The sequence below is a fragment of the Microplitis mediator genome, chromosome 2 (assembly GCF_029852145.1).
Source record: "Microplitis mediator isolate UGA2020A chromosome 2, iyMicMedi2.1, whole genome shotgun sequence".
Classification (NCBI taxonomy): Eukaryota; Metazoa; Arthropoda; class Insecta; order Hymenoptera; family Braconidae; genus Microplitis; species Microplitis mediator.
Genome location: NC_079970.1, coordinates 26,284,387 through 26,356,475, shown reverse-complemented (window position 1 = coordinate 26,356,475; position 72,089 = coordinate 26,284,387). Strand labels below are relative to the sequence as shown.

At 27.7% G+C, this 72,089-nt stretch overlaps 6 protein-coding genes across 15 annotated transcripts in view; 5 read left to right on the top strand and 1 right to left on the bottom strand.

Moving 5' to 3' along the window:
• The window catches only part of LOC130663964 (hemicentin-2), a 55,104-nt gene extending 45,447 nt beyond the window's left edge, over positions 1–9,657 (bottom strand). For 7 of the 8 annotated variants that reach the window (XR_008989275.1, XR_008989273.1, XR_008989269.1 and 4 more), the window contains exon 1: positions 8,763–9,657. Coding sequence is in view for 2 of the 8 variants with exons in the window: in XM_057463559.1 (XP_057319542.1) it covers positions 8,763–8,826 (64 nt within the window). In the remaining 6 variants the exon portion in view is untranslated. The remainder of the gene's footprint in view (positions 1–8,762) is intronic. The other variant, XR_008989270.1, reaches the window with a different exon arrangement.
• A 2,205-nt stretch (positions 9,658–11,862) lies between these two features.
• Positions 11,863–26,900, top strand: LOC130663313 (uncharacterized). Of its 2 annotated transcripts, XM_057462457.1 has the most exons (7): positions 11,864–12,285; positions 19,035–19,394; positions 19,717–19,837; positions 19,963–20,144; positions 20,564–20,662; positions 25,994–26,089; positions 26,722–26,900. In XM_057462457.1, the coding sequence occupies exons 1-6, from the start codon at positions 12,195–12,197 to the stop codon at positions 26,065–26,067; spliced, it is 927 nt and encodes a 308-aa protein (XP_057318440.1). In that variant the 5' UTR covers positions 11,864–12,194; the 3' UTR covers positions 26,068–26,089; positions 26,722–26,900. The 2 variants fall into 2 exon arrangements, with proteins under 2 accessions (XP_057318441.1, XP_057318440.1); XM_057462458.1 differs by lacking the exon at positions 20,564–20,662 and having other exon boundaries at positions 11,863–12,285.
• A 132-nt stretch (positions 26,901–27,032) lies between these two features.
• On the top strand, positions 27,033–37,002 carry LOC130663314 (uncharacterized). Of its 2 annotated transcripts, XM_057462459.1 has the most exons (5): positions 27,033–28,789; positions 32,046–32,405; positions 33,219–33,339; positions 33,519–33,691; positions 34,697–37,002. In XM_057462459.1, exons 1-5 carry the CDS (start codon positions 28,720–28,722, stop codon positions 34,807–34,809), a joined length of 837 nt encoding a protein of 278 aa, XP_057318442.1. In that variant the 5' UTR covers positions 27,033–28,719; the 3' UTR covers positions 34,810–37,002. The 2 variants fall into 2 exon arrangements, with proteins under 2 accessions (XP_057318442.1, XP_057318443.1); XM_057462460.1 differs by lacking the exon at positions 33,519–33,691.
• Positions 37,003–41,405: 4,403 nt separating this feature from the next.
• On the top strand, positions 41,406–50,084 carry LOC130663601 (homeobox protein 2-like). The gene is made up of 4 exons (XM_057462906.1): positions 41,406–41,676; positions 43,202–43,282; positions 45,570–45,848; positions 46,098–50,084. Exons 1-4 carry the CDS (start codon positions 41,662–41,664, stop codon positions 49,737–49,739), a joined length of 4,017 nt encoding a protein of 1,338 aa, XP_057318889.1. The 5' UTR covers positions 41,406–41,661; the 3' UTR covers positions 49,740–50,084.
• A 13,254-nt stretch (positions 50,085–63,338) lies between these two features.
• Positions 63,339–66,151, top strand: LOC130662949 (probable WRKY transcription factor protein 1). Its single transcript, XM_057461938.1, has 4 exons — positions 63,339–63,492; positions 64,589–64,795; positions 65,161–65,554; positions 65,646–66,151. Exons 1-4 carry the CDS (start codon positions 63,457–63,459, stop codon positions 65,816–65,818), a joined length of 810 nt encoding a protein of 269 aa, XP_057317921.1. The 5' UTR covers positions 63,339–63,456; the 3' UTR covers positions 65,819–66,151.
• A 5,031-nt stretch (positions 66,152–71,182) lies between these two features.
• The window catches only part of LOC130663049 (pro-resilin-like), a 4,062-nt gene continuing 3,155 nt past the window's right edge, over positions 71,183–72,089 (top strand). Inside the window, exons 1-2 of the mRNA XM_057462097.1 lie at positions 71,183–71,313; positions 72,062–72,089. The exon at positions 72,062–72,089 is cut by the window's right edge and continues 512 nt beyond it. Coding sequence (XP_057318080.1) covers positions 71,296–71,313; positions 72,062–72,089 — 46 coding nt within the window. The 5' untranslated portion in view covers positions 71,183–71,295. The remainder of the gene's footprint in view (positions 71,314–72,061) is intronic.

The following is a 72,089-nucleotide window of genomic DNA, read 5'->3' as shown; positions in this document are numbered from 1 at the left end:
GATAAAAAAAACGTAAAATAAATAATCAAATAAAATGACCACTCACAGTTGTCTGGTAAATATTTATTATGTACTAAAGTATATATCTATATAATATTTTTAACGAAATAAAGCCTAAATATTATTATATCTTTAGAATAATATTTTTAATTATATTGAAAACGTAAATCAATACTTAGTTGAAAATACGTCTTTCAAATTATATGTTTATCAGTCTTTTTTTATTATTACTGTAAATAAACGAAATACACTATTGTTTAAAAAGTTTATAATTAGTGAAATCATCATAACTATTACAATATTTATAGTATATTAATAGAAAGGAAAAGATAAAGATGACTAAAAATAGATGTGATGGTTGAATTAACTCCCAAGCAAGAGCGAATAACCGTAACACCATATCAGGAATAATAACAGTAGATAACGAAAAAACTATATTACATTTATATATATGTATATATAGGTAGTTATTATACATCTGTCAGCCCTAACGTTGGATTAGCTCCTTAAAAGTGAGTGGGAATCTTAAGAAGGAGGAATCACGCATGAGGAAGCACCAGACTGACCCCAACTGAAACTCGATGTGATGTCAGCCAAATATGAGGAGCATGGAACTTACTCGTGGGAATGTTTCTCACACATTATACCCACCCGCATACATGTATATATACGTAATTCCGCATATATATATACAGATATTGTACATACTAATGTATTTTTTCACCATTATTGTATTTTTATAAGTACATTTTCACAGATTTAAACATAGCAAATATTTATTAATAAAATAAAATATTTTTTTTTTGTCTTTTGTTTTAATTATTGAATAGTCAACTTAATTAAAGATTAATCGTATTAAATTTTATAGAATAAACTTATGAAATTTCGTTCAGAATAATATTACATATCACGCTTAATAAATTTTTGAATGATATACAATCGAACCTGACTGTCTTTGAGTGAAATAAAAAATATCTATTTGTTTGTAAGATTTTAAATGCTCTTAAATACTATTTGTTTATTTTTAATTAAATAGATACATATTATATAGGTACTAATATAATTATGAAAAGCAGTAATTCTTTCTATAAGTACAAATATTTTGAAAGTTGCCAATTACACTGAGAAAATCTCGTCTTTTTTTAAATTTCATTCGGTAGAATTAAATTGAAAATTCAATTGAAATTGAATTTTACTTTTATTACTTATATACATGGTTCACAAACTAAAATATATTGTTCATATATTGTGCGGATCACAACACATATGTATATATATATATACATGGCAGTTATTTTTCCATTACACAACGATTGATCCTCGCTTGAATTGTTCTCATCCGTTCGTTTTTATCATCTCACCCTTTACGATTTCTTTAGTTCTCAATGTTATTGACAAGGATTTTCTTAGTGATAAGAGATGCATGGGTTAGATGAAGCGACATGAAGAGAAAAGGACACGATAAGGGAGGATGAGATAATAAAAAGAACAAAAAAAACTTAATTTTTAAAAAGAACAAGTAGAAGAAGAATAAAAAGAAGAAGAAGAAGAAGAAGAAGACAATAGTACCATAAATAATAGAACTAATACTGAAAGAAAAGTCAATACAATCCACATTCTTTAAATGGCATTCAAAGTAGTTTGTAAAGATCGATATGGCTAGACATTTAAAACAAAAAAAAAACGAAAAAATTAATTAATAAATGGATGAATTTTATAAGAAATACGATCAATTGATATATTATTGCTTTGTCTGCTATGTCAATGAACCTTAAATACACATTATATTCCTTTAAATGATTTATTACTTATATTATAAATATATAATACTATTTTATGATAATAACCAATAAAAAATTTAATAAAGATAAATATTGATATATGGAGAAAAAAATAAATGAAATATATCTAGTAAATTGTAAAAATAATCAATAAATATTGTGGTATCAGCTATCAGCTATTAGCTATCTCCCATCATCATAGAATCATGAGAAAGTTTGAATAAAATAACGCGATTTTAACGATGCACTATCGTGTAAGCAGAGTTAATAACACATACACCATCGTTCGTGTGAGGAAATCGCGTGAATAAAGGTAATTCTGTTCATTAATCAACCATTGTTTACAACTCAAGATTAATTGAAAATTTACCTTGTCAAAACTATATCCTAGCTCAGTGTTTAATTTAAATAATATTATATTAATATCTTCAGCTTGCACTATGTTAATTATATACATTAACTTAAAGTTAAATTAATCAGTAAACACACTATTTATAGAATATTTATAATAACAATAAATAGAAGCTTTTGGTTATGGTCACTCTAACGAATTTCACTGTCTCAGAGACTAAAGATAATATAAGAAGAAAATAACAATAAGGGGATATAGTAAAGCAGGAAAAAACTACTCAACTTTAAATTCCATGCGACAGTTAAATCGTCTAAAGATCTCTACCTCAAAAAGCATCACCAGGATTTTTCTTATTTTCCCTGGGGATTTTTTTTTCTTTAACTGGGTCACTGATGCTGAGCATCACAACAATTTAAGAAAAAAGTCTTGTGAGAAAACGAGCTAGGATTATATACTGACAAACCAGTTTAATAGTAAATGACAACGTCAGAAATTAAAAATAACATTGTAAATATAAAAGTAATTTATGACATAAATTTTATAAATATAGCAAAAGTGCTAATAAATATAAAAGGTTTCTTTTTTTTTTTTAATTTTAAAACTGACTAATAATGAATATAATTGATTGCTAAAAAACCATTTAAATATAGCCCATTGATTATATTCTGTATAGAAAGCACCTAATATATCCACTAAGATTATATACATATGTAATTTATTACGATTTTTATATTTCCTCTAAATTAACTCACAATTAGTATTCACAGTACATTGGGTTATTAATTTTAATAAACTAAAAATAACACAATTAAAAAATTTTTGAATTACTTAATTCTTTATACGAAATAATACTTGAGTCAAAAACTGTAGATTTTATTATTATTACTTTTTTTTAAATATATAAAATTCATGAAATAAAAATCGTTTATCCATTAAATGTGACTATAATTGATTAAAAATCAATTGTAATTATATTTAATTAATGATCATTATAGATACGGATAATATAAAGATTTAAAATGAAATAATTAATAATTGCTTAACTTGGAGTTAGTTTTTAGTCAAGTTTTAGTAGTTAAAATTTTCCACTCTCTTTGACTGGTTCTTTTGCTTTTATTTCTGCATTCTTCCGCAAGACATATTCTTTGAGACGAGTTCGAAATAATAAATTACCGAGCAGTTTTCATTCTCGCTTATTTTGTTTTATAGGTATAGTAAGAAAGAGTATTGCCGCACAAAAGTGCGTTGTCAGAGGAACAGGAACTTAATTAAATTGGAGAAAATATGCTGCTAATTGAATAAATTTTCAAGCTCTAAGATCATTATTAATAATCAAAGACGGGAACGCTTATTTAACTTAATTAAACGAAATTGTTATTGCACTTACGTTTTTTTTTATTTTTCTATTTCTCATTTTTCTACTTGCTGTCATTATTACTCTCTATTTTTATCTTTTGTCTAACTAAGTTTTTTTATATGTTTTAATTAAGGTATTTCGAAAACATAAATTAAAACGTTTTTGTGACAGAAAAACCAGCTTCAAATAAATTTTTTGAGTAACTATGTTGGGTTTAAATATTTTTCATTTATTTGTTATAAAATATATGTTATCAAAGCTGTTATAAACATTAGAAAATTTTTTCATTCATAAAGATTGATTATTGTTCTTAGAAAAAAAAAAAAAAAATCATTAGATTCATCGAGAACGTAAAAATCCAACTAAATAATTGGAAAAAAATTTTGAATAAAAATAATATAAACACTGGGAGCCATTCGAATAGCTTTTAGACGATAATAATCACTTGCACTGCACTTGCTGTTACTCTGTGAATCGTTTGGACAGTGCAATGACCTCGCATTTTTTTTTATTATCATTATTATTGTTGTTATTGTTATTTTTTTTTTTTTACTCAGTATTTTATTTCATTCGTTTATTTATTTATTTTTTTATTCTTTATATTCTTTCTTTTTATCCGGGTGAATGCTATTGCGAGAAGCGCCAAGGTACAGAACGTTGCAGCATGCTGCTAGCTTCATCACTTGAATTGTATACATATATATGTATATATAAATGGATCGAAGCAATTGACCTAGATTATTATTAAAGCTATAATTATGAAAAACATCTTATATATTTTAACTAATTATTTATCAGTATTTGCATTATAATACAATGAATTAATAAAAATCTGGTGTCTTAGTTATTCCATTGTTTTATTACCTTCCTCTCAGTTAAGTTAAACTTAATTTATATTTTTCATAAAGATTGTCGATTGTTGTATAAAGTAACGGCCAAATTGCAATTCAAAAAGTTTTAAGTGTGAATGTACACGATTCGTATCAAAAGTTTTGTACATACGCTCAATATGGCAAACATTTTATGGATGTAGGTCACACTTTACCAAACTTCTTGATGATGTGCACTAACTTTTTTAAGTATTTTCAAAAATAATAAAAATACAAAAGATAAAACTTATTGATACACGACTTGTAGAAAAAAAAAAAAAAATGAGAAAAAAAAAATGTTGGACAATATTTTCTTTAGACAAACTTTATTCCTGTTTATTTAAAAATTTCGTTGTCATAACAAACATTACATTTTATATCCACATTTAATGATACTGAAATAATAACGAAAATAAGGAGATTTATATGAATTTATTTGGCTTTATTTTTTTTATTTTCTTTTGATATAAAACAAGTTTAATGTTTAAATAACTTTGAGAGCATTTGATTCAAGTGCATTGACCAATTTTGTGCAAAGAATAAGAATGAATACATCAGAGCAGGAAAAGTGAGAAAGGATATATAAGCTATGTTGAGATGGAAAAGAAGACCTTTGATTGTAGTTGGGGAGTAACGCCTCGACGGGTTACAAAGACCTTGACGAAAACCGCAGACACCGTGGGCTAGACGCGACCGACACGATCAACAACAACATGACGATGCTTTACTCTCACGGGGACACTTCCGCAGGAAATCAAACCTTAACTCCTCTATTTCTCTCTCTCTATCTCTCTCTTTGTTTTATATATTTTTTTTTTCAGCTATTCAAAAATTTGAAAATCAGTCTATTACACTACTATATGATATGAAATGACAATTATATATACACGCTGAAAAAAAGTGCCATGGTAATACCTCCCGTCTAAACAAAGTAACTATTTCTACCTTTAAGTTTTAAAGATTCTTATTCTTTTATGTTACCTTTTCCTATCAGAAATGGTATGCAATCTTCTCCGAGATGATAATCATTACTATCTCAGAAGGTAAAATTTAAAAATTCCTTCGTGTAATTATTATTATTATGAATTATTTAAAAATTTACTTTTAATAATGAAAATTTATCAAGTTTAATAAATTATATGTAATTTTTTTGAAGGAGGTGGTATATATATATGTATATATTTTAATCCTCATCTACTGTCTGTAGAAAATGTTAAATACAAAATTTAATTAACGTACTTAAAGTGGTATACTCTTGTTGATCATATCATGCTGTCGTCTCGGAAATATGCATAATAATATATTTCAACACTTGTGTTTACCTCATTAGACTCTTATAACAACGAAAAAAATAATAATAATAAAATAACCAAAAATAAAAAAAAAATAAAAAGATGTTAATGAAATTAATTAGGCACAACTCAATAAAGTGGGCCTGTAAAAAATAATATATGCTATAAATAAAAATAATTTGCATAAAAAAATGTATTTTTATTATACGGAGTACATACTTGAATTTAGTAGGAAAGAAAAAAAATTTCAATATAACTTTACAGATTTTATTCCTCGAGAAATCTTAAAAATTCTTGAACAAAGTTTTCTATTGAATTTTATTATGAAAGGCGTAAAACTATACATTGACTGAATGAAAGAGAAGAAAAAAACGGTCGCTTATATATATATATATATAGAAAGAGAAAAATAGATAAAATGAAAAAGTGAAAAAAATTTAATAAAATTGTCGCGCGAAAAGTCGTGCACTGAACGAATCCACGAGTGGCCACAAGGGAATGTATCGAATTGGCGTGGAATAGAACGAAATAGAATGGTAGTGCAGAAGCGAAAGTATCAGTAGTACCACTAGTAGTAATAGTAGTAGTAGTAGTAGCAATAGCAGTACCAGTACTACTACTATAGTAGTAATTTGCATTCATTCGAATGGAGGTCGGTTTTACCCCCGGGGTATCTGGCTAACTTTAAACTATAACTATATACACTCATATCGTATCATCGTATCATCCACCGTCGATGTTGACAAGTAATCCAGATTATACATGAAGCTTATGGAAAGATTCCTTATTTTCAACAATGATGAAAAAACAAAAAAAAAAAAAAGAAGAAGATGATACTCTCAATAATTGGAATTTAAAGATAATTGTTTCAATTTTATAATAGATAGATGTTAATTTTCCATTATGGGGTTCAGTTGTAGTGGTTTATAAAATAACTCAAATACTTGGTTTTAAATTACATACATACCAGCTAAATATATATATATCTAGTTGATTGTTGTGAATTTAAATATTTAAATGAAAACTTATCATTTTTATAACAATAATAATAATAATAATAATATTTTTGAGCATCGTCAGATCGACTTTGGTTGTTAGTTGTTTAAAGAACGACTTAATCCTAGTCGGTAGAGTTAAGCTGGTTGTAGAAAGTGACTATATAAGATATAGTTACAAAGTACAGGTGGAATAGTTCTCGTTCCTGTTCTCTTTCTCTATATAGTTTCTGTTCAGTTATCCAAGACTCCAGGATAGGTGGAAGTGCCTCTAGCTTTTCGAGAATTGAGTTCGTGCTTTGGATCTGAAACTTGGCGTGAGAATATAACTGAGAATAACTGAGAATAACTGAGAATAACCTTAAAGCCAAGCGCCTACGTTTTACTATATACTTTTTAGCAATTATTCTTTTCTTTGTCGTCTTTGCAACAACTTTCAGATGTAAACTTTCTGACATTGTCACCAAGTCATAATTTCAAACGTTTCAATACTTTTATATTTATAAATGCCAATTATAACTCTGTGAATTATTAACTTTCAATCTCATGAAAATTTTTTATTCAACTATTATTTCCATTTTTATATATTATGTATCTTTGGTCTAATTTTTTTTATTTGATATCGATAAAATATAGAAAAAGTAATTTATCGTTATTAAAAATTAATTGCAAGTACTCTTGACTTGAAAAATCAATATACCAAGTAAATATTGTTTAAAATTTAATAACTACCAGATTAAAATTAAGCTTTGTTGTTTTAACTATTCATGTATATATAAATTGCCCTAATACATTAAATAATTTTTATTTTTAAAAAATATAATAAACACAATGATTTCATTCATACTTTTGAATAAACAAAAAATCTTTAGTCCTTAAAATTCTTAATAATTTCTATAAAAAATTATATATTGATTATATAATTTATTTATATATTTGTAGGCGAAAAAAATAATATTCTTAAAAATTTCAAGGTTTTGTAAATGTAAGTAATACACAATAAAATTTGGTACAATTTTAAATTATAGAAAAAAAAAAATAATAACAATAAATTCGTCTCTAGTATAAAAAAATTTTTAAATTAACCAAATATAAGTAGTTATAATAACTAAAATGATACTTATAGTAAATATGTATATATATCTATATTTATTAATATAGATAAAAAATGGCTCGTCCGCATTCTATTCCCAGGGGAATGATCTCTATTGTATGTAACTACAGAAGAGTACATAGGTTATATACCTCTTTGTATCTTTCTCTCTCTCTCTATATTTTTCCCGCTCATTTACTCCCTTTGAATATTTCATAGTGTGAAAATTCAACATTTGATTATTGTTGTTATTATTATTATTAGCGTGTGAATATAAAGGGTAATTATTTCCGTCTGTGGTAAATGTTTCCTCTACCGGATACACCAAGTATTTACGCAATACTAGTTTACTCAGTGCTTTTTTGTAAATGTAAAAAGATAATAAAAACTATTTTACAAGTTTATTTAAACTATAGTTGACAAACATAAACTTTAATCATGTTCTATACTTTCATCTAATTTTCAATTAATTAAGTGAATAAACCAAAAAACAAAACAACTGACACATTTTCATTAGAGTTTAATTTAATTAACTATTAAGTATCGTAATAAGTTTTAATAAGGGGGCTGCAGCAAGACTGTTTTACAAGCATATAATCAACTTTAATTAAGGTTTCTCTTAAATTAAGTATTGACAGCACTAATTTAGGGCATCAAAGACACTTGTTCCGTTATTATAAATCGGATTATTCTACATGACTTTGCAATTATATGCGCTTAATCAGCTATATACCTGTTAGTTACAGATCGGTACACAGGTCGACGTCGGCGTTAAAAACTTTACTCTTAGTTAATAAATACTAGTCCCATCTTTCCCACCTTTCTCTTCTATATTTTATTATACAAATGACATAATGAACATGAATAAATATATTTTACTATTCTGAAAATATTAAATATAGAGCTTGATTTACTATACAGTGGCTAGTGACACACTTTTCGTAATCGTAATACATATAAATGACTCAGACGCACATTTATTTATAAAATTTATAAAATAATAGATAAATAAATAACACTTACCATCAACTTGTGTTATAAAAACCGGGATTATTAAAATTATCATGTAAATAGTCGGTGATATCATTTTTGTTGGATGCTGATAAAAAATGTCCCTTGAATAGTTATTTATTTAAACTTGAACACACATATTCTTAGTCATTTTTTAAATTATTTTTTCCGACAACTAAAAACTTGTGCTTATTTTATTTTAACACTTAAATAATTTTATTTCTACTATCATATACCACATCAAAGCTTCAGATGCTAGTAAGTTTATCATATTGACAGAAAAAGTTCAACTTAATTTTTAGTTGATAAAAAATCCTCTTGTCACTATGATTTATAATAAAAATAATAATAATTTATGTATAAAATGTTGTATCGATAAATTGCCACTGTCTAATTAATTTTTACAAAATGCCTTTGCAGTTAAAAACAAAAATTACATATGAAAAAATAATGTTCAGGATGAATCACTATCAACACATTTTGGCACAAACAGAAAAAAAAAAAATAATAATAATAATAATCAACACTCTATTCGGGTTGTCACAAAAAAAAAAAATAGTAATTGGAACTAAATTTTAATTTATTATAACAACAAAGTTTTTTATATATCATTTGATTATTAATAAAATAATATTAATTTTCTATGAGAATTTTCAATATTATCTTTTCGAAAATCGTTATTTACAATCGAAAATCGAAAAAAATATTCCACCGACCGGTCGCGAGTCGAAAAGTTTCGTAATTAAAGTCGTAAAATATAAAAAAATATTTGTTTATATTTATATTTAAATAACTATCATTGAAAATGACAAGATTAATATTATTTTGTTAATAAGAACGCGACCGGACGGGGGATAAAACCACGGGCAACTGCCGGATTATATACCGGACGTTAGTAGTGCGCTTGTCTCCCCAAAACTGCGCGATCCTTAACATCGTCGGCGCGCACCTGTCGTTCCTGGGTCACTGCGCATGCTTACAAACTATAAATATATTATAATATGACATATCTATGCACACACATAACATATAGATATTGTTATAATTATATATTATATAGTTTGCATATGATCTGAGAGAATTATGAATCTTCTCGAATTTGGATATTTGATAAAATTAACATAAAAAAACTATTCATCTAGAAATAACTCAAATAAAAAATTAATTTTAAGTATCATCTTATAGTTTAAAAAAGTATCTTTAATTGAAAGAAAAAAAAAAAAACCGTAATTGCATTGTAAAAAATATTGAGAGATAAATTAAATTGATGCAAGTAATTTTGATGATTACGTAAATCAACAGGTAAGTAGAGTCAATAATGTCAGAAATATTAACCTGATTAAGGGATTAAATCCGGTTTATATCGACCAAAAACCAATACCCAATAAATTTTTTATTACAACCTCTCGATAAATCTGATTTATTATCAATTTGTTGTAATTAATAGCTATTGCTGTATGATTTCATTTAAAACAACTTTTTATCACATTGCTTTATAAAAATTATAATTTTTCTAATGCCTGTTTTGACTGATAAACATTTCAAATTAAATAACACGGCGTGGGGTGTATATTACTAGAGTAATCAACGATATGTAAGAATCCTTTATTAGTTGTCTTGTATTTGTTTTATGTATCCGGAGACATCATACCATCATGGATATACCTTTTGCCCTTTTGGTCCGAAAAAAATACGCATACCATCTGTATTATATAAAAAAATTAAAAGTAATCTATATGGTATACCATCATTTAAATTAAAACATGTCCTGCCTTGCCGACAGAAGTTAAGGTTTAGTTCTATGTTATTTACAATCAACAAATAAAAATACATAATATTTTATCACTACTGGGAAAAAAAGAAAATAACAGATCGGCCGTCAGATCTCTTAGCTCTTACCCTGCCATTCATTCTATTTATTTTTCTCATTAAGTCTAATAAAATTTCCATAGAGGCGCTAGTGTTAAATTTCGTATGTAATAGAATAATTATATTCAAGCGAACTTAAATTTAAATTGAAAAAAAACTCGATCAGCTTTTTCCTCAAAGAATTCCCTCAAAATTTCAATTCAAATTACTTAAAAAAAAAATATTTACATTTCGCTTTAGAATGCTTGCATAATTATGCTGATTCATCATTAAAATGGACACAGGCACAGTAATTTTTTTATTTTTTTTATTTTTTTCTTATCACAATACATTACTCTTAATGAGTTGAATGCCACGGTATCAATAATGTTTAATTTTTTTAAGTTGGCTGAAACTTTATTTTTCTTTTAATTTAGTTATTAATTTGTTTTTTTTTTTTTTTTTAATCAGCAATGCGTATCGCTTGCAACTTGCAACGCGAGTGCTTCAGCCAGTGTAGGGTCAGCTGTTGCAGTAAAAGTAGCCGTTACATACAAATAGCCTATGTAATATGTATCTACGTAACAAAAGCAGCATCAACAACAACAACCACAACAATAACTAATAATGTGTGTGTATGAGTTAAATATTATACTTCATATACCAGTTAAAATCATGCATGATAAACCAAGAGGAACGATGCTACGCCATTATACTATGCATAATAAAAATAAAATACTTTTTAAATAAATGATTGAAAACTATGTAAAAAAAAAAAAAAAATAGATAAATAAATAAAACAAAATGATTGATAAAAAAGAAAAAAAAATAAGATTGTGCCTGGATTGTAGTAAAAAATACATGAGCCATGCAGGTGCAGTGGCCAATGTCGACAATGTCGACATGGTCGAAATAAACTAAAATACCACATGGTGCTGACGACCAAACCGGATGAATGAGAGTATTACAACAACGTGTATAAAGAATCAAGAAAAATAAAGAAATAGAGAAAAAATAAAACCGAGCAATAGTTTAAGATAATATAAAATGTTAAACTATGCAAAGAGGAACAAAACTACAAAACTACCAGACTAGGAAACTAACACTGGTGATGGTGATGATGGTGGTGGTGGTGGTGGTGGTGATGGTGATCTAGCGTGGAATAAATTTTAAACTCGTATATATTCACTAAAAGAGGGGATGAAAGGGGCCACTACCACAAAACTCCACTCTGTATAGTACAAAGTGTAGTTAGTGTGTAGTTACTGAGGAAAGAGGAAAGAGGAAAGAGAAAAGAGGACGGATTATAGGACTCTGGAGTGAGGGTCGTGCCGTTCAGTTCCGTTCAGCTTTTGCTTCATATCACGCGTTAAACTTGTCTATATACTTACATATACAATATTTATATTTGTATATCATATTATGTCATTACTATTGACTTTTTTTTTAAATTAACAATTAAATCATTATTTTTTTTTATTAAATTGTTTTAGTAGTGATTGTAAATAAAAAGAGATAAATTAAGTTTTACTGTTATCACATGTCTACGTTTGTTTGACATAAATTTACTAGTTGCCGGCAAACAGGATAATTAGTATGAACAACTTTTGGATAACTAATAACCTTAGTCGGACATCTATCTGCGCATTAATTTGCACATCTCTTGTAGTAATTACTCAAATTAAAGGTTTGTATAATAACACATTAAATTCTATAAAGTTGTATATTTGTTAAAATTAATTTTAATTTTTTTATCATTCTTATTAATACGGTATAACTTTTATTATTATTATCATATTTTTCTGAAATTCTTTGCGAGCGAATTTCTTCAATATTAAACTCAGTAGCCTCGTTATTTAAAATGCAGTTTGCTGTCGTGATGTCATGATTATTCCCAGAGTGGACCTCGGTGCTATTTTTGGCTGATTCTAAAGCGCCAGTGTAAAGTACGATATGATAATGCCTACTAGTCTACTTTAATTTATTTTACATTGGAATTTTCTCATCTCTACAGCAAATATTTCAAACATAAAAACTTTTCAATTGACCTATTTTATGTTAAAAAAACAATAAACTTAAATGCATGTCCACGTTAAAATTTAAATAATAATTAAGTTTAAAACTACAAGTTAATTTTAAAAAAAGTTATCGTACTAGCATAAACTCACGAAAATTCGCTGATTATCGGGTTTAGGAGACTTTGAAGAAATTTGAGGGGCCTCGTCATGGTATGTTATGTATCCATGCGATAATATGCACCCTAAATTACATTAGAAACTATATAAAGAACAAGAAATGTAACTTTAATCATTAGTATTACTATAAGAAAAATAGTAATTTATTTTCACGGACGTTTAGAAATTGTGGAGTAGGTCGCACCAACGTGTATAGTAACCACTATATACATTTAATAACCATCAACCATAATAAACCTTAATGGGTCCTCTCTGAATATACATCATAAATCTCTTATATCATATAAATATTATGCTTTGCTATTTACATAAAAACTTAAACAGTTAAAAATAAATTATCTGATCACCTTATTCTTACTTCTGGCTAACTCCGTACTTAAATATAAAAAAATTGAATATTCAAATTTTTAGAATATAATGACAAAGATTACAAACAACTGTGGAATCCGAAAAATATTATTAATGATTATTAAAAAAACACAAGAGATGACCGAATGAAAAGTTTATACTTAATTAAAAAATTAAAATACTATTAAAAATATTTTATTACATATATTGTACCAATTATATAATTTAAACTCGTTCGCCTGACGATTTGTAAATATTAATTAAGTTGTTTTGATGAAAAAAAAGAAAACAACTTTGAAATTTCACACTAGTTTAATTATCCCATTCATCAATCAGATTGTATCAATAGAAATAGGCCAATCAATATTCGCACCGTTTTATTTTATCGTAAAATTTAACTAAAATCACAGCTCTTATTAATTTATTTAATTGTGCAATAGTAAAGAAATGTAATTGACTAATTTTGTAATATAAAAAAAAAAAAATAGAATAAAATTTGTATTCTATTCATTGGATCTATAAATAAAGTGATTTATTGTGTAAATGTATCTATATATATACATATATTGTTTTGTTTTCTTTTACCGGCGGAAAAATGGTTCAATCGTACTCAATAAATATTTCAAGCATGGTCACTCGGGAAACTCGTACAATTGAAATTAATTGTTTCTCATTCATTGATTGCTGCTACTGCTACTGCTACTGCTACTGCTACTGCTACTGCTACTGCTACTGCTAGTACTATTGCTTCTGGCTGTCGCTGTCGCTACCACTACTGGCAAAAAATAGTATTAGCAACTGGTGGATGTCACTTTTGTAGGCTATTTTTTTTCAAAAATATTGTCTAATGATTCTGGCAATAACAATAATAAGTAATCATTTGTGATTGAAAAAAAAAAAAAAAAAAGTTTATTTCTTTTCTTCCTAAATTAAAGAAAAAAAAAATGAATAATCTGTTAAAAGTTTTATTTGTCGAATCTGAAAATGACCTTACTTGAAGCACCATATGGCCGCTGTTTATATCATGGTTTTTGCGGTTTCCGGATAACCTTCAAGCTGCGTATTGAGGCCTTTTTTTTTATTATCTATCTTCTCCAACATGAACAAAATAATTCCCATGGTTCTATTTTAATTGTCAATTTTTTTGTTTACGATACCAGCTTACTAATCATACAGATGTGATAAATATACTTATATAACTCTCTAATAAAAAATCGTTTCATTTAAAAAATCATTTTTAAAAGCATCTAACACATACTATATTATATGTGTATAAAATAACTTTCAAACAGTTATTGTTGTTACTATTATTATTATAAATAAACTAAAAGTTTATAGTGAAGAGGAGAATAGTATGAATACATTTATTTTTTAAAATAATGGCACTATTGATAATGAATTATGAATTATGACAAATGTATAGTTGAACTTTGATGTAGGCCGGAAATTTTGGTTTTTCTCATATGACTACTGGTAAATTCGTTGGGAAAGAGAGTTTCACCCGAGCTCTGCGCATCCGAGCGAACTCAACCGTGAACTCAACCGCTCTGGTGAACAACAAACGCGTGCGCCCTTACTTCATCATATAGATATAATATATATCCTACATTTGTTATCAAGTTTTATTTTTAAATAAAATTTATATTATCTCTATACTTAACTATTTTTTTCCATTTTGTCTTTTTAATGAGACAAAATATTGATTATTAATTTTAAAAAATTCTATAAATTTTATTTAAATAAAACAGTATAAAAAAAAAAGAAAAAAAAATACTATGACATCCACATTTAAAAAAACAAAGATGAAAAATAAGAATAACCGTAGCATTGGCAACGTCATCATTAACAACTATACAACAACAACAACGAAACTTTAACAAGTCGTGCATACACGGCACGTGCGATTATCGTCTCCGGAACCGGAAGTACAGTTGGATGCTCTCCCACCTGGGTTTTCATCAGTTTAACTACGGCAGGGGGCACATGCTTTTACAGTGACCGGCCATCTATAGGCAGTATGTCCGAGTACTCTGGGTATTTCCTTTTATATAGAGAGCCATAGAGAGCCAGTTGTTACCAGTTTTACTGATGGCTATCAAAACCATCTATCACAGACATAAAAAATTTTTTTGATAATTCTTAACTTAATTTTTGATGAAAGAAATCCAATAATTTTGTATTTTTTTACTCTAAACAAGTTACAAGCTATAAGCTGTTGTTATATTTGAAATTTTATTTTAACAAAAAACATTCAATTATTTATTTTTTTATTTTTTTATTTCAATAATTTAAAACTTTATTTTTATTTAATTTTATTTACGTGATCGTTTATACAATTATTATTTTTTTTTTTTCAAAGATGAAATAACATTAAATTGAAATAATATATTTCTAATTTTAATCAGGATATTGAGATAAATAATTTTCAAATCTTATCTACCTAGTGTATTTAACGGGTTACTTTTTTCTTATTTTATTTTCTTGTTTAAATTTTAAAACCACTGTCAAGTGAATTTACTTCTTTCATTATAAAAGCTGAACGCGTGGCGACAAAGGAACGTGTTCGCATGACTCGCGATCAACTTTACGACGCATACGTGACTTTAGGGCGTGTTAAAAACTAGTCAAGCTAAAAGAAAAGAAAACCCCAACGAGAGTCAATGGAAATTAGATTCTGTAAGAGTTGTTTTTGATATTTTTTTTCTTTCCCTTTAAATTTTAACTAAAAGACTTTTTAATTTACAATTTATTTTAAATTTAAAAAAAAAATTGATTTTAATACAATAAGAATATATATTAAGTTAAGTAAATTATGTTGATACTTGGAAATAATAAAAGTTTATAAGTAATCAAGTCATTAACTATAATATATATCCAATCATGCAAATTAATCCGTTGCCTGGTGCCCATATTATTTGATAAAAGTTAAATATGTATATTTTATATATAGATAAAGATTATAATATACATATACCACAAACGTTGTATTTTAATACTTAATGACCTTATTCAGCACGCAAAGTGGTATTCGATCAGTTGTAAGCTAAAGCCCACGACATGTTGACCCTTTATATATTTACATATATGTATAAAAATATACAGTAATTACTTAATACCAAATGAGGCTTTTGTTTGACAACTATATTTACATCATCACTTGTCAAAGCTTGTTTAGTTACTGATTTAATACTTTATTATTGTATTTATTTGTTATTTAGATTTTTTTATTTTTTTAAGTTATAAAAACCAACTTTATTATTTTAATTTTAAAAATATAAAAAGTTGTACGATATTTAAAATTTTCTTTTTTCAATGCTGATAGCAATTATTACTTGCCGAGATAAAAAAAATATAAAAGTATAGTTTAACTGTACGAATAAGCATAACAAAAAGTTTCTTGTTCGTATATTTATATGTATTATCTTAAGTTTCCAAGATACCTTCTTTTAAAACTAAAGATGCACGCGCATTGGTTCAGGTTTAATAAACGATTACAAAAGTGCAGATAATAACATGCTAGCTATATAGTAGAACATATGTGTGGTTTTCTTGGCTAGTGTATAATCAGTACCATCCTATTACTAACATAGTCTCATTTTAAGGGCTAAAACGACATGTAATCTTCTTTTAGATGTGACTACGTGATACACTTTGGCCTGAAATCTCTATTAAAGATCCAAACTTTAGTATTAATTATCATTATATTTTAATAGTTTTTATCTCTTAACTTACCAAGTCCTGAAACTATAATGTTAGTATTATTATTTTTTTTTTTAAATAATAAAATAAATTTTTATTTACACGCACAATAAATGGATGACATTGTTGAACGAGAAAGTATTGCAACTCAATTTAAAAAAAAAATCATATAATATATCATATAAAATCGTATAATACCATCACTTAGTTAGTTTTTTTATCATCATCATTATATACGGATATACGAAAATACTATATTGTAGTATTTGAATTAATACTGAGGAAGAGCAAAGTCTAACAAGAGTAACGTCATCCTCTCATGCCATGTAAATTATTACTGTAACAATAAGTCTTATAATTTCAACCCTTACGATGCCTCACCTAGACGACCTAAGCCACCTTAACCATTTTATCCACTTTAATCACTTTAATCACTTTAATCACCTTGACGCCGATAATTCGAAATTCCCGCAAAAAACATTAGAAGGTGGTGCTACTGGCTAACTAAATATCCTAAATTACGGTATTATTATAATTATTATTATCATCAGTATCATTTTTCACAATAATAACTATAGTAATTTTTTTTGTAAATAAATCTATTTTATTACAAGAACGAAATCGTCTGTTATTCTATTATCAAATAACTATTTAAGAAAAAATTTTTGTTCCGGTAAATATAACGATTTGTACTGGTACGTTTTTTACTAAAATACGAGACAATGACAGGTGAATAATGTTATAATGGTTAACTTGTGGATAGAAATGTAAATTATAGAAATATCTAGATATAAAGTATCCTTGAGTTGTATGTCTACTACATATGTTGCTGTAATAGTACCTGTCATGATGCGGAATATAGACTGAGTTGTGGGTGAAAGCTATTGCAAGCCCGATCTTTTTTGGATATATAGTATGTTGTAACAGTAGCAGTATCAGCAAGACGAGCAAAAAAGTATATATATATATATATATATATAGATAAATGTAAAAAGCACATGGGCGTCGTAGAGTCTAGAGGTCGAACAGCACCCTACTCCCTGTAAGGTGTCGAGTAATGTTGAATTTATGCATTACCAAGCCATTTCTTCTTATGCATCTTCCGACTTTGAATTACTGTTGCTATGGTCTTTTAAAACATTTTTTTTTCTCCATATATTTCTATCTATATCCTTTTCACTTAAAATTATGAGTGAATCAATTATGAAGATCATTTGTTTTCTCGCACTATAAAGTTTATAATTATTTTAATAGAAAATGAACAAATACATACTTGATTGATTATAAAAATATAAATTTATAGTTATACATAATCCAATTGGTATAATAGCTTGGCTTGGTACTTAAAATCTATTTTAAATGATAAACGAGAAATGGCGAGAGAATTTTCAATAGCTATATATATACATATAAAATGATGGTTTACAATAAAAGTGAAAAAGTTAATTTTATATGATTATAAATTGACCTAAAATGACAGAATATCATTTCTCATAATTTATATTCAATTGAAAAAAAAAAATAAAAAGAAAAAAGAACCCTTTTAATGAACATTCATTTTTAACTTATATCGATAATAAAATTCAACTTTATTAACTTCCCGCTAAGAAAATTGGAAATTTTTAAAATCGAAAAAGAGCTCGGAAATGTATTCACAACCATTTTTTCGAGCTCAAGAAGCTCGAAAACAGCGGGAAATTTTGGGGCTGGCCCGCCGGATCAACCGATAGACCGATTTTTTTTTTATGACATCTAATCACATATAATAAAATTTGAATTAAAATTTCAATTAATACTACAATTATTATTATTATCAGATAGTTAATAATTAATTTTAAAAATTTTTTATTTATAAATGAGCTTTTCTTTACTTGATAAAGAAATTGGTTACGAAGTAGTGGAGAGAAGTGGGCGGAGAAAGAGAAGAGAACAAGAAAAGGGAAAGAACAATTTGCATACGACCAACTTAATCAGTGCCAACACCTCATCGTGAGCAGCGTTTAACTACTTACAGATTCTCTTGTGTGATATGCCAAGATACGGGAACAAAATATTGAGAATACCAAATAAACTATAGATATATAAATCGTTGCGGCATTTTTTCATTAAATTTTATTTTAATTCATCTACATAATATACTAATAATAGTAATAATATACTTATTATATGTTTTATGATATAAATTTTGTTACAGAAAGCAATCAACTTAAAATAAATTCAATAAATGTACCGCCATTATTGAGGGAAGGTGAAACAGACTATGTTATTTTAGACTGTGATTATGATTTAGAAAATATATCAACTAATGGATTAATTGTTAAATGGTATTTTAATGATGATAATGTCGAATATCAATGGATATATGGAGATGAACCTAAAGCCGACCCAAGTGCTAGTCATATAGATCTTGGATATAAAGCCAGTGATGATCCTTATACCATGTATCGGGCTATGAAATTAAATAATCCAACAATTAATTTAACTGGAAACTACAGGTGTGCAGTATTTACTTTTCAAGATGAACAGATTGCCGAAGCAAGTATGATTGTTTACTGTAAGTTTAAATAAACTAAAAATACATATACTTATTTTACATTACTAAATAAATTATTTAAAATCCTTGAAAATAGGCAAAATTAATTTAAGCTTTTGAAATAAAAGTATTTTTTTATTTTTATTAAGTATTATAAATTTCGTTTAATAATCAAGGGGAGAAAATAAAATATTAATAATAAACACATCGAATAAAACGAAAAATGTTTTAGAGCGCACAACAATAAATTTTCAATAGTTATCGACTTGCTCATATTTTTTGTTTTTGTTTTTATATACTTATGTATATATTTATTTAAGGTATATTGTTTAATGTATTTTAGCAACAGAAGAAAAATTTGATTTAAAGTCTAGGAAGAAAATTATCGAGGGTAAAGAAGGAGTGGAATTTACATGTTTTGCAGAGGGATTGTATCCACAGCCAACAATGGATATTTCTATCAAGTAAGATACTTACTTTAGATTACTCCATTAATCGTAATTTTAGTAATAATCTAATTATTTTAAATCTTTTTAAAATCAATTTTATGACAATAATTATAGTAATACTATTATTTATAAATTTACAGTGATGTAATCTTTAATGATACGATAAAACCTGATTTGACGATGCGAAATGACAGTAAATATGATATTATGATGCAAGTTGTTGCAAAAAATGAGGATTTACCAGATGAAGCACTTGTTAAATGTAGTCTATCAATTCCTAAAGCCAATTATACTATTCCACGTGAATTAATATACATGCCTGGTTAGTATTATTATTATTATTATTATTATTTTTTTTTTTAATAAATTAATATACACCATATGATATGGATTACTCACTTACAAAGGGGTAAGTGTTAAATATTTAAAAAAAATATCATTAAATTAAATAATTTAAAAACAAAAGTATTAAAAGGTAATTGCTTTTTGTTAGAAATTAATAGCTTTTATTAATTAGCATTAAACTGACTGACCTATATGTTAAATTAAAATAAAATAAATTATAGATTAAATATTTTTTTTTGTCGAATAATAAATTTATTTATTCGGCATCATTACTCAATGATATGGAAAAGGAAAAAAAATCAATTGTTTGCTTAATAATTAATTGCTTAACAGTAATAATACATTAATGCTTAACCTGAACCTGATAGACGCGGTATGTGGTGTTTTGTTGTGCAGGAACGCCAACCAGTACGCCTTCTGTTACGACCAATCTGCTAAGAAAAATGGAGATCCAGGCAATAAACAGCTCTGAACCAGATACTGACAATGGTGGTGGTAAGATTATTCGTAATCTACCTTTTTTCTTTCTTTCTTTCTTTCTCTCTCTCTCTCTCATCCTCTTTTATTCTCTCCTCTATATAATTATTATACACACAAATAAACTATCCAAGCTATTGCATTACCAAATTCCAGTTAATGTATCTTAATATTTTATATATCTCAATTATTATTTTTTTTTTAAGTCTTTTTTTCTTCTTGTATAGTCAATTTTTTTATAAATTTTCATTTTTATTATTATTGTTATTATTATTACAATCTGTAATGTGAAACATGATAAGAAAAAAATTTATAACAGTATTGATTCAACACCACCATTGTTATCGCAACACAATTTTTCGGTTTATAGTGAAATTAGTAAAAAAAAAAAAAAAAAGAAAATCAAATAGCACGTTAATTTTAATATTTGCATGCTGCTGAGTTTTGTTTCATTGAAATTTTTTTTTCTTCCAACTTAACTATTGCTGCTGTCATTATTATTTGTAACATAAAAAATGTCAAGAATACACAACATGCTACAAGTGATGACATAATAATTTTATTTTAAAAAAAAAGGAAAAAAAAAATCTTGAGCATGCTGTGATGTATTCTACACATTGTGCGTGTTAAAGCGAAAAAAGTGGGTTACAATTCTGTAAAGCTCTTTTACGTAAATAATAATTTATAATAAGCTTAAATTGTATAACTCGGTAGATTTATTAAAGTTTCGTGAATGATTGAAGCAAAGTTTAGTGAATTGTAAATAAAGACATAAATATTTAAGTGTATAATCTACATCACCGGTACGGGTAACTAAACTCTGGTGGTTGTAGGGCAGAATGTTGGTGAAGGTGTGTCGTCGTCTTTGTTGTTGTTGTTGTTGTTGTTGTTGCTGTTGTTGTTGTACAATGAGTAGTATAGAGAATCTGTAAACCATGAGAAGCTTTAAAAAGAGTTAAGTCTATAAGATCTAAAAGGAAGAGAAAGAGACAGAGGAGATGTGTTTAGGTTGTTTAGGGGATTCGGTGTCTTTGTAGGTTTCGAGTTAACCGCGCTTACTACGCACTATATATGTATATTTTCCAAGAGAACCAGGAGAAAACTGGGCACTATTCGTGTCACTTCCACCACGGAAGCTGCTTCAGAAGCAGTAGCAGTAGCAACAGCAACAGCAATACTACCAACAACCTAGTGGTGATATAAGGCCGTATTAACACATGCCCAACTTTGGTTGTTATTTATTAGTCTGGCATGGTAATGCCATCTGATGAGTTGAAATAAGATCGAGTAGCTCCGCTTTCTCTCTCTTTATTTAACCCTGAGAATATATATAGATATATTCACGTGAATATTAAGTTTATAAATGTGGGAGACGTGGATATATGGTATAAGAGATGTTGTTATACTAACACACCCCAAGCTAGATGAGTAAAGTGACTTTACCAAAATTGTGGTGAAAACTTGTTGGGGTGTTGGGTGCATTACTAAAGCGAACTGTAATGTAGTGGTTTTCCTGAAGCATTATACAACAAAAATATTAAAAATCCATTTTTTTTCTTTTTTTTTTTTAAATAATGATTTAATAAACTTTATTATTTGTTATTATTTAAGTTGAATTATAGGGTGCTTAAGAAATAATTAATTGGTAGCTTAAATAAAGACAATAAAGAATTAAGCACAAGTATCCTCAACGGTGTATACATAATAATAAATCCACTTTTTGCCATAAATTAAAGTTTAAATCTCCAGTGTGATACCTCATTTTAATATGCTAGCTAACGCATTTCTGCATTACGGCAGTAAAATACGCATTCCAATTCGTCAAGACGGCGGTCGTTTTACTATTTACCAGTAACCCAGGGAACACCGTGACTCGAACGTAACTCTTCTACACATAACGAAATAAGAAGTGCGTATTTTCTAGCTATTGGCCCTCGATAGAATTAAAATAGAATATTTCATAGTTATTCCATTACATCTATCAAGCGATAGATGCGCATATCTACGTAAGTACTATACTCATGTAGATATGTCCTGGCCCTCGGTAAATCATCGTTTAAATAAAAAAAATAGACTAATATAATTTTTATGATTTGCTCATATATTAATAGTGATTGTTTGGATAAAAAAATGAAAAAATTTCATTAAAATATGGAAAAAATAATTAAATTAAATGCGTATTTGAAACATGTGCTTAATGCGTTATCTTATCTTTTCTCTTCTCTTATATATGAATACATTCTTACCGTCGTCATTCCGTTCAATGCCAGTAGTATATTAAAGTAGATAGAATAAGTTTCTTATACCCTTTTTGCGTTTTCCCAAGGGTAGATGACTCGTGAGTAAATTGCCGTGCCGTATTTCTTCTCTCACCACACCTCTCTTCCCTTCTCTCCCTTCACATCAGGAAGGATGCCTTGTTTCCTTTTGCGATTTTCCCGCACTATTCTCACTCTACATTTTCCACTTTTCCTTCCGTTTTCTCAACTCTCTTCTTCCTATTTTCTGTTCTCTTTTTTTTTGTCGTTACTTAATTTTTTTTTTTTTTTTTTTCGTTTAACTTTGTTTGAATTATTTTTTATTTCAAAGCACGTTTGCCAATTTCTAAGTAATCTTTTTATTTACTTTTAATGCATCTTTTTACCTAAACTCTAGAAATTCGAATGAAAAATATCCTTCACTAGTGCCATTTTATAATCCTGAATATTTTTTTTTTTTTTTTTTTTGTCGACTTGTTAATCATTATTATTTAAAAATTTTGTTTTTTTTTAAAAAATGAAATGTTAATTTACAATGATGAGTGGGAAATCAAAATGATTAAAATATAAAAAAAGAAATGAAGGTGCTTTGAAGATTAATTTGTGGTGAACGTGACTGAGTATAATTGCGGTCAAAGCTTTTCAACCCGTAGTTTCTCTTTGTTCGTTTAGTAGTTGAGTTGTGTTAGTATAGTGAGTTATAAGGTGGTGGTACAATCAAGATACTCGACTAACATCAGTATTTTCATACCTTCTCTCATTAACTTGCAATCGGTAACTTTAGTGACTCTCTCTTTTTTTCGTTAACTCTTTTCCCTTTCGTCGTCTAGCTGTCAAGTGTTAGTAGTAGTAGATATCACTTTTTAATTTATAATGTTAGAACAATAACAGACAGAGAGATAGAGTGAAAGAGTGAGAAATATATTATAGAATAATGAGTATAGTTTAATAGTTTAAATGAAAAAGAGGATGATGAGAGTAGGGTGGTGAAGTTTGCGTTCATTGCGGCACAATTTCAGCCGACTAATTCATTTACACAAGTGCTACATTATATAGAGAGACAGAAACCAGCCAGTAAGCCACGTGTTCTTCACGAGCTATAGTGCTTTCAGCATTTCCTTTTGCCATTATCCACCAAAATTTTACTACTGCTACTACTACTACTACAACTACTATTATGATTGTTATTGCTGGTAGTGCTAGTGCTTTTGCTGCGGACGATCTGTGATATTTAATGCTCTTGAAGCTTTCAGCAATTGGATAAATCAACTGTAGAATGCTCGTGGTTTCCTGTGAAATATCTTCACTAAATAATCTACGTATCCATGTTGAGATTCATTCGTTTTATTTGTTATTCGAAAAAAATCTAAATAATATAAAATGTACGCGTGGATACTTTGTCGAAATTTTATCATACAAACTTTTTTTCTAAAACATAAAAAATAATCGCTCGCTCTATTTAATTTAATATAAAATTTAAAAGGTAAAAAAATAAAAAATATACTTTAATATCAATCACTAAAAAAAGTAATCTAGTACTCGTTCAGTATTAAAATCAATTATTTTTTATTATTTTTTTAACATTCAGATAAGATAAAGGAATATCATTAGATAATAGATAATTAAACGACTTGTAATTTGAACAAATACTAAAGTATTGGAAAGAAACTATCTAAAATAATGGTCCTTGCGCACTATTTAACAGAAGTTAGTTTAATTGTGGTTATCGAAAACCATCTGACATTATTATATCCACCGGCACAAATTATGTCGTCAAGTTAGCAAAGCATACTTTACTTCAAAAGTCATAAAAACACAGTTTTATTTTTTAACGATAAATAATGAAAAAAAGTTAAAAAGTTTAAAAATAAAATAATGATTAAAAAGTAAAAATTTATAACTCAAAATCTGTGAGTGCATTAATAATTTACGCATGTTGAAAAAAAAAAAAAAAAAAAAACTGCTGCAATTGTAGTAAACAAAGATATCATTCATCATCACGCAACATTTTGAATATACTTTATTTCTCCTTTCAACTCATAAAAAAGCTCCATTCTACTCATAAATATACAACAGTTATGATTTATCGCTTTTCAGTTTAAACTTTTCCATATACGAATATAATCGTAAAGTCGATCGAGTCGGCGTAATAATAAAATGCCATGAATAATGTAAGCTTATTCAACAATGTAAAAACATTAAAAAGGAGGTGAAGGTGTCAAGTCATTTTAACTATTTTTCTTTTTTTCTCTTTCTTTCTTAATCGCATTCGCATTTGAACTAAATGTTTAATTTTAAAAATCAGTCACAATAATTTGCATCAACAAAAAAGTTTAGAATATAAAATATCAACAGTACACAGTGGTAGTAGTATTGACACTAGTAGTTGTTCCTAATCGATATTATAGTATTATATTTATATGTATATAGTAGAATTGGTGGGTTGCGCACACGTACATGGACATCTGCGTCCATTATTCCACAGCATCATCATCATCCCGATAGTTTCACCGTTTGGCGGCCCCATCAATTCAACCGAGTAGTACGCGGCCCGTTAAATTTTATCTGCTAGCTCGCCTACCATCCGGCAGGCCTGTTCACTTCATCCTCCATTTTCCCACCCTCCAACCCTATTCGAGAACCCAACCAACGAACTAACCAACCCTTTATCCCATCGCGACTCTCGTACTTAAATGTATTCGTACATGCTAAATCGTCAGTGAGAACCAAACTACTTCCGTTCGTGCCTCAGCTCCGTATATATACTACCTTTCACTTTTACATCTATATATGTATTCATATACGTTATTCTGTCTAGTTTATCGATTAATAGGGATCGATTTATTCACTATTACAGACTTATTTGTTACTCTCTTTTACCTATTTGCCAATTACGTTAAAACTCTATAATTATATGTCTCTCTCTCTATAAATATATATATGTACATGAATATCTTCTTTATTACAGTATTATCTCTACTATTATAACTTTATCATCTAGAGCAATTTTTATTTTATTATTGTTATTATAGTTGTATTGTTGACTCAATTATTTTACTAGTACGTTAATATTTTTAATTTTTTGTTTCAGGTACTGCTTCAAAACCTTGGCTTAGTCTAACTCTCATTTTTATTACTTTATTTACGAGCATCTGTTACCACTGATACTCATTGTTTTTTTTTTTGGGTAAGTTTTGTTTTTCATTATATTAAAAATTGTAATTTTTTAAAAAAATAGAATTAGCCATGTTTATTTTACTTTCAAATTGATGTAATTTTCTTCGTTCTCCTACAATATTATTTAATAAATAAATATTTTATATTTTATATTACTTAGTCTAGCAAAAAAATTGGTAAAAATATGTTTTGATGTTACAAATATTTGTAAAGTAAAGTAAAAAATAATGAACAAACGTATCGTTAGGTGGGATTTCGCAAGTGTGTGTACCGACACAACCCGATTGTATGATCCCTGCAATTGTCGCTAATCTTCATTTGATTCAGCTATGGTGCGAAACTGTTATGTTATGATAGTACTTTACCGTAAAGCTCTCTCTCTATTTATATATAAACTCTAAATTTATATAAAAAATGAAAAATATATACATGCGTATACATAACAATAGTTATCAGTTATTAGATACATTAATTGCTATATATAAATAAAAGTTATTACAAAAATGATCTTTTTCAATAAAATATTTTATTTCTCTAAAATATTATAGAAAGAGTAAGTTTTTAATTACTACTACGTTGTAGAAATATTTATTAATATTAAATTTTAAGCGATACTGTTTTAAGTATTTTATTAAATTTTAGATCCAATTCAAAGGATTCATCAAAATGACATCTCACACTGGATAATTGTTCACCACTTGGATGTTGAAAAAATAAAAAACTATTATTTGAATCGATTAAACTAATTGTTTCAAATATGCTAAATGTTTTTTAAAATCAAAGTTAAAAACCAAAAAAAAAATCTATATTTATTACCAAATGTGGAAAAAAAAACGATAAATCCAAAGCCTTTAAAATTTATAAGAAAATAATTTTACCAAAGAAACATTAGTTTAGATTTTAATAACTATTAATTATTCATGAATAACTTATGGAAGATTTAATTATCGAATGTAAATAATATCAATTATACTTATAGCAATAACATACAAACACACATACACATCTACAATAATTCATCAAATATTATAATTGTCGTTATATTTTGTCATATGTCAGTGTATGATTGAATAATATAATGAAACTTTAAATGAAATAATAATTATTATCATTAATAAAAAAAAAAAAAATAAAAAACCGAAATGCGCTTGGATTATATTGAGAGCCATCACTCAATTGAATCGATTACCGAATCACGTATTCATCAATTAAAATGACGTATTTAATATGATATTATATGATCCATTAAATCGATAAAGAATAAATATAAACAACAAATTTACACTGAAAAATTTTTTAACTAAAATAATATATAAGCATTTAATGATAATTTTTGAAAAACCAATAAAACAAATTAAATCCCACAAGAATTCGAAACATGTATTTTTAAAATATGAAAAAAAAAAAAAAAAATATTAACCTAGTCTTGTATAACTTGTTATGTACTATATGTTAAAATGAAACTATTTAAGTTTAAATGTATATTAAATGAAGATAAGCATAAAAAATATAGTGTATATATAATACAAATCGAAATTTATAAACAATTGTTTTTATTTATCCAATTAGATTCTTCATAATTATCATTTAATAGATTCAAGATCAGTTGGTAGAATTATTGAAAGTAATGTATTTTTGAGTTGATGAAATAGTACAATTTAAATACTGTTTATTTTCACAACGCTTGCTGTTTCTTAAACTTGTCTGGTGGCACAATGTTCATTACCAATAAAAATAAATAAAATTTACATGCCAACAGAAGAAAAAATTTATAATTAAATTTTTGTATTAATAATTAATTTTGTAAATCTAATTGAATGCTTTTTCTTTAAACATTTTAATACTGATCAACAATGATTTAATTAATAAAAATAAATTTGTTAATAAGTTAATAAATTTTTACCTAATTATGTGTATAATAAAATAACAAAAAAGTAAGGTCAATAAATTTTATAAGATGTATTTAAAAAAAACCAAATTTTTTTAAGTCATGGTTTTATCTATATTCCTTATTATTAGATGCATCGTGATAACTGATAAAAAATGCGGTCATCAGAATGAAATAAAATCGTGGACACTGGATTATCCAAACTATAGTTTAGAGTTTGAAGCTCTCGCGCAAGCTCAGAAATTCCGCGCAAACTCCTGGATTCCCAATTTGTTTGGCCAACTTGCATTGCTCGTCCTAGTAGTTATCAGTACCACTAGTAGTTGCTTGCGTTCCATTCTGTGAGCACGTACTGCTTAATACATATTCGGATTATATTAAACCAAGTTCAAGTTTATTTATTTTTAATAATATTACATTAAATTCAAATCAATATCTTTTAAATTATAAACTTTATAAAAATATCCTAGTGATAAAATTTAAAAAAATAATGGTTAAGAAAAATTTTAAATATATATATATATATACTGAATGATTAATTTTAAGTATAAACAAAATTAGTAAATGGAAAGTTTAAATTCAAGGGAAAGTGTTGAATTACTTATTTAATAAAAAAATTAATATGTTATTAATAAAAATATATAATTTATTATTTAAATATAGTAATGTAGTTGTAATAAGATTATAAAAATTTATTAAGTTTAAGTGTTATTGATTGGTCTATAATTAAAAGTTAATATCAGTGAGTGGTAATGGATAACCAGTGGTCATTTGACCTTCTTCTTCTTCTTCTTCTTATTGCTAGTTTACTACTAATTAAAAGTAAGTGACATAAAAATATAAAATAATAATAATAACAACAAAAAATTATTTAGCCAAAACTAATTATATATTTAAAATATTTTTATTCAGATGAAAATAAGTTTTACAAGATTTAAAATTTTTTAGTCGATTCTCGAATAATGCATAATATCCAAGTGTATAGAGTATGAGTTGACTTAGTAAAACCGTGTTTTCTTAAAAGTTCCTCCAGGATTGTGAGTATTACTTATCATACATTTTACTTTGATACTCTTGGTCCCAAACGTTATATATTTCGTGGTGAGCTAACTTTATCAAGTCAATATTTATCTATATAGTAATAGTAATATATACTTTAGTCCAAGTTTATGTAAAAGTAATAAGCTAATAAGTAATTCACTGTATGCAAAGAAAATAAAAAAAAAATGAATAAAATATTTTATTTTTGTGTTTACATTTTAATGAATTAAATGTTTTTATTAGTTTGAAAATTACAAGAAAAGAAAAAAAGTTTAAAATGCGGGTGTAATAAAAAAAAAAAAAAAAATCAAGTTAACTTGTTGATTAAAATTGTTTCAGTTAAATAAATAAACGAATCGATAGTTTTGTGAAAAATAAAAATATAAAGGTGATAATAATTCAACAGATATTAAAAAATTTTTTTTTTGTTATTTTTATTTTGAATGAATATATTGAGAAAGAGGTAGGCAGCAATTTGAATGTGCATCCATTCGAATAAGGCTGGTTATTGGATGCCAGCAGATTTGAGCTTGTGATTGAGTATTTGATCCTATTGACCGGGTATTTTAACGACTAACGGCTAACGGCAAGCGGCTAACGGATAGGGAACGGAAGTGAGTTTCTCATCATCGTATATGTGTGTATGTATATGCATATGCATATATCTTTTACTCACTAGACATGTCGATGGTACATTTAAATTTTTATCTAAAATATATTTTGTCCAATAATAGTTTAGATTATTAAGAATTAATCTTTTTGTAATTCAAAAAAATAAAGTGATAATTATTTGAGTCTATTTTTTAAGAAACCCATTGAATTGAATCTCGTATCCTCCTATTATCGTATGCAAGGTATACAATAAGAAGAGGCCGTATATATTTATACCCAATCTACCATTTGTTTTATGTAAATCTATACCTTTTGTTAAATACAACGAAAAAAGGGCAACCCTTTTTAAACTTTTTTTTGTATAGTCTTTCACCTTTATAACCTGATCAACAATGGCTTCTTCCTATTTTATTTTCATATCTTCTTATTATGTTAACTACATAAGCTTTAGAAATTATCTTATTACGCTAAGTCTTACTATTTTTATTTTTAAATCCGATTAATTTTGTAAATCGTAATTTGTATTTTGATTTGTCATTACATGGATCAATAGCTCCATGAACTTATAAAATAAATATATTTTAAAATTTATCAAAACGTTGTAAATTTTTCTTTTTCTATTGCAACAAAAAAGTATTATGAAATTAAAGTCTTTAAATTAAATTGAACCGAAAAGAAAAATTAAATAATCAGCATACACAGGACTTTGGTGAAAATATTAAACACCACAACCCTAATGAGTAATAATAAGTCGTATTAAAAGTAGTAGTGGAAAAACTTTTGAAAGCACTTCAAGGAGGTTGCATTAGCGCTTTCACACGCAATGCTACCGCTAACTACTGGTGTTGACTCTTTTATAACCAGTATATTTATCCATAATTTTATTTATTTACTTACTTTATTTTTTTTATTTTTTTCATTACTTTGACTCGTCGGTCGGTTTCTCTGCAACCCCTTTCGCACTTGAGGCAGCGCGTAGAAAACTCACACATCAGACGAATACCACGTACGATTCACCAGCCCATAATTTTCATTACTGCACAAGAAGGCGCTGCTCTAGTGGTTTTATTAAAAAAAAAAAAAAAAAAAAAAAAAGTAATAAGAGAGAGAAAAAGAATAAAGAAAGTAAAGTAAATGATAAAAAAAAAAAGTAAATAACAGAAAAAAAATGGCTTAGAGGTTTTTATGCCACACGTTCTGGTATACTTTCACCTTTACACTTGCATTCTCGTATATACATTTTTGCGTATATATTGAATGCCGGCGGGCCGCAGCGCACTTGAGATTGTCGAGGGTCGGCAACAACTGGAGACGATAAGCCTTTGGTTCTACACGTGCACCTTCAAAGTTCTTTACTTTTTTACCTTTGATGTCAAGTATTTCACGTACGCACAAAGAATTTTTAAAATCAAATAAAAGAAGAACGATGACTGAATTCAAAGCTTATGTGTTATATATATAATGTTCTTATTTAATTTTTTTTTTTTTTTTTTTTCTTATTCTTTCCACTTTTCATGTTTCAAATATTATAAAATAAGAGATAAAAGAATAAACTATGTCGTCATGTTGATTTATAGCTACAAAAAATACAAAAATTTATTCTTGAGTATTTAATTTTCTATATTTTTATTATATTTTATATCATACGTTAAATTTTTTTTATGCAATAATAACGTGTGTTCCGTTGTTTCCGTTAATAATAAAGAAAAAAATCACGTTGTTATAACTGTTATTATTATTATTATTACTGTTGTGTGGTGTGCATGTGTATGTAGATTATATTAAACAGTATGCATGCAAAAATGACACGTCAACATGTTATGGGGGTCACGATATCCCTCCAAGTGCAAAAAGAATGTAATAGCTTAATTCCGTATTGATCCAAGCAGTAATAGTACCTGCATACTCACAAATGACGATCATGTAACCGGGTGGTACACTGATAAACTCATTTATCATATAAATTCTTTTAAATAATAATAATAACAACAATAAATATTGTATAGATTTTATTAGACATTTACAATAAAATAAAAATGTAATTTAATGAAACAGGTATCGTGAAAATTAATTTTTATATATAAATATATTTTAATTCAACAAATAGTATAATGAGCTATTCACAATGGTTTATTATTCATGAAATTTAAAGTTACTTGATACTGTTGAAATTAAACTTGAGCGCGCTTAACTCTCAACTTTATTTAAAATCCATATGTTTGTATTTAACTACAAACAAATAGTTAGACAATTTATAAAAAAAAAAAATTGTACCATTTTATTACTCTTTGTATGTTTAATAAGACGTTACAAATGAATTTATTACTTTCATTTTACATATGTTATAATTATTAACACTCGATAATTAAAATAAATATGTATAATGTATATATATATGTTTGTTTTTTATATTGAATGATTTCAGAAGTAGAGCCAGTAAAAATAACGTCCGTTGAAATTCCGCGAGTAGTTAGAGCTGGTACAGAAGAACCAACAATTCTTGACTGCAAATATGATTTGGAATCATCGACAACAGCTGCACTCGTTGTCAAATGGTATGTGGACGAGGAGCTTTTATATCAGTGGATCCATAACTCACCACCCAAGGGATCTGATGAATTTGAAAAATTTGTCGATGCGACGTATAAAGCGAGCAATGATCCAAATACAATGTATAGAGCGGTTAAACTTGTCAGACCAAGTCATGAACTTTCTGGTAAAATAAGATGTAGTATATCAACTCAAGAAGATGAAACAGATGCTTCCGAAGATATGTTAGTTTATTGTGAGTCTGATATCAATCAAATACTATTTTTACTACTATTTATATTTAAGATATCTAAGAGTTGCTGCTGCTCTGTAAATCTCACATCCACTGACAACAAGTAGTAAAAATCAAATTTAGTCTGACGATAAAATTAAATACATTATAATATATGTTTTTTTCCCACACTTTATATAATAAATAAATAAAAATACTAATCAAGTTGTTTTAATTAAGAAAAACAAACGAAATGGTATTGCTTGAATGTACATTGGTTACGAAAAGATAAACAAAGAAAAATATCATTCTATGTGTGTTTATACAAAACAAAACATGTTTGTAACCTGCTGTTGTCACTTGATTTTCTTTTTATGCCATTTAAATCAATAGAAAAAAGTAATTGACTATGGCGTTAAAACAGTATTAAAACTATTTTATGAATAAAAACAACGTTTTTATCATTTCAACAATGAAAACAAATCATTTTTATTTTTTTTTTTTTTTCAATTATCAAAAATACAAAGTTTACTTATAAAAGTTTGCCGCATTTCCATAAATTTTTTTTTATTTTACCTTTCAATGTATATCACAATATTTGTTTTCATGCTTTTGTGAGTTTTTTATATATTTTTTTGCTTGACTTTTGAAAACAAAAGACTACTCTCGGTAGACTGCTCTTAAAGATTGATCGTATACAATACCTATAAAACATCAATTGAAAAAGTAGGTATGCTATCAAAGCAGTTTTACATTTTTTTTTTACTGTTTTTTATTGTAGATGAATAGTTTTTATTTAAATATTATTTATTAATTTAATTTTTTTTTTTTCTTTAGCTCCAGAAACGGTCTTCCGGTTATCGGATCCAATGATAAATGAAGATTCCACCCAACTAACCACAAGGTGCTTAGCTGAAGACCTTTATCCACTTCCTACGATAAAGCTTTTTCAAGACAAGTAAGTTTTACTGCTTCTTCTTTTTAATATTATTATTATTATTATTAAATATGGAGATATTTTAAAAAATCAATAGGAAAATAAATGGAGTGAAACAATCTTATCTATTTAATCAAGTGTATTTTTATAATTCAATAAAAATTTATATTATTTATAATATGTGTAACATATTATTACAGTCAGCCAATAAAAAAACAAAAGCAATATTACAAAAATAAAACGGATGGTCGATACAGTGTCGAGGCCGTTGCAACTTTGTGGATGGACCAAATTAAATTACCTACAACATTTAAATGTGAATTATTTATTAAAGAAGCTAATTATACTTCTATTAAAACATACGTATATAATGGTAAGTAATACGATATTTTATATTACATTTTAAATCAATTTTCAGTAAATTTAATTTCATAAATACATATACAATTACACTTATTATTAATAAATATAATTACGAGTACTGAACAATGTCAGTAAAAAAAAGTATTTAATTAGAGGTCCAATAATTATCTGGTTATAAAAATTTGACGTGTAACTATAACAACAATGATAAAAATAAAAGCAATCATTTTATATAAAATATTAACAACAGATTTTAATTTTTATTTTTACTACTTTTCTCACTTGTCAACCACTCAATGTCGTAAATTTAACCCCATCCGGAGGTTGGGAACAGAAAATGTCCCAGGTGAAAATAGCCAGGGAAGTAATAAATCTTCGTTGTCGACTAAAAAGGCAGACGGTAGTCATCTGGACAGTATCTGCTCGCTATTTTACTTTTCTTTTATTTTATAAAGTCTGAAAACAGTACACTAGATGTGATTTTAAATTTTTATATATTTTTGTATTTTTAAGTAAATTAAAAAATAACTATGTTGATATTGTTTGATGAAAAAACAACCGAAAATTATCTTTAAAATTTATTATTACATTATATCATTTCAGAGAGAGTTAATACTCTATAATCCTAATATACTAAACAATAACTGAACGAGAAAGAGATAGAGAGATAAAGAGAGTTGTCGTATAGTCAAGAACAGCGAAATATATTTCCCACAGGAGAGGAAATAAAAAAGAAAAAAGTTTTGTGGCAGTCTTATTGCTGAGCGTAAAACCTTCAATGTGTAATAGGTTAAAGGAGAATGAGTTTATTCGGTTCACTTGATTCAACTCTTTGGCTTTTTTTTCTTCTCATTCTAACATCAATGTCCGAGTTTTTATTTTATTTTATTTTATTTTATTCGGTCAGGATTTCGTTCCCCTAGGATCAATAAAATCCCAAGCTGCCAACAACAAAGAATTATACATAAAATTGCCGAGATAACTAAGTAATTGAACGTACTATTTGTGATTCCAGGTGGGTCTGCTCAGTCCAATGTCTCACTACTCTTGATCTCCTTGATTATCGGATTCTTCTTGGTTACCACCACCACCATCACCACCCAGACGACAACGGTTGCTTTCTGTTAACCACAATAAAGTGCAAATCATTTAATACAAATAATAATCATTAATTAGCAAATCATCATTATGGTCTACAATTTAATTAATTACTTTTCTAAATTAATAAGGTAGGTGTATTCTGCACACTCTCATCATCTCATTTTTATAAATATTTAATAAATTATTGTATATTTTACCAGTATTGTTAATTAAAAGGACGAAAAAATAATAAATTTATTCTGTACATCGACCGTTTTTTAAATTTAGCCTACATGATAAACTCGTAAACATGTGGAAAATGTGCGATATATATTCATAATTCTTTAATTTATAATAATCACTATGAAAAATACATTTTCCACATCACGATGTTGTTTTTTCATTAACATATAAAAGAAAATTAATAATAATAAAAAAAAAAAAATATTTCGTCGTGAGTACATATAAATATGTAGAATTTCATATTGAATCAAGACTCATTTCCTTTTATCGTATAAAATAATTAAAAATAATGAAAACTTATTTTTATCACTACATAAATGTAATAATTAAAGAATTTTTTATGATATGTGTCAAATTAATAAAACGTGTCATTGTTATTATTATTATTATTATGATTATTTTAAAAGCAGCTCGATTATGAAAACAAAATTTTTAGTGACTTTTTCATACCTCATAACTAAAGTACAATAAATCATTGAAAATATTAAATTAAATAATTTTATGCACTATAGTTTATCGAATACAGGGTAACATATAAAAAATAAATAAATAAATTATTACTTTCTAACGGAAGAAATGTCTCGAACAGTAAAATAAAAATAAAAAAAAATTAATACAATTATTTAATGTTAAATTTTTGAATGCGGTACATATAGATTTTAATTTAAATAATTATATAAACGTTTAATATTTTTTGATAGGAAACTAATTGATTAAACTTGGAGCTAATGCGGATCATTTTAAGGGAAAAAAAATTTTTCTCATTAATCAATGTCTGATTACTTTAGTATTTTGTTACTAAAAAAATGCCCTTATAAATATACGACCTGACCTTATAATCAGCTGCTTCGTAAATAGTTCGGTCCTACCAAATAATTACAATAAATGTATAAAATAACTGTAATAACAGTATGAAAATATATGAATTATTTGTTATCAATTAAATTGAAATTCACTAAAACATTCTCATGATAAAATGAATAAATCTTTAAAATAAAAAACTTTTTTTTTCTTTCTTGGTCTTAAAAGTTGAAAAAAAGAACGGTATGATTTTGAAGCGTAAAACTTTTCTTCTTAAAATCATTATGACTTTTATGAAGCTTTAAATTTTTCTGATTCAAGTAAAGTATGTTTTTCCTGATTAATTTTACACCTACTGAAAGTTTGCCTTGTTATTAAATATAGTAAAGAATATTTTATACCCATTCAAGCCCATGTTTGAGACAGTGAAAAAGATTAAACTAGTGAAAGATTTTAAAAATACATATTAAGTAAAGTAAAACTTGGTAAAAACAAATGAAACAAAGAGAATGAAAAAAATAAATAAAATGATAAATAGATATGAAAGCGAGGAAAAGAGAGATTATCTTTTGTGATACTGTGATACAATTTCACTTGTGAGCCGGTTGAAAAAATATTCAATGTTATATGAATTATTTTAATGGTTTTATTAATTTACTGGTATACTAGAAGAAAAAAAATGTTGATTTAAACCGACTGGCTCGAGATAATGTTCTCAAAAGTTAAGGTAGTTAAAAAAAAAATGTGAAAAAGCACTTTCAAAGCTCTTTGCTGTATACTTAAATATCTGTTCCTAAATTATCTAATTCGCTGTACATTGCTAGATATATAAATAAATAATAAAACAAATTATAGAGATGATGATGATGAAAATTGAAAAAAATAAATTAATAGTTGTATCTATAGATTAAATATTGTTACGAAACTCTCATAAAAAAAAAATCACAATTGTAACGTGTTCTATCATTGTTATAAAATAAGAATTAAAAATATAATAATAATAATACTAATAAACTATTATGTCAACTATTTGCAGAGAAAGTGTATGCGTGTTTGCTACGTAAATTTTAATATAAGTTTATCAATATTTTACGAAATTAAATAGTTAGATATATTTGTTGTATGTATATAATACAAATAAAACCTATTTAAATTTTATTTTAATTGCAATATTTAATTATTTAATTTTATGTTATCGTGCTATTAATAAATTATAAATAAATAAATAAATTAATGAAGATTATATTTACAATAATTATGCTGTTATTATAAATAATCAATTTATTGTTTATTAAATAAACAATTTAAGAAATATAAAATTATAATTATTATAAATATTGTTATCTTTACTAAAATTAAATTTAATTCATAACCTTTTCACTTCTTTCATCATTTCTTTTCATACATTAGTAAAACCTTTAATTTATTTTTATCATTAAATACCGAAGTCGTAAGTTATTAGGAAACAATTATTTATTTTATAATACTGTCGAGGTGTTAAAAAAAATAGTATTTGATTAAGAACATTAGATATCGGGTTATGTGATGGAGTAAATATATCATGAATAGGTTGTTAATATGTAATGATTTAAAGGTAATTATATTTACTAATTAATATTTAGTAAAAAGTTGAAGGAATTGAATAGCATACAAAGTCAATTACGAATAGATGATATATTGAAAGTTTTAAATAATTAGGTAAATTTAGTGGTCTTTGAAAGCACAAAGGGGGTTTATTTATCCTTCGGGCGTTTATCGAAACTTTAACATTATTCTCGATGGCGTATGCTAAAGTATTGGTGCATATACACACACAATCCCTCTCATCACGACAGACTCTCAAAGTAATTTGTACAGTCGACGATAAATATCCTCCTTCACGCCACAGTTTTAACTATATATATAGAATATATACATGAAAGGAAAAGTAATTTTAATTGACGGATGTGTTTGAAAAATAATAATTTTTTTTTTTCCTTAAATTATATGAATTGGTCGTTGTGTTATTATTTGAGTTTAAACAATCCTAGGGTATTCAGAAAATTTAATTATATTTCAGACAAGTTTTACCGCTATTCTATTATTTTCATTTTCAAAAGTTTATGCTGAGTTATAGTTTGAATACCGTTCTTTTTAACAGACAAAAACTTGTATAATTTATGCAATCCAACGTGTTACTTTAGATTAATAAGAAAAACATTTATTATCCTTTCTACTATTATGTTTTTATATTTGTTATTTTTAAGGTTAATTATATATAATTTAGTAAAGTTATTTTTTTATTTTTAAATCGTTTATTTATTTTGTTTAAATTATATTAATTTATTTAAAAAATTTATAAAATTTTTATAATTAAATCTGTGGCTTGAATAAAATTTCATTTACTATCTTAGCAACACATAATTGCCCGATTTGTGCTTTCAACTGAAAATGGAATGCCTTGATAATAATATTCGCCGTGCAATTTAGTGTGGGGTTCAACAACCAAAAGTAGAAGCAGAAGCAAAAGCAGAAGCAGAAGTAAAAGCAAGAGGAGAAGCATCACCAGTATCAAGAACGTTATCAAGTATTATCAAAGTAGAGAAGAGAATGGGAGAATTGTACCGCATGTTTCTTGCTGCCTTTCAGGAAACGCTCAGAGAATTCACGATATTGTCTGACTGGTGATACTGGTAGTACTAGTGTGTGCTGCTTTTAATCTATATATATACTGAAATTCATTTGCTCCTGTACGAATTTCCTTTATACACTATACACTATACAATGACAAGCAATTGGCAAACTCAAATTCTAGTATGTGATTGTTAATTAGGCTCCCCATATATCTATATGCTTTTATGAATAACGTTTGAGTTTAATTTTCATCCTCATTGGCAAGTCCTAAGAGATTCATTACCATGGAAATTAAATATACATGAATTGAAATTTTAAACAAAAAGATCAAACTCATAGAAACATACATTTACCTACCATATTATTATTATTTTTTTTTTTTTTTATTATACTTAAACATTGAAAATAAAGTCGTTACTTGTTTCAAAAAAAATATTAAAATACATTTTAAAGATTCAATCAATTTTTGTATAACGTTTTTTTTTTTATTTATGGAGCCATCTACAGTTTTCCAATAAAATCTATCAAATATTACTTTTTTTATTGGTTTTCAATGTTTCAAATTAATGAATAATGTTGAAGGAAAAAAAAAAATGTTAAATAAAAATCACATGAATGATAACAGCACTTTTTAAAAAAATGATAAAAAAATGATAAAAAAATTTATTTACACTATAAAATTTTAACTACAACTAAAGCAACAATTTTCAAAAATGTACGCTCACAGATTTTTGCGATGTTTTGTTCTTTGAGCTCGAAGAGCTCAAAAATTTGTTAAGCCGGTAAAACATACCTTCACTGAAAAATTATCATTTTATCAAATTATCAATTATCAAAAAACCAAAAATAAAAAAATTTTTGAATTTTTATTCTTCGTATAACTTATAAACTACATGACCGATCTACCCCAAAATCTAATCCATTTTAAGTTTTGGTGAGCTCTTTTGATTGCCACCAAGTACGTTCAAATGAGTTGATTCGTTCCAAAGATATCGTTGGACAAAAAAAAGATCACACACAGACATAGACACGGACGTCCATCTGGGAATAGTCAGAATAGCTCCCTAGGACCTCAAAACGTCGATATCTGATGAAAACTCGATTTTCGAAAATCGGACCGAAACCAATAACTTGCGTTTTTTTTTTAAATTTTCAATTTTCTCAGCGGGAAGTTAAAAAAATAATACTGTATCAATACTTTCACGAGACTATTGTAAAATAAACATTACCGTTAAAAGTTATTTTTTTACTTTTCATTCACTTGTGACAAATATCAAAGACAATACTTGCATTATTCATTGGCACACCTATACATATATTATCACATCAGATTATCAGATTATCACTTTCGCTGGCGTACTAATAATATGAAAATTAACAAAATAAATGTTATTATATATATAGATATATATAAATGGATGTATTATCATTTTTTACACTTAAATGTAATATGGATATTTTGTTTTATTATTTATGGTAATATTAAATTATAAATTAACATATCGCACTGATGAACAGGAATTTTTCCGCACTTACACCAGAAGCATTTTAAATTATATTATGAGTAACATTTAGTGAGCACTCTGAAAAAGTAATTATTCCCCATTACTTTCTCACAAGAGAAAACAGTACTCACTACTGAGCAATTTTAATTTGTAAGATATATTTATTTTAAATCTTTTTTTCATTTTCATAATGATCGTCATTTGTAGCAATGCTGCATAAATTATTTCCGCGTATGCTAATAAAATATATGGTTTTAAATTTATTTTAAATAACTTATTAAAATACCTGTGTTGCATTTTTTTTTTTTTTTGTTTCTATACATTGAAGTATTTATTCAAAGAGCGGTAATTTTTTTTTGTATTTCGATAGACCATAAAACATCATACTTACAGGTAAAAGTTTTATTTCGTAACTTTTAATAAATTTTATGCAAAATTTAATACAATTATATTAGATAATGTACCGTTAAAAGAATCAAAGTCATTATATTGATAATCTAAATATAATAATGATTTATTGTATGATTGGTGAATTTATTAATATGAAACGACGACAATAAAATGACCTTGTTAATTTCACCGGTTAATTTCTTCCTCTCACTTTGCTCTTCTTATCGAGCTCGTAATCAATTGGATGAAAGACATACATATCCATAAAAACACACATTCTATAGATAGGTTGGGCCACTTTCTTACCATGCCTCTGTTAAACTCTCAGCAAAACACTTTGCACATATATATAGATACAGATACAGATATACCTACACATATATAAGAATTAATGGAAGCGAATGCCTTTTCACCCTACGGCAAGTATGTATACATATCTGGAACAACGATCATTCTAGCAAGGTCTAATCTTACGCATTTAAGCAATACAATTGTTTAAACTCTTATATTCCAACGACATCTTTTTATTTCTTTATTTTTTTACAAATATAAATTGCAACTGCATTAAATTTTTATAGTTATTAGTTGTTTTTTATATCGATGAATGAATAAATATATCAAATGTGCCAATATCAATATACCATTTTATCAATTGAATAATTAGTAAAAAGAGTAAATATGTGAATAATACATAATCTGATAATTATAACAACGATAAATGCCATTATTTAAATTAAATAGTAATAATGACAATATATTAAATATTTTTTGCAATCCTTGTTTATAAATTTGTTTTCCTCTCACCTTTTCTCCCGGATGATTTCCATCACTTTCTCGTCATGTATTTTATTAGTTGCCTCCCTTTCTCCCGATTTACGTTTTCAACCTTTCTCTCCTCCACCTGCATCAGTAATAGTAACATCAACAACAACCCGGACTAACCGGTATAACGTTAGCGTTGGCGTTGGTCTTCTCTCTGCTTCCATAATAATAATAATAATAATAATAATGATATGAAATAGTGTAGAATGAAAGGTAGACGTCGAGCTCGTCGTTTACTTATATTTCAGTCCAGAGCATCAGTGTGGGGATATCTGGAGCTTCAAGTCAAGTCAACTGGATAGCATACGTTCAATGTAGTATTACATTGAAGGTTCTGTGCGTGAGATATAATATATACTCTCTTTCATAGAGGTTCAATCGATTTATTTATTCAAATTTTAAAAGTTTTCATTTATTTTGTTTTTTCTTTTTCGTTGACACTGTTAGTGAATTAAATTGTACATCAGCTCTAAAATAGTTTTAGATTTTATTAATTAACTTTTTCAAGTTAATTTTGTTTATCAAAATGTTAATATACTCTGTAAGTTTACTTTTATAAATTTATTAAATAACTCTATGCTAATGTTTGTTTTCCGGTTGATGTTAATCCAAATTTCATTCAAAAGATAGAAAATTATAAAATATTAATTAAAGGGTTTTAATATATTAAATGTCATTCAGTTCATGTTATTGTGAATTGTATTTATATAACACTTAATATAAACTGTATGACTTTGAAGTATTTTGTCTTGGATAAATGTAACTGAATAATTCGATCATTATATTTAAATAATTAATAATCTTCTCGAGAATAACTCATTGAATCAACTTCAGTTCTATAAATATAGATATTCATAAATTATATTAATAACTCAAACAATAATAGCTTGTGTACTTACTATTAAATTACATTTTTAATTTATATAAAAAAAACTGAAAAAATGAGTAAAGAAAATTATCTAAATATCGAATAAAAATATTATGAGAGCTATTATATACTTGATACCTCTCCAAATTTATGTATGAGTGCATGTATTTTTTTCTTTTTTTCTTTTGACATTATGGAGAGTATAAAAAAAAGAGAAAGAAAAAAAACCTGAGGTCTGATAATCTGAGTAAAGTTACCGGCAAAACGTACAACATACTTTCTTGATGGTGTTGGTGGTGATGGTGGTGATGGTGGTGATAGTGATAGTGGTATAGGGTAGCAGGATATGGTAGGATACTAGGATATAGTATACAGTATAGGGTTGGAAAGTAGTATAGTAGTATACTGTAATGCGGCCTGTGTCTGTACTCTGTACCCTCTGTACGTCGACCCTGCATAAAGCCAAAGGCGACGACGGGATTATGGCTTGAAAGGCGGCGAAGCTATGCAAATCACGATGTGCTCCGCCAAATTCACAGGGAATCTCATTTCCCTTGTTGGTCGCAGCTACAGAAATCCCCTGCTTCTTACCTCTTTGTATATATATATACTTTTACTTCTCATTCTCCTCCTCAACACTTTGCCATTTCTTTGAGATGTATAATAAGAGTAAGAGGAAGGAGGAAGTTGAGCTAAAGGAAAATCCCCACCAATGGTTATTAGCGAGTTTATCTCTTATTCTGCTGTGTAACCTCCCAACTCGAACCCCGTTGTTCTGCTTTTCGCTTTGTCAATTGCACTCAGACTATTTTATACATCTTATTGAGTTATCACTTTGACTAAATCACGCTCTATTTAGTTATTATACATATATATTTATATAAAAATAAAAAATCAATTACAATTCCATCATGTTTAATACCATAAACTTAAATACAGAGAAAGTGTTGATGTAATAAATTACGTTCTTATTTATCTTGATGATGTAACTAATATTATCATAATTATTGATCGAATAGCTGTAATAATTCTTTATCAACAACCTGATAACCTTGTCTTTGAAACAGTTTAGATGAGAATTTGCTAATCTAATAATATAAATTATTTTATTATAGTCCACGTTAACAGACCTTCAAAATTTGTTATTTATTATAAGAAATATTATTTTTATTTAATTATTTTTTATTTATAATTGCAGACTATTATAATATTATGGACTTTTGTGCCGTGTTTTATCACTTCATTACCACAGTATAATCAGGAATCAGATAATAACACTGTAAGTTTTATAATATATTTTATTACATTTTAATTGTTACTATGTAGTAAGGTAGTAATTGTATGACCACTATTTTCATAATCAATAATAATATAGAAATAAATAAATAAAACATAGCAACATATACTGAAAACATACTTAAAATGTCAGTCAAAGTTCAAAAGATTGAGCAGTACAAGTACCAAAGTGTTTACTGGAACACTCTCTTATTCTCTTTATATATTATAAATATAAACATATTGAGTCAAGAGGCCATAGTAGGTAAAACGTGACAAGAGACTAGTAGAGTTACACTCATGTATTCACTCACTCACTTATACTGACAGTGTGTTGCTGTTGTTGTTGGTATTAATGATATTGCTGATGGGATGTGAGTGAAATGCGGGTCGTTTTCCATCTCTTCCTTTAGCTATAAATACTGACTACTCTTGTTCACTTCATATCAACTGATAAAAAGGCAGATTCAATTCACACACGAATCAAAAGTAAGTGAATGAGCAAATGAGTGAATGAGAAAGATAGAAAGATAATAAATGTACGCAGATCTTGTTCATGTCATTCAAACGTTCAACATTCTCCGTCGATTAAATACACATGTACAACAACTCGATGCATTACATGGTTATATATATATATATATATATATATATATATATATATATATATATATATATATATATATATATATATATATATAATAATCTAATTAATCTTGATATAGTGACGTAGAAAGGAGCATCTGAATTCGTACAACCGGCACCAACAACTGCTACTGCCAATAACCACCTTCTCTTTAATCCCCACTCTTTCATTACTAAACCAATAACATTATACTGGTACATAATATTATATACTCAAACTGATATATGATACAAGTAGATCTGGGTTAAAGATTTCTATGCCTGAAGGTCGAGGGCACGGACACTTGATCCAACTTATTAGGTTTCGATTATCCACAATCACCACATCATCACATTCATCACTCTCTGGTTATTGTCACTGTTGTTCAAATTTTAATAATAATTGTGTTCTAATTACCAGCAACTCAATTATCATTTATCATATATGATAGTAACATTGTAAAAAAAAAAAGTTTGTTAATTTTTTTAATAGCGTATAAATAGAGTTGATTATTTTGTTTAAATTAAAATAGAATTCAGTCTGAAATTTACGTAAACTGGTTTAGTTTAATTTCAAGTCTTGTGGCCTGGATAAAATCGTCTTTAGAATTGACGTGGTTAACCGCAAAGTTTCAATTAAAACCATTTGGCAAAGCAAGAACGAGAGTAGTAATTAAATTCAGGATCGTAATATAACGTCAATATATATATATATATATATATATATATATATATTTATATATTATATATTATTGTATGTATACACCATATATGTCCATATAAAAAATTAATTTTATTTTTAAAATATTTAAATATATATTTAACGAATATGTATATTTATACCGTACACTATACAAAATTTCACCTCAATCTTTTATTCAAAGAGAATATTACTATATAATAACTTTTACATTTTTATTATTAAATATTATTATGCTGCACTCCTACAGTGTTGAAAATTATATTTTATATTCATTTCATTAAAACCAAAATTCAATTTACAAATTATAATTTTAAAACTAATTTATTTCATTAAAAATATTTTTTATTTAGTTTTGTTAAAATTTACATAACATATTCCAATTGTTTATTAAAAATATTTGATTCATTTTTATTATAACTTTCCGACAAGAATTCACTCACAAACAGAAGAGCCATCAAGAGAAGTCGAAAGTCGTCCTACTTTTTCGTTATTTCGACTGTATACATTCTTTCATTTATTTATTTATTTTAGTATTTTATTTATTGAATAAATATAATTTTATCAATCGATTAAATTACAATAGGAAAAAGTAAAAAAAAACACAAAAAAAAATTTTATAGTAATTTAAAAAAGATTTTTAAGTTTTTTTTTCAATCAATAATAAATTCAAATAGTCAATCGTACGGTTGTATAAAAAATGTTGGATTACAATAAGAATAATAGAAATAAAAATACAAACTATTGAAACAAAGTCAACTTTCTCAAACCCAACTTGTCTTGTTTATTTTTTTTCTGGAAGTAATCGTTAGTCGTTAACTCTCGCAATAGTAAACTTTAACCATTTGCTCTCCTTTCCATTTTCAGCAAAACATTAAACAGTGAAAATAAATTTTTTAACTTTAAAAACAAAAAACGTTTTACATTAATTATTAATTAGCTTGATTTTATTTTCTTTTTATTATAGAATGATAATAATAATTCGAGTTATCGTTACAAATATACAATCGATGATAGCAATAAACAAGATCACGAAAAGAACCTAGAGAGAAGATTTGGTGAATCGGCTAGTAGTCAATACCACGCTAATGGTGACCAGTCATCTACTGACATAAAATATTTCCTCGACGAATGGGGCTATCATCCTATCGTAAAATATAGAGTTCCCAATGAATACGCTGCTCCAGATACACATTTGGCTTTTGATCTTCACAAAGCCCGTGTGGTTATCAATAATTCCAAAATCGTTAGTATATCAACTCTTTTTCTATTTGTTATTTTTTCTCAAAGATATATTACATTTTCCATATTAATTAAAAAGTTTTTTTTTTATCATAGTCACATCTCCGTTATCTCGGATTTCAAATTAAAAATTAAACATGATAACTGATACAAATAATTAATATTTATTTGCATTATATGCTTTTTTTTCAAATTCCATTATTTGTTCTCGATAAAAAAGTAATGAATTTATTTTTGTTTTATTTATTTTTAGAATGAGGATGGAATTTTAATTGAATTTCAGCAAACTGCTACAGACAAAAAAATTTTACCAATTGATAATTGGTATGAAAATACATATGGACCGACATCAATTAAAGACATACCAGAGAAAATTGACATTTCCAATAATTCACACAATAATAATAATAATAATAATAATATTAATCTAGAATTACAACAATATCAATGGGTAGATGACCAAGTTAATCAATATTCAACAGAAACAGTAGTAGGAACAGAACCAATAGCTGATTTCCCTTCAATAGAGGAACTCGGAAATTCAAAGACGTCAGCTGATTCAAATAATCAAGATAATTTAAACGTTACTGATATAATAAAGCCATCAACTGCAGTAGACGATGCTTTGTCGTTGTCTGAAAATTTTGGAAAAAAAATTTACGAGAGCGACACTGTAGTGGGTACATCACATATTTACCACGTTTCTGCGGAAACTCCACTTAAAAAAAATGATAAAACAATTTCTCCAAGTATCGGAGTATCTTCACAAAATTATAAAAACGCTTTAGCTAGTTTTAAAACTCAATTGATAAAAAATTCACAAATGTCTATGAATAGTAATAATAATAAAGGTTCAAAAACAAATACAAAAGTATTACCTGAATTATCACGTCTCACATTTCAAAATTTCAACGATGCAACTGAAAATTTATCAGATATACAACAAACTGGTGTTACTGTAAATCCACAAATAACAATAGAAACAAAGTTAAACTCACAAGAGCCTATTGTTGTTGCTGAAACGTCAATGACGACTGAAAATTATGAATACAGTACAACTTTTCCATGCAATAATCAAGAAGAAGAAAATAAAAACATAAAATCAAGAGAAGAAACAATACCACCAGAACAACGACAAAGTTCAACAGATGAACGTACATTATACAACATTGTCAATTCTCCGTTGTTTGTCCGAGAACTTTCCCATAGAGAAGATCAGTATACCACATCACCCATGATATTAAATTCTATCCAAGCTGGGTTGGCTTTAGTTAATGCTGAGCGAACTCATCTTATTGGACAGAATGTTGAGTCATCGTTAACCAATGTAGAACCAGCTGTCCACCAACTTGAAAATCAGTTTGAATTAAATAATAGGCATTCATCTTTTTATATAACCCAATCAGATGAAATTCGTATTTATAAAAATAAATCATTGGAAAATATTAACAGTGATGGTTTTAATGCTAGTACAAGTCAAAGTGATGAATCGATAAAATTATCATCAGTACCTAATGTCACATTAGCGTCAATCAACCATGATAACGCCAGCGATAAACTTGTAGAAATTCAAAAGTCACTAGAGCTATATCATAGTGCACCCATCCATGAAATACATTATCCAGCTCAACTGACGTCTCAAGTAGTTACTAAAATCGATCACTCACCTCCACCAGATTTACTCTATCTTACTACGCAGAAGCATAACCATCAACAGTACAATAATAATCAACAAATATCAGATATCCCTCATCAAAAAGATCAAATTTCATATACAGATATTAAAGATCTTACTAATAGTAATACTGATTATAATTATCAATTTATATCGATTTTCGATAAAACCTCGCTTACAACAACAAAAACAACAGATCAACAAGATAAATTTTCAAACTCATTAAATTTAAATAATAATAATAATAATAATAATAATAATAATAATAATAATAATAATAATAATAATAATAATAATAATAATAATTTTTTGGACATTGTACAACAAAAAATAGTTGAAATCAATGACAATAAAAATTCAACAGTTGATAATTTAAAAATACCAGTACAAAATAGTATTGTAGCTCAAATAAATAGTACTCGAGTGACAAGAGAAAATTTAACTCAAGATACAAAAAATGTAACGTCGTTATCACCAGATTTTTTTGATTATTCTTCTCAATGGAATAAGCTAAATGATAAATCGATACATTCCAACAAAGAGACACATGATATTGCTGAGAATGTCAATTTCAAAATAGATTCAAATCAATGGCTTGAACCGATTGCTGATCGGTTAAACTACCGTAACAATAATGATAATAATAATAATCATTATCGACAAAATAATCAACTCAATGATAGTAAAATAATAACAACAACATCATCTAACTCAAATTTACCCCCACGCCAAATAGATATTAATTTCAATAAAGAAAAAGAAAAACAACCACAACAACAATACTATCATTCAATTGAGGATGATGAAATTATTAGTGATGCTACAGATAATTCAAAACAAACTGTTTACCTTTACACGCCATCAGTAATTGCTAGTGATTATGGATCAATACAAACAAATTATAATTCCAAATTGCCAACTAATAGAATAATAAATCGAGAATTTAATAGTGATAATGTTGAATCATTATCGAATTATCCAGTTGACAAGTTCGCGGAAGGTATACTTGATATGAAAGCTGCTTCAAGACCTTATTCTGTTAACAAAGATAGAGTTTTAGAGAACCTGCAACAGCAGAAGCACCAAAAGCACCAGAAGCACCAGCAGCAAAAGCACGTGCCAGTTATCCAAGATTATCCAGTTACAGTTCAGAAGATGCTGGAGAATAAGGTTCCATCACCTTACCCGATTGAAACTACTACTACAAGTACAAGTACTAGTACTAGTACGACTTGTATTCATAAACTCATATCTCAACCCTATCCTATTCACATACTCGAGCAGTTGCCATATCAAGTAGATAAGGTCATTGAAATGCCAATGCGAATTCCAACTTACCATCCACTTGAAATTCCACTAAGATTACCACTACCATTATCATCATCATCATCATCATCATCATCATCATCAACATTATCAAAAAAGCTATCGGAAAAGTCACTTAATAATGAACCTTATTACGGCAATGGTATTAGATATGGAGTAACTTACCAACAGATTATGAATCCATCCATTAATGGACTATACCCGGTAAGATTCAAAGAAACAAACTACGGAGAACTTGAAAAGTTGGCTAACAGTTCAAATCAAAACTTTCAAGGTTATATCTATGGCAAACAATCCGTTATACCGGTGGTAGGTTTGCGGCCTGCATTGAGTAAACGATACGGCTCATTAAATCAATTGGGTCATGCCAAACATCAACATCAAAATCAAAAACAACAACAACAACAACAACAACAACAACAACAGATTATAAACTATCATCCAGCAGTTATCTCTAAGAAACAGCTTTATAATAATGTTTTGAATCAATTACCAATTTTAATCCATCATCCAAAGTCTGTTATCGATCAGATTGATTTAAGATGGCACGTGACTCATCCAACTGAGAAATATAAAAAAAATAAAATTGAGTACGTGGGGCCTGTACCATTACTACAACCACAGCAGGTCTTGAATCTTCATCAGAATCAAGTGCCACATCCGGCTCATCAAGAATCGATCCACTACTCGGAGCCTTCTGATACGTCTTTGTCTCCTTCTTTTTCTTCAACATCTCTATCATCGTTTTTTAAAAGAGTAAGACTGCCGGAAGTACATTACTACGGTAAAATGGGCAATTTTAGACAATCTAAAATGGAGTATGGATTCAAACCACCTATGGTACCGTCTATTCAGTACGATGAAGAGACGGCTACTAAAGTCGATAATTCTTAATTCATTTCAATAATAACTAATGTTGTTGTTATTTTGATAATTAATCCAAAATTTTTATTATAAAATTCAAGTATTATTATTATTATTTATTATTATTAATGTTTATGTCTATACAATTATTGATTTCCTATACTTTCAGATAATACATATTATTTTTACTACTTTTTCCCCAACCTTTGATCGTATTTACAAAAGCATTATTTTTAATTGTTTAGTTTATAATTATATAATTAATTTATAATATCTTAATTAATTATTATTAAAATACAGACTTAACTAAATTAAACTTTAGAATAAATTAAGTCTAAATAAACAAAAAAGCAACCGTTGAGTTGAAAATAATTGAAATACTCATTTGTGGTTTTAATTATGATTTTAATAAGATACTTAAATACAAAACTTAAAATATATATCCATTTTTACTTAAAAATTTATTTAATATTATTAAATTATATAATATCTGTGATATATCATTTATTTTTATACAGAAATAAAATAAGAAAATAAGAAAAAAAGATAAAAAGAAAATATACGCTGATATAACTTTTTGAATCACTTGCATGCAGACAAATTAAAAGTAGCTAATCCCTTCCGGCGAGTTTTCAAATGCGCCCACTAAGAAGATTACAATTCCAGTCAGGATAAAGTTTTTTTTTAATCGCAGCTAAGAGTAAAAAGAAAAAAAAAAAATAGAACAAGTGTACAAACCAAGTCTCGGATAACGTTGAAATAAAAAAGAAACAGAAATAAAATTTAGGACGAGGAAAAATCGGAAAATACTCAAAGAAAAAAATAAAAAGAAAGAAAGAATCAAGTTAGAAAATAATAACATCAAGTCATAGTTATCTACACTCTCAGAACCATATTAATACAGTATTGTCTTTCTAATTGGCTATTAAATGTGATATATTTATAAATATATAGATCTTTAAATAAATTATTAATCAATATTACTATTTTCTAAACTTTTATTATCGTATTAGTTTTGCCAACTTGCAGAAAAGTTTATTTATCACCACTTCTTATATCTCTATATAAACTATGTTATCAATAACCAATTATTTCTTAAAGTTTTGCTATATATAATGTGGTAATTCGTATTACAGTGTATGGGACACATTTAATTTTATTACTTAGGGTCAATAGTTTATAACACTAAGGAAATAATAAAATGGATAAATATTCTCCTAAATTTAATATACCTTTTTTACACTACTCTTTTCAATCTTTTATATTTTTTCACATCAATTATCATGTTTGCTGTGATCTAAATAAAAACCAAAAAGATAAATAAATATATCTGAGTTAATATTTACAACAATAATAATATTACATGATAGTCCTATCTGTTTAAAAGGTACCATTAAAATACCCGAGTATCAATTATTACGAAATCAATAAAATGTAAACGTAGAAAAGTTAATTCCCTCGATAATTCAAATCTGGTGAAAATTCATTTTGCAAACGTCGCTCAATCTCGATAATGTGCTTACTCGAGCACCCTCCCGTCAAATATCTTTAGCTTATTTGTTTTTTATTTATTCACTTTTTTGCTTGATACTTTTTATATTTAAATCAGCGTTATTTGATTTTTTTTATACTTAATTCAATTAACATTTTATGGATTAAAATTACTTAATAATTATTAACTATATTTTATATACTTATTTACTTTTTTTTTAGGAAAATGAACAATAAATATTAATCATTATAAGTAAACTTGAACATATTTATAGGACTTATTAAATCATTAATATTCTGGAGTCGATGCCAGAAACTTTTAATCGAATGTTTGTTCATTTAAACTTTTAATCTCAATCATAATAGTGATCTAAAATAATTTTATAAATAATACTGCCTGACTTTACTAAATTTTTACTACTGCATACGTCAGTTTATTAACTTACCGATGTAATAAATAATAACCGACTGTAAAGTTGTTAATATGTGCATTTAACTCATTTGAATATATTGATTGTAAAAGTTTGAACTGGCAAGTTGTTACAGTCTTTAAAGTTTAAAGGGACTGTTGTTGCTGTCTCGCTGTCTCACTGTGTTGAGAGTCATTTTATTTATGAATTATTCACCAAAGTAGTTTCCTCGTTTTGTGTACATTTTAAACTCAATTAACAACAAAAGCTTTGAACCCTGTTATTTCTTCAAATGCACATTGTTATTATTACTAATTGCTAAGAAACGATTAAATATTCAAAGGGTCGTCATTATTATTACGATTATCATTTTTTTTCTGCAGCCAATTTTTAGATTTTTCATAAAACTTTTTGATATAATTTTATTGTGTAAAGATAAAAGTGAGCTAAGTCAAATTTTTATATAATAATTTTTTTTTTCTTATTATAAATTATGACAAAATAATGAAAGATATAATATATGCCCACAAATGAACCACACACAGTGTGTTGCAAAATCCAAGACCAAACTGCACCATCTGATTTCACACATATATGGACTATACACATATAATCGGTGGACTAGAGGTTAACCCAAGTTCTGCAAATAGAGACACCAGTACTGTAGTACTAAGTATATATAATTTTATAAGTTATAAATTATAATGTAGTATTAGTAGTAGTAATATACACAATAAGAAGAAAGAGAAAGAAAATACAAAATAAAAGGAGGAAAATATTCTGTCGCCCTGCTGGCGTACTTTATACATTTTTTATCGTATGCAAGTTTGCGTGTCCGACCGTTTATTACGCCTCGGTGAATTAAGTCCGGAAAATCCAACATACGCGCTGACCTCAGGAGAACGAAAATGATAAAAGAAAAAAAAATAATAAAAACAATAAGCAGATAACGAGCTTCAATAAAGAATTAAATGAATTAATTATGGGCTATAAGATCGTTAAATTGGATGCCCCAAACGCAGATAATTTTTGAGTAAAAATTACCCATAAAGTTTGGTATTGTTAGTAAAATTTGCACTTGATTTACATGCTATCGAGTAGTATATTTTACAATGTGCATGGAAAAAATTTATGTATTTACTCATGTCCTCAGTCTCAAACTTTTTGAGTAATTTTTACTAAAAATTTATCTGCGTATACACTTTAACGCAAGGAGAATGTATTTAATTACATTCCGTTGTTGATGCTATAGAACATAAATATGAACTAGTGTTTTCTTAGTCCGTAACATTTTTTCTGTGGGACATAACACAAAATTAGGGTTTTTTGTTTCTTATGGCGTCTTATAGTAAAAGAAATCCAAAAAAGTCGTGAAAAAAATTATTTTCTTGAATTATAATGCCGCGACTGGCCAGGGAGGATGGAAGAAGGATTAGGGAGGATGCAGTCTATGACTTTCTATCAAGAGTAGCCCGTAACAATTTCCCTGTTAGGAATAACTCAACACAATATTAAGGGCTTTTTCTACCCTTATGGTTTATTCCAGTACGCGAAATTCTATTGCGTAATAAATTATTATCACTCACTCTCTAAACATGAATTAATGAACATAAGTGAATATTCACAAATTCCAAGTGCAAACCGAACCACTAATTTTAAAAAGTGGTTCGATTGGCACTCAGAATCAGTTAATATTCACTTATTTCACTTATTCATGTTTAGAGAGCAGAGGTAGTGTCAACTGATAAAGATAGCTCAAATAATATACATTATCGACCCAGCTCATATTTTATTATTTAATATTTTGATTATCTGCATTTACTTACACGTATTATTTTTCTTTTATTTTTTCCTGCTCTATTCTTATATTGTCTTTCTCGTTTTCATTTCAGAGACATAACTTTTTCTCATTTAATCTAGCCTACATTAAGTCTCGTTATACATGAGTGAAATATTCATGATGGCAAATGAAGCAAGGTGTGAAAAACAATGTCCGAAAACTTACTATTTACATATACAAAATGAATTTTAACGGATGCATTTGTATTCATTTTGTTGAAAAATTAGCATTGCAAATAAAATAAATATCTTAAGATATAAATATTTGCATTTTATATATATAGATTTTTTTTTCTTTATAAATTTTTTATCTTCTCACTAATATAATGAAAATTCAAATTTTATCAAGTATATCACATACACATCGGTGAGAAATTAAAACCTTTTAAAATTAAATTTAATAGAGCGGAACCAAAAACAATTTAATTTATCCGATTGTTACAAAGTTGACACAACAACAATTTAGTCTATAATAAAAATTCGTAATCCATCTTGTAAAATATTAAATCCCGTGAAACAAAGATTATTCAGCGATTTAATAAAATAATTCATCCGTGAATTTCTCTGATTTAGCTTATTATATGAATGTCCATTCGACCATAAACCGTATCTTATTAGATTTTTTCGCATCAATCATAATCATTTATAATTGGAAATAAAAAAGTGAAAAAAAAAAAACCTTGTTTTTAACAAAACTATAAAATCACTTATAAACTTAAAAATGACTTTGAGTATTAACTACTCTCAAACACTACTTATATATTTATACTACCTGTCAGTGCAATAATAGTTAATGATCTGACTGACACTATTATAAAGTTATAGGTACAGAGTATCCACACTAAAAAATTTTACCATAACTAGATAGTAATTCCTATTATTTAATTTTCTCAGTGCAGTTGTGTGGGTGATGATCTGAATGATTCACTGGAAGATTTACGTAAAACACCCTTTTAATCAGTTGCATTACTAACGAAGGCTTTGCTGAAGTAACTCGAGTGTACACTAGAACGCATTTTGAATACGGAAACCGTATTCAAAAAAATTATCCAGAGAGAATTGTTGGTTGTAATAATGTAACAAAGCTTGCTAGAGAATATAAAAAGCTGATAGAGAATCATCATGAAGAGGAGGAACCCACATAATTTAATAAATTATTTAATTAAATTATCATCGATTTAACTAACGTCTATCTGGAATCGTTAATTAAAATGACCAAGAGAGAAAACTTTGGCCTGATTACAGTCTCAAAGTACGGTTAAAATAATGAAAAAATGAAAATAAAGTAAAAGGGTAGTGTTCCCTTTTTGAAAGGATTGGGACACGAGTTTGCGCATCAATGTCACTTGTCAACTACCGCTTTTAAAAGCGAACCCTCTATAGCTTGGGAGTAAAAGAAAAAATAAATTATTTTTACAAAAACCACTGCGACCCGTGGGAAATGCATTTTTTTCAGACGGAGAAGTGAAGAAGACGTTACCGACATCTCGCTCCATTGCTCATCATATTTTCGTATCTACAATGATCTAGGTCACATAAACATCTACCCAGAGTATTGACATGATTTTTTTTTTTTTTATAGAGAACAGGCGTCTAAATATAAAGTTGTTTATGTCATCAAGATTATCATCATCGTTCACAAGTATATTGTCCAGTTACTAGATCATCGATTTGAAATGCAGTGACGTGATGTGAAGCATCATGTCTGGTCAAGAGCCATCATCAAAAGTTTTCCTCAAACCTACTACTCACTGACATAACTCAATACCCATGTCCTTTACATCAAGATAGAAAGAGAGCAAGAGAGAGCAAGAGAGAGAGAGAGAAAGCCCTTAGCCCTCAACAAATACTCAAACTGACTGGGATCGAGTAGCATATACACATATATAACAAAAATCAATTCACTATATACAAGTTGTGTAGTATGGGAGTACTTATGATTGTAGAGAGTGCGAGAGGTAGGTTTAACCAACAGCATTCGTACAACTTTAGATCAAGAGAGATTGAGTGGCTGACTACGGAAATTGAATAACTTTAACAACTTGGAACTATGTGAAAATCACAATTTAATGAAAATAGAATTCATCTTATTGAGGAGAGCCAGTGAAGACCTGAGGACAGCGAGCACTCTGCTGGCTTTAAATTTAATGCCTGTATAAATATTATAATAGTTTTTATTTAAATGTATATAATATTATCATTATTACCAGTATGAAAATTTAAAAGTAAAATTTGTGTTTAATTTAAAATGTCATTTAAGTATGCATAATAAATTTCCAGATCACTCATCTGTAATTTATATTTAAATCAATAAAGGCCCGACTACGAATATAAGAACAACGACATCTTTTACTATACTACTACTACTTCTTTACGGGATAAAATATTGCTCATAGCTTTTTAGGACTTGATAGTAATACTCTTTCACCAAGCACAAAGCAAACCCCTCAAGGCTCCTGCTCTTAAAACAAGAAATAGAATTTCTTGTATTTAATGTAAGAGACATTATTGAAACGAACGAGATACATACAGATATAAGTATACTCATAAGACTTTTGGTTACTGATGTATTTTTTGTTTAAAATTTTTTAACATTCAATTCTTTTCAATTAACTTTTATGCACTAGTATTATTATATACAATGAAATTTTATCTCAGTTTAATTTTAAATAATCATTAATAAAAAAAAAAAAAAATAAAAAGCTAAATATTTCTCTATTTTTTGATGAAATATATTTCAAGTATTCACAGAATATTCTGTGATAATAATAATGATAACAATAAATAGTAGAGAAATATAAAATATACTAGTGTGTATTTTATTTTTATTTTCTGTCAAGTATTTTATATTCATACATATATCTATCTGTATGGGAGGTGATTTAAATTGTTGATTTGTATTGAAAGAAAAATTTAGTTCAAGAATCGATCAAACGCAAGTACGCATGCTCCGTAAACGTTTAACTTACAACTAGAACTAAGATTAAAGAGAGTAAAGAGAGTAAAGAGAGTGAATGAGTAGAGAGAGGAGTATAAAGGAGTCGAAAAGAGTAGAAAGAAGAGAAAGAAGAGAAAGAAGGAGGAAGAGAGAGTGAGAAAGCTTTCGTGTCTGGAGACGTGAAGCAAGAGTTAGCGCATAGAACCTCCGGTCTAAGGCTGGTTTGGCCACCCGTTGCAACATCGTCGACCCACTTAACGTTATCCAACTTCGCTGATCCGACAAGAACATATGCGCGCCGGATTTGGCACGAAACTCAGCAAGGAATTATTCAATGGATCGCACTTTGTGCCACTCGACCCTCATCACGAGGCTCGTTGCCATGTGTCTTTCTAACTTGCTGCTGTACTTGTTACTCTAATTAAAAATACTTTGTATAGCTTCTAACTTACCCTTACTGCCTAAAACTTTATTATCCTTTTTATTATTATTTATAAATTTATAAAATTCAATAAAATGTAATCGATAAACTTACTACTTTAAAAGAATAGTCTCAAACTGATGGACTAAATTATTTTTATCTTCCCGTTTTGAGGTTCTAGGAAACTATTCTGACTAACTTCAAGATGATGTCCGAGTGTATGTATTGATTGTACTGATTTTGATCGTCAAAGTGGCATTCGACGCGCCTTATTAATATCTACAAACTATGAAAAATTGAGCTTAATCGGTAGGGCTCGTTCGGAGATATTCCAAAAATTAAATTTTTTCAAAAATGTTTTTTTTGGATAACTTGTAATGTGCTCAATGGATTGATTCCAAAATTTACTGGGCTTTAAAACTTTATCAGCCGAGTCAAATGCCACCTCAACCATCAAAATCGGTTCATTCGTTCAAGAGAAACCGGTGTCGAAAGAATTAAAAAAAAATCCACCTCAAACGTCTCATTCGGTCAATTTGTTTGAAAGATATCGTTGGAAAAAAAATGGTAAAAAATGTTTTTTTTTGTCTAAAACAACGGCTTACAAAAGTAGTTTCGAGCTCGAAGAGCTCGGAAATGTATTTACAACCATTTTTTCGAGCTCAAGGAGCTCAAAAACAGCGGGAAGTTGTGGGGCTGGCCCGCAGGGTCAATCGATAAACCGATTTTTTTTTAAATCCAATGGACAGCAACCAGATACACATATATGTATATACATTATATAGTATATACGTACGTGTCTTATCATGCTCCTTAAATTTTTTTCTCAAGTGTATGCACATAAAAAATTGCTGTCCATGAAAAAATAAAAAGTGACGCTGCAAATATCAAGTTCCTTTGACAAAAACATGTATACATCATTTTATGTACATATTATTAATAAAATAAATATATTTTCATAAATGATGATGATTAATAAAATTAAAATAACTCCGAGTATCACGATGAGTCTTAAAAATATATAAAAGGTATATTAAATAGGTGAAGAGGTGTCTTATATTCTCTTTCGTAATTTACACACAGCGTGAGAAAATTAATAATGTACCACTACTCTACTCAAGTTAAACTATTTCGCAAAACTCCCCGCTCATTAATAATAATATTGAAATATTCTTTAAAATTGTTTCATCCGCATTCTCATGCTTACATATATAGTATATATCATATTATTAATCTAAGATCCAGCTCTTCGTAATATATATATCAAGAATGCAACAGTCTTATTATTATTATTGTTATTATCATATTAACTAACTAACTAAGAAGAATGATTTGGCAAAACTCTCTTACACTTTCAATAAACTACTTAATTTAGAATAAAAACCATTATACATATTAAAGAATAACAAATACTTTCATTTATATATTATAATAATTATTTTCACTAAAAAATGAATAAAGTAAAATGATGAGTAGTGATACGGGCCTCGGACTCCACAGTGCATCAGTAGAAAAAGAAGCAGAAGCAGAAGCAGCAGCAGCAACAGCGAATACTCGAAGAATAGTTATGAAACGTCGCTTTAAATGAAACACGCTATCCTAGCGTAACTAGAGAAATCAGTTAACAGATGCCTCGCGTGTAAAGTCTTCCAAGTGGTCGGTAACGGGGAGTATGCGAATAGTTGAGTCAGCTGAGCTTCTCCTCATCCATTCTATTTCCTAAATTTATATATATATATATTATATTTATAAACGAAATAATTATTATTTATAATAGTATAACAATATGCAAATGTGCATACCGATAATAATAAAATAACGACAATAGTGTGATTAGGAAAATTAATTAGTCCTTGACCAACTACTCTCTAGAATATAGTAGGTAAGGAGGTAAAGCTAACCAGATGGTACAAGTAGTACAAGTAACCTGTACCTGAAAATAGTTTGAGAGTGGTTACAACCTAAACCATGTACATACGCACGCCCGGAACTTGAGCAATTTATTAAGTGCCAGGACTTGGACTTGGAAAACTTTTAATGGACTGACACATCCAAGATGCAATCGTGTTTGTTATTTGGCTTGGTAACTTTATAACCCCGCTTGTCACGTCTAACGTCTATAGATTTCAGTGTGCACACGATTTATATATATATATAGTATTTATCGTGCTTCAACTTGGATGTAGAACACTTGTCAATTTAGTGACTGTTAAAGTCTGCTCAGTGTAACCACTGTAATTAACAATGATTTATTAATTACACTTTGGATACAATCTATTGTCTACTCATGATGGATGATTCTCATGTTATATCTAATGCTTGAGAAAATACCTGAGAATTTTTTTTTTATTTTCAATGGGAGTAACAAGATGACATTTTTTTTTCTACAACATGACTCATTATTTAATCGAATTTATAAAAAATTCTGTCAAATTTTTCAGTATACATTTGGTGATAAAATAAATAAAATGCATAGAGTAATTTCAATTTATTTAGTATAAAATAATAAAATGAAAATAAATGAAAAGTACAACAGAAAAAAATAAATCCAAACAATACTTTTCCATAAAATAGTTGACAGAGTTATTTGACCCTCGAGGAGCATTTAAAGGTCAACTCTGTAGTTGTCTTGCTCTTTTTTTGCAGTAGGAGTGTCTTGTTCGGTGTGTGTAGGTGTGGAATAGTAGGGGTAAAGTCCTCTAGCAGGAGAGTAAGGGAAAACGTTTAGGGGCAAAAGTTGGTGGTAAGGAACGTATAGGAAGGAAACGATAGAGGGTAACTATAATCGTAGACTGGGATCCTAGAGAAGCATATCCGCCGAGTAAAGAACAGAGAAGTGAGTGTGCCAAGGGAAAAACGAGAGTATAAGTTAACTTGAGAGTATGAGTAAAAGTAAGAGATGAAAAGAATAAGAAAGAAAAAAAATAAAATAAAATAAAAGTTTTATTCCATTGCGATAGCACTTACGACTTACGTATAAAACGAGCAAACGAGATTGCATCTAGACCAGTAGTAGCAGCAGCAGCAGCAGCAATAGCAAACCACCACTACTATATACTCTTCTACTTATATACAGAGATATAATGTGTGCACTGGACGTATATTATTATTATTATTATTATTATTATTATTATTGTTATAGAGCAAGACTAGAGCAAGACTAGAGCAAGACTACAGAACTCATGTGGTTTAATGCGACTTCCGACTTATTGTTGACAGTTTATTCTCAGACTTAAAGTCATTCTTAATAATGATAATAATAATATTAATTATTATTATTATTTAACTTATCCCTTAATAATAAATGCTCAATCATCCAATTTACAAACATTTGAGTTAACTTGTTCAATACGCTTGAATATGACTATATATTATATTAAAGCATTATCGATTATTATTAAATGTAAAAGGCAATATATCTGATGCTGTCCTATTTACTACTTTACTACTATCTTTAAGATAATATACATGCTACTTAAAGCTCATATCAGTTTGAACAACTATATTATAACTAGGTATTTAACTTGATGTATTACAACTTTTCATATAGACTATCATTATACAATTAGATTCAAAGTTAAACTTGTTGATAAATTATCTAACACCACTATAATAAAAAATAAATAAAAATATATCAAAAGGCTAATCAATTATCGTAATTGAAGGATTAAAAGTCGATTGAGATCCTTGATGAGTGTAAACTTTAGGTATTAGGTATAGTAAAAATATCAGTGTGGTAGATAGAGATGGTCAGACGGTCGGATGGACGGACTGACGGACAGGCAGTAAAATTATTCACTTTCTCTGATTGCGAGTGAACCGATTAACTTTGAATCACCCGCTCCACGTGATATTATCTCGTTTAAATTTGACGCTTCTCAGTTCTCAGTTGTTATTTGTATTTCTTTCTCTTTATTATCTCTTCAGCTGTTTATTGCTCAACCACAATATAATTTCGTAATGAATAAACAAGGAAAATAGCTATTCGCCAAGGGCCCTTTTCATCAAAAACCGAGAAGCGAATAAACATTATAGAACTCACCCAGCGCATAATTAAATAACGTAATACTCACGAAATGTATTAACCGAAGCATAACCCACCCACCTTTCCAACTATTTACCTCCTGCTCCTGTTTCCTGCTTTAACTGTTTCATTTCTACATCTGTATGTTATTCTTTGCTTATAAAATGGAAATTTTAATTGTCAAGTACAAATACACAATTAACCTATTCTACACTCTACACTATATACTTACTTCAAAATTTAAGATAAGATATATTTCTTAACAATAAACTAATAAATATTACTATTTAAACTATAACTTATACTAATATTTTTAATTCCCAAGAGCAATAACACGATACAAACAAAAGATATACATATATATATTAGACTGTTTCATATTAAGCGACTATTTTTTTTTTTTTGAAGAACTTTGAAAAATCGAAAGGGTATGTTAAAATATGTTGACAGTTAAGATATGAGCTCTTAATATTGATATTTAGAGGTGGCTGTTTATAATTTTCGGTTTTTCATTTAGTAACATGGTAAAAAATACATAACTTCCGAAAAAATCAAGATACAGAAAATTTCTTCCCAAACATTTTGTAGCAAATTTACCGACCTACAAAAAAGGTCTTTTATGATTTTTGCATAAATTCAACCATTCACAAGATAACCGACGTCAAAGTTTGATACAATTCGAAGAACTTGTTTTTGCTCGTTCTGAATTTTATACCATGTCGACTAATGAGAATTCAGCAATTCTTAATATAGTTTTTTGTAGGAAATTGAATGCTCTACAAAAAAAGTCTCTTATCATTTTTTGATAAATCCATCTGTTCAAAAGTTATTGGAGCATGAAATCAAGTTAGAGTAAATTTTTAGATCTTTTTACTTTTCCGGCGAAACTATCGGACTTATTATAAAATGTCATAGGATATTTTTTGTAGACGACTTTATTATCTAGGAATTATCATTGATAAAGTTTTTTGGAATTCTGCATTGTTTTCTAGTTATTTCCATTTTATTGCCAAGCACCGAAAAAAAAATAATTCTTATCGATTTTAAGAGCTTGGCAATAAAATGGAAATAACTAGAAAACAATGCAGAATTCCAAAAAACTTTATCAATGATAATTCCTAGATAATAAAGTCGTCTACAAAAAATATCCTATGACATTTTATAATAAGTCCGATAGTTTCGCCGGAAAAGTAAAAAGATCTAAAAATTTACTCTAACTTGATTTCATGCTCCAATAACTTTTGAACAGATGGATTTATCAAAAAATGATAAGAGACTTTTTTTGTAGAGCATTCAATTTCCTACAAAAAACTATATTAAGAATTGCTGAATTCTCATTAGTCGACATGGTATAAAATTCAGAACGAGCAAAAACAAGTTCTTCGAATTGTATCAAACTTTGACGTCGGTTATCTTGTGAATGGTTGAATTTATGCAAAAATCATAAAAGACCTTTTTTGTAGGTCGGTAAATTTGCTACAAAATATTTGGGAAGAAATTTTCTGTATCTTGATTTTTTCGGAAGTTATGTATTTTTTACCATGTTACTAAATGAAAAACCGAAAATTATAAACAGCCACCTCTAAATATCAATATTAAGAGCTCATATCTTAACTGTCAACATATTTTAACATACCCTTTCGATTTTTCAAAGTTCTTCAAAAAAAAAAAAATAGTCGCTTAATTTGAAACAGTCTAATATATATATAAATAAATATAGGTCATTGTAAGTCACAGGAATTTATATACATCAGATAATTATTAAAGTTTTGTTTCATGAGTGATCATCTCTGAGTATAAAGGACATGCTTTTACGCACACGGAATAAAATAAATATATACATATAGATATAGAATAAAATGGGTAATAGCTGCGGGTGGTAGTATCAGTACGGGACCGTTTTAATTAACTTTCAATTACCCAATTAGTTTGAATTAAACAAAAAATAAAAAAAAACACGTAATAATAATTATAACAATAAAATAAGGAGATAAAGAATCCATGCAGAGAATAAAAGAAAGAATAAGAATAAGAATAAGAAGAAGCGCACTATATTGCACGAGGTTCTCCCACGCTGTGAGGTAACTAGCTTTCTCCATGTGAGTGAAACACTAATGTAACATAACTTTGTTGCTCGAATCGTCTCTCCCGAAATCATAACCTCAGTAACAACAATAGACTAAAAAATAAAAGCCTAACATTTTCACACTGATCTCTTTAATTCCTTTTCCCACCTCTTTAAGCTCCTCCCACTTTTGTGTCATCTTAATTCTTTGGTAAAAATCCCCCTCTGCAGCTCAACTATTTTGTTTCTTTTTTTTTTTCTTCATCGTTAAGTTGTGTGTGAAACCAGTACACACACATATATATCTCTATATATATATTTAAATGTCTGAATGCTTGATTCCTCTATGGCATACCCATGTAGTTCGCAGATCTTACACATCATACTAGCCTCACCTCACCTCACCTCATCCAATGATTCACCACGTGTGTGTATGCAGTACAACTCGCGTGTAATCCAGACAGGAAGCGAGTTACAGTGCAAGTTAAGCCGCTTGTTGTATAAAAGCCCCGTTGAGATCTCACAAATCTCCACAATTCAACTTTGATCCGGTGCTGATATGTGCGTCAAAAATATGAACACTGTGGTGCGACAGGTAACTACCGAGTCGCTTTATTTAAATATATTTATTTTATTTATTTCCTCACTTAATACTCGGGATTATTGTCATTTTCATTTTCATTATTATTATCATTTTTTGTTTTTTAATACAATTTTTATTAGTTTTTTTTAGTGTTTTTTTTTTTTTTAAATGTGTCGAGCGGGCTCAGTGAATTCGTGATTTTATTTAACCTAATATTATTGTTGTAATTTTTTGTTTATCTTTTTTATTTTAATATTTTTAATATCAAATCATTTTGTTTAATTAAAATTATTTTAATAATTATTTATGTGAAGTAACATTAATTAATATGATCAAAGGATTTCGTGGGTTTATTATAATGTGATATTATTCAGATTTATGTGAAATTATTTTCATATATGTATTCAAGAGCTATAATATAATGCGAGAGAAATAACTTGGGTGATTATTACGCGGTGGTGAAAAGTATACAAAATATTATTGTCATTATTGATATTATTATTTGGTTGATTCGTTTATTTATTTTCCTCAATTATTTGCGCCAAATTTTAAATATTTAAAAAATTTCATGTCCAGAGAGTGAACGTATCAATTGTAATGAATGAATATTTGTTATTATGTCTCTGGTTATCAGTATAAAAATAAATATTTAAAAAAATTGATATTACAAGCAGTCGCTTAAAAAGTATAGAAATTTACGTGAAAATATTTCATCTGAATTCCAACATGTTTGAAATAATTTTAACGTGGATACAGACCGTGAAAGAATTCCAGAATAAAAATTTCATTACTTTTAATATAAAGTTTATAAAATTTTTAAAATGAAAATGAAAAAAAAATATAATACAAAGATAATATAGATAATGTGTAAATGAAATTAGTTAAGAATTAAGGTATGAGAGTGAGAGAATGAAAGAGAACGAAAGAGAGAGAGAGAGAGATAAAGGATTGGCTATTGGCAGTAGTAATTTAAATCAATAGAGCAGAAACCGCTGTTGAGTATACATCGAAGCATTAATTTAAGTTGTTTCACCAGTCAGTACCATCAGTATAACAGTAACTAGTAACTCTATTTCTACTCAATGTCTACTCTGTCTCTGTGTGATAGATAACGCTGACGTTGATGGTGAGTAGTCTAGGGATAGTTTACTGCGAACCACCGTTGAGTAACCAATATGGCGTTCCTGCAAATTTGCCGGTAAGCAACAATCACGAATCTCAGGGAGGCATAACAAATAGCTACGGTGCTCCATTGGGACCATCTCCTGATGGTCATACTCATCACGACGAGCATCAGGACTACATTGACAGTCAGGTATTGCTACTACTACAATTACTACAATTATTTGTTTCAAAGTTATATCCTACTACAATTCTATACTTACTCTCTCTCTCTCTCTATATATATATATGTATATATATATGCTAACCAGTAAACCTCAAGCCCCGTGACTATAACAATAATTGCTTCATACTACACAACTACCCCGTACTAATTAATCAAATAAACGGTTAATGAATTATTTATTAGGAGAACATATTATAAATGTGAATGAACAGACTCAAATATCGATGATTAATTAGCAAAAAATAATCTACAAATAGACAGCTGACAGCTTTTAATTTAAATTAGCTTAAACTGTTTGAGTATAAAAATAAATGATTATTTTTTTTTTTAAGCCAAAATCATACGAATTTGGATACGCAGTTAAAGATTCAGCAACGGGAAATGATTTTGGAAGACAAGAAACAAGCGATGGTGAAACGGTACGTGGAGAGTATCGGGTACAACTTCCGGACGGAAGAATTCAGATAGTCACGTATACTGCTGATTGGCGAACTGGATTTCATGCGGACGTCAGATATGAGGGTGAAGCTACTTATCCAGATCAATATAATACTGGATATAACAACAACAATAATAATAACAACAACAATGGATACAACAACAACAACTTAAACAATAATAACAACAATCTTGGTTATAACAATAATAACTTTAACAATTATAATAATGCACCTGGATACAATTACGATAATCCAAATCCAAATCCTACCAATACTTACCAAAGAGGTAATTACTTGATTGATACATTCCTGTGTAAAACTTAATTAATATTATAAATAATTTATAATAACACAAATTTTATTTATTATCAATACAGGTTACAACTACAATCCCGGCAATCAAGGACCATATAATAATAATAATAACAACAACAACTATCAATTTGGATCACAAGGGCACAACCAATACAATAATGGTTACTCTGGAAGTAATTCTTTTGGATCTCAAGTACCACCACGACCAACCTATGGTACACCACAGTTTCACTGAATATCAACAAAGTTGATATACTTTTAAATGGATTTAAATGTTGTGAAAGAGAACAACAGCCATGACGTTTATTGATTCACCCGTTGCGGTAATGAGAAATTTATTTCGAGGGTTGGGGAGCAAAAAACTAAGTGACAAACCAACACACTATACACATCATTTTTTTTTACTTTTTTTTCCGTTTAACTGTATATAAATAAAATAGACTTATTTTTTTGCTTATGCAATATCCTGGATGAATTACCAGAATGTATTCTTTTGGCTGATATGATTATAGTCTTATTTTTATTATTATTATATTTTATTTTTTCCTCAAACACTTTGTACATATAATATTTTTAATAAAATAATAGTAATAATATATATGTATGTCATTGTATTTATTGATTCATTTAAATTTAGTAGTAATAATTTACAAGAGAAATAAATAACAATTAAAGTTTGTTTTTAGATATAGTATATTTAATACATATATTATTAAAAATATAGGTTTGATAAAAGCTTCGGATAAAAAAGAAAGAAAAATAAAGTTAAGTAAAGTAATAGTAATTTATAGGAAGGAAAATAGGTAGCATAGCGAAAGACAGCAGCGGGTTTTGTATCTTGATTACGTTGTAAAAAATAAAAGTATAGTGTATGATAGGATGAGTGAAGATAATAAAAAGAGGGAGAGAGAAAAAAATAATAAAAATAAAAAAAGAAAGAGAAGGTGGAGAAGGTGGAGAATGATGGCAATATATTGTTACAAGCAAGTTTAGTTTCGTCATGGTATCTCATAAATGCGTATATCTTAAAGTTTCCCCGTACCCTCCACGGCTCTTGTAATTTATTACAACCGCCGTAGAGTAGCAAGCAACAGTAGTAGCTGCACTGTTGCAGGACAACAAGTCCTGGTAATGCAAGAGTGACCATCACGTCTGATTTTGAGGTCATATCAACGTACCAAGGGTCTCGTATACTAAACTACACATATCGTTTCGTCTGAAAGCCTCGACAGTCTGATGTGATGACCCCTGGTTATTTTATCTCATTCTAACCAAAAGCACCCACCAGCTGAGTAAAAAAGTATAATCTGGTCTTTTCCTTCTCGTGTAGAAATAAAAATTTTTTCTCTGTTTTTCGGAATAGCCACGACAGAAATGAAATGACAATTTTATATTCATGAGACGACGACAAAACGACATTTCCTAACACCCTACTATCCACCCAATAACAACAATACCAACAGCAATAGTACTAATACCAATACCACCAACAGTGTATGTAGACAGCTTGATCTGCTAGACTGGCCCAATTCAATGTGTTTTTTTTCATGCTTTTTCATGGTTGGCTTGTGAAATTGATTTTTCTCTATAACAAACCTTTTCGTTATTACTACCTTCATTTTTTTATACGATTTTAGAATTAATTCAAATCCAAGAGATTTGCTCTGCAGAAAAAATAAAAAAATAATAATGATATATAGAGTTATTAATTACACAATTGAGTCAGTATTCAACAAATGATGATTCCTACAAAATACATGTACGTTATAATTTATAATATAGATATAGTACTTATTGGTTGGAAACTAATCTCCGCAGATAATCCTCTCTTCGGTACTTGCATAATTTTGGTATTCGTGCCACCTATTAAAGCAAAATTAGCTAATACATTTGCGTTAACTCATTGCCCCGTCGCAATAACGTGGAGTTTGTTGTATATTTAGTTTGTGGTGATGTTGGTGGTAGTGGTGGTGGTACTGGTGGTAATGGTGGTAATAGTGGTAATAGTGGTAGTGGCAACTAATGCTCTGATGTTCTGATGCTCTAAACTCTCGATTATTATCCATTTGTCTGATGGTATTATTTTTCGATCATCTACTGGTGTACTACCCGAGCTCGAGCTCGAGATTTATGATCGATTGATCCACTGTGAGTTGGAGAAATCATCTCTCATAAATTCCTCATACTATACCACCACTTAAATTTACAACCGATAAACTATACTCACAGTGCATGAGATAGTTAAACGTCTGTCATTATTTAAAAGATTATTCCGGGTGATATTTCAAGCTCATCTACTTTATTACATCATCAATTGTGTATCAAGATCTCCTGTAATTATTATTAACGTGATTTCTATCTATCCTTTCTCTTTTGACCACGCAATTCTTTCAATTTGATCCACTTTCAGCTGTTTCATATATTATTATTATTCATTCAATTAAATCTTTAAAATTTTATAATAAATAATTGATAGTAAAGATACTTGTCATGAGATATAATAACGACAGATGAATTTTCAATTTTATTAAAAAAATAAAAAAATAATCTATAGAGATTATAACTTTGATATGACATTTTGACGTTACTTATAAAAGTTCGTTATGTTTGTAAAGTGTCAAAGTTTTTTTTCATTTTTATTTCAAACAACGTGAATCAAAGTAAAAATTATATATAACTTTCTTTAAATGTTATATATTTATAGACTGTTGAGGTCATTTATATTCATTTATATATGTACATAAAACATTCAAGTTTTATAATCTGTACGAGCACTTTTTATTAAAAATAACATTTATATGATGTATACCTGTATATGTATATATATATGTTTATTAGTGGTTTTAAGTCAAGTACCAAAGGGGAGTTACGACCCTTTGAAAACAAAGTTTAAAACTCATTTTGTGGGTGGATAAATCATTTCTAAAGTTAAAAGTTCATTAAGAGCTTGAATAATATCTCTTTTGATATAATTTAACGATTTAATTTTTTAATTGGAATATTTTAAATCTTTTTATTAATTTATCATTTATGTAAAATAATATTAAGTCTTTATTATAAAATTAATATACTAAAGAGTAGATAATTATGAGGTATATAGAATGACGAAATACAAGTATATTTATACATAGTATATAGTTTTAAATTGAAAATGACGAACGTCAGATGAGCTGGTTTTTTATATCTATTATCTCGCATCGCTCGTTTACGAGGAAAACGAACGAGTTTTTCAGTTTTGTGCCCGAGGAAAAGAAACAGAGTTTACAGAGGACTTTTTATATCTGTTGTGTCGAAAAATAATTTTTAGTACAGTAGCATGTGTACTCAAAAAAAAAAAATATATATATATAGACATATTTATTAAATCTTTTTTTTTCCTCATTAACAAGTTATAAAAGTATGAAAATAACAAATTTTCCACAAAGTTCGGCATTTTCCTTTTCTCCTCTCATTATTCTCTTCTTTACAAAGTACTTTATTATGTTGAATTCACTTTAATTATAACTTATAAACATTTAGTACGTGCAAAGAATATTTATAATTTTCCTTTTGCTAAATTTTAATTACCATATACAAAGTAAAATTTACCCCTTTGTTCTATTTATATGCACACATGTAATAATAACATAATCAAATATAATAATTGTATAAATAACTCAACTCTATATAAATGTATAATATAATATATATTTATAAAATTAAAAGCAATCTTGATGCACGTACTACTCGACATAAAATTAAATTATACTCACTGTCATCATATATCTCCAGTAGAAAAAAATAAAAAAAAATGTTGGTATAGATGCAGTATATTGTATATAAGAGAGTTAAGATAAAAGTTTTGTTAATTTTAAACTAAAGAGCTGCTATAAATATTAACCAAATTTATGAATATAGAAAACAAGATTCGTGCGAAAACGTTGCGTTATTCTACTATTTATGTAAATAAATTATAAAATAATTTGTAATATCGACCAAGATTATCACAAAAAAAATTTTTTAGTATTATAGTCATTAAAAGCAAGTATTTTAATGCAGTAATGTAATGTAGAGTTGAGAGAAGGGTGTAGTTTCAGGAGTCACCGCTATTCGGCGTATGAGCGCACAGAATTTTCTTCCTCAGACACATGTTATCTAACTTTTAACACCCGTTCTTTTTTTTTCATTTAAACAATCACTTTTAATATTTGTGCAAATTGTATCATAAACGGCAAAGTCTTATGCTATAATTTGTTAACCGTGATTTAAAATTACCATCATTTAGCTAAAGGACACTGGGCCTTACCATATCAGATTTTGTATCCACGCGATAATACGCACCCTAAAATACATTAGAAACCACTTCTTTCTATGCCTCGTTCGAAAAAATGCTCATAAAGCTCGAAAATATATTCACAGCAATGTTTTTAAGTTCCTTGAGCTTGAAAACAGCGGGAAGTATTGGGGTTTACCCACAGGTTTAACCGATAGACCGATTTTTTTTTCTTCCAAAAGGTTAGCAACGTACATCAATTGAATCAACAGAGACAGCTATAAATATTTTTATTTGCAATTATTCTATAGCTTTTTGGATACTAACATTGTATATATTCTGGTTGTAACGAGGCTATTTCAGTGGATATATATACACGTTTAATAAGTTTTAATTCAATAGTCTATATGTTTTTATTATTTATATATTTTTGCTCCAGATCAACTTTGTGCATAGCTGCTGCAATAAATGTCACAATAAGTACTATAGATACGCGTTCATTTATTGGTATAGTAGTTTGTATGAGTTTTTAGTTTTTTCATTTTATTGTGATAAATCGTATTTTATGTGAAAATCAATAATATCAAATGTTATTTAAACAATATTAACCTTCCTACTCTATACAATTAAAAACATTTACTCAATAAATATTGAATTCAACAATGGCTCTGCATTATATTGTATGAAAATTTAAAAGCTGAATGCAGCAACGTAATAAACATTCCAATATCAATTAAAATTAAAAATTAATTTAAAACCTAATTGTTAATTTTATTGACAATTTAATATAATAAAATCGCAGATAAAAATTTCAATGTTTATCATCGTATGAATTAATCTAAAAGTCGATAACAACATGACGACGATATTAAATTAATATTATAAATAAAAATATATAAAAAGTAATTGTCGTTTATTAACATTAGCAGCCATTTCGTGTGTGATACATCGATATAATATTTATTGCAAAAAGAATAGTGTTGGTATCGGTTGATTTCACGCGATGCTGGAAGTAGGTGCAGTGTAGTTTAATATATATATATATTTGCGTGATAGGTGGGTAATCGACCGTTATAGCGGGAGCACGCACGCGCTATCAATTAAAATCCTTTAGGCGTTTTTATGAACGTCAGATCAAAGAAGATGGGATACAATGATGATGATAATGATGATAATAACGATGATCTAGCAGATGGTGTTGCTTAGATGGGCTGACGAGTGAAGGGAAGATTAGTATTTCGTACAACTTGTAAACACAAACAGACACACGTGTATATATTTATTTTTTTTAAATAATTTGTATTGGTAATATTTTTACCTCATCATAATATAATCGTTTTGCACAAACACAACAGCACAATTCTGATAAATTGTAACGAGGCTGATGCCTCCCCTGAGTATATATAAACATCACGAGTCATCATCTTCTCAGTTCTCAAAAGGTTCTCTACTTCAACGATATGACTTCTTTATTCCAGGTTTGTTTTATATCTGTTATTATTGTTTGTTATGCCAATATAGTTTACATTAAATATTATAATATTTGACAATATTGTCAATTCAGATTATAACAATAATTTAATTTATATATTTATTCATATCATCTTATTATAATTTTTTAGACACTAAAAAAAATTAACAATCAGATCAAGGCTGTAAAATAATATTCGCGAGTTGAATAATAATAATGATAATCCAAATGGTTTAGTACGATCATCGCCTGTAATTTTTAGCGTACAATTTATCGAAACCGCACACACACACACATACACATTCACCACAGACAGAGTAACAAAAGTACCAACCAGGAGAGATAGGAACCAATCGTTTGTCATTCACTTCGTGAAACGAATACCGTTTGCTAAAGCGTAAGGATCTTTTAGGGATTCGTGAACTCATGCACGAACAACCCGAGTTGCTCTCTTTCCTCCATCGGGAGAAATTGGTGAAACACGTGACTACTCTTTTTCACTCGTTTTAAGTAGATAGCTGCAATTTATTGTGCAGAAGAAAACGCTAAAAATAAAACACGTAATGAAAAAAAAAAACATATGTCTGTATATATTTAAAAAATAAAAAAAATCCTTAACCTTTCTATTGGGATTTAAAAGTTTAAACTACGCTAAAGCATTCATTCAAGATATTTGGAATACTATATATAAATCAGAAACCACAAACAAGAAAATCCTGCATATTTATTTTAGTTGTTTGTTATTCTTTATGCAGTTAACCGGCAAGATTCTACTGGCGCTGT

What these genes read in the sequence shown, in the direction of transcription:
- LOC130663601 (XM_057462906.1), top strand. An exon ending in AGGAATCAGATAATAACACT is followed by an intron (nt 43,283 to 45,569) that starts GTAAGTTTTATA and finishes TTTTTATTATAG; the next exon opens with AATGATAATAATAATTCGAG. An exon ending in TTATCAATAATTCCAAAATC is followed by an intron (nt 45,849 to 46,097) that starts GTTAGTATATCA and finishes ATTTATTTTTAG; the next exon opens with AATGAGGATGGAATTTTAAT.
- LOC130662949 (XM_057461938.1), top strand. Translation starts at nt 63,457, where the DNA reads ATGTGCGTCAAAAATATGAACACTGTGGTGCGACAG. An exon ending in TGAACACTGTGGTGCGACAG is followed by an intron (nt 63,493 to 64,588) that starts GTAACTACCGAG and finishes TCTGTGTGATAG; the next exon opens with ATAACGCTGACGTTGATGGT. An exon ending in TACCAATACTTACCAAAGAG is followed by an intron (nt 65,555 to 65,645) that starts GTAATTACTTGA and finishes TTATCAATACAG; the next exon opens with GTTACAACTACAATCCCGGC.
- LOC130663313 (XM_057462457.1), top strand. Translation starts at nt 12,195, where the DNA reads ATGAACAACTTTTGGATAACTAATAACCTTAGTCGGACATCTATCTGC. An exon ending in AGCAAGTATGATTGTTTACT is followed by an intron (nt 19,395 to 19,716) that starts GTAAGTTTAAAT and finishes AATGTATTTTAG; the next exon opens with CAACAGAAGAAAAATTTGAT. An exon ending in TGAATTAATATACATGCCTG is followed by an intron (nt 20,145 to 20,563) that starts GTTAGTATTATT and finishes TTTGTTGTGCAG; the next exon opens with GAACGCCAACCAGTACGCCT.
- LOC130663314 (XM_057462459.1), top strand. Translation starts at nt 28,720, where the DNA reads ATGGATAACCAGTGGTCATTTGACCTTCTTCTTCTTCTTCTTCTTATT. An exon ending in CGAAGATATGTTAGTTTATT is followed by an intron (nt 32,406 to 33,218) that starts GTGAGTCTGATA and finishes TTTTTTCTTTAG; the next exon opens with CTCCAGAAACGGTCTTCCGG. An exon ending in TAAAACATACGTATATAATG is followed by an intron (nt 33,692 to 34,696) that starts GTAAGTAATACG and finishes TTGTGATTCCAG; the next exon opens with GTGGGTCTGCTCAGTCCAAT.